The sequence below is a fragment of the Neofelis nebulosa genome, chromosome 15 (genome assembly GCF_028018385.1).
Source record: "Neofelis nebulosa isolate mNeoNeb1 chromosome 15, mNeoNeb1.pri, whole genome shotgun sequence".
Taxonomy (NCBI): domain Eukaryota; kingdom Metazoa; phylum Chordata; class Mammalia; order Carnivora; family Felidae; genus Neofelis; species Neofelis nebulosa.
In genome coordinates this window covers 28339660-28411748 of record NC_080796.1, presented here as the reverse complement: position 1 = coordinate 28411748, position 72089 = coordinate 28339660, and the positions used below count along the sequence as shown (strand labels likewise).

Here is a 72089-nt window from a genome sequence, read left to right as displayed (position 1 = left end):
AATTAGTATCTATATATCTAACTTAGCCAGTGATCTATATATCTGGCTTTTGAGGACTAGAAATACATACCTTTCTAGTGAAGTATTCATATTATTTCTCTGTGGAAGGGGTTTATCTGATTTTTCACTTTGCATTTTGAGTCTGTAGTCGGGAACCTATTAGTAAAATTTACATTATTTTACATTACCCGCATATTGTTAAAAGTCAAATGTTGAAAAATAAGTAGGAAATATTTATTTTATTGGGGTGGATTACATTTCTTTTAGCTATTTGTTTCTCCTTATTCTGGCTTGCATATGTGACCAATATAAAAATAAAATTGGAGAGTTATTTTATTGAATAAGGTGAATATTTGCTTGTTATTACCATTATAATACATTGTGAGCTTACCAGGACTTAGAATTTATTAAACCTCAAATTGCTGCTGGGAAAACCTGTGGGAAAAGGGCCATTACACATATTGTATTACGTGAAACACTTCACGTGGCAAAGGGGAATCTTCTGTATTAGTAAAAATATTACTCATGAAGTAAGAAGTACTTTGTGGTTCAACTCTCTGGAACTGAGCGGACATTAAATATAGTTGTTAGTCTATAATTCAGCTACTTTACCACAGTAATTTATTCATTGAACTAATAATAGTAAAACCATTATTAGCCCTTAGATCACATTGCTCAGTGGTGTTTCTCCTTCATACCTTTCTCCTTCTCCTCTTTCTTCTTTTAAGCTAAATTATGTAATAGTTGTTTGAGTGAAACAACTATTGGTAGTAGGCAATTGATAAAGAAAATGTTAGGTAAGAAAATAGGGGTTTATTTTTGACCCACACCAAGAATGATAAAACTTAGGAAAACAAATACATTTGATGTTGTTTTATGATACCAAAACTCAGTGAGTAAAGAAAGCATTTACTTGGAAATGATTTATTTGACATTCTCTTTGTTACACTTATTCATGCTGTTTATTCACTAGATTATTGGCTGTTCTGTGGCCAACTCTACTTCAATAATGTCTTGTACATAACAGGATCTTCATATGTATTCGGTGAATCAATACATATTAGAGAAAATAATCTTAATTTTGTTTTATTATAATGAAGAACTTGGAACTGATGATTATTTCTGCAATCATTAGCCAATGGATTGCTTATAATCCTCAGAACCAATAAATTATTGTATAATGTCAGGAATGGTTTCAGAAATAAAACAAACGACTTTATTTTGCTGTTGTATAATACTATAGTATACCCATATTGGAAGACCGAATTAAGTTAAAAAAATAATAAAGCTGGAAAAATTCCAGAAAAATAATAATTACTATCAAGGTGACTGGAAGTACTCATATAAAAATATTTTGAATAGAATCTTAAGATTTGGGAAAGTAGTACCTTAGAATAGATATATTTGTCGTTTATAAGATCTTGAAGCCTGCAGGACTTATGAATATGGATTTATTCAACTTAAGAAACACCCTTGAAAGGTTGAAAGAAATAAATTTAAGCAAATCAATGCAAGGAAGTTTCTTTACATTGAAGTTAGAAATTTTGTGGGATTCAACCTCAAGAGATGATAAAGTGGAAAATTATCTGGTTTAAAGACTTTCAAATTAAATCATTTTTTTTGGAAAAATCATAACAAATTTGGATTAGAGGTGTTTAAAAGGTATAATTTTATCTTTTGTAAGCCTATATAATGATAGTCATTTGAATTGGTACTTCAAACTGGTTAGCTCAGGAAACAGCCAATTTATATGTCCTAGGGAGGAAAACAATGCAGTTCCTTTTTAGAGTTCATTAAGGATAGCCTAGTGCTTAGGAGTACAGACTCTGGAGCCAGGCTGTCTGGGTTCACTACTTGTGTGAGAGAGCGAGTTTCAAAAGCACAAAGGTTTTATAGGGGTCTAGGGGCAGTTGGTGAGGTAACGGCTGTGGCCTCAGCCGATTGGCTGGGGAAGGGTCGTGGCCTCGGCCGATTGGCTGGGGAAGGGTCAGAGTCCTGTTAGCAGGTCGCTGGGCGCGTTTTGATCAGGAAGTTTGAACGGGTAAGTGGGAGGTTACTCAAGGGGAGGAGGCACCGTCTGAGGTTTCTGCGATTTTCCCGGAAAAGGGGTCATGTCGGGGACATAGTCACTCAAGGTGGAGGACACAGAACAAGATGGAGTCGGCCAGTGTAGGCCCGCCCTTTCACAAGCTGACACCCTGCAAACCAGCTCCCCTCCAAGTGGGATGTGTGACATTCCACAGGTACTCCTGACTGCCCAAGAACAAAGGAAAGGAAAAAACCAATGGTTAACTGATAGAGATCACAGTCATGCAGGACTTGAGTCTCCATTACTTTACAAATGTCTTAGTAAATTACAAGAAAAAGGCAATCTTATCAGTAGCCTGATCTCCAGAAACCTATAGACTCAGTTTCCTGGAGCCCCAACATCACCCTTCCCTCCATAGTGATGTGGGGGAACAAAGGCAAAAGGAAATGGTAAATAAAATTAAATTTCTTTATAACCTGCAGCCCATTGACAAATGCTTGAGACAGGCAGAGTAAAACATTTCTCTAGGAACTCCCTACCATCTTAATGTTAATGCCTTACTAGAGGGAAAATAACTTTAGCTCAACAATAACAAGGCCTCTGGTGATCCCTCTTTAGCATATGAAAGTCCTTTGGAGGCTTCCTTTTGCCTTTACCTACCCTAACTCCATAGTATATAGCCAGTCACTCCTCACAACCCCAGTGCATCTCTTCTGCCCACTGGTCCTGTACCTGTGTTTTAATAAAACCACCTTTATGCACCAAAGACATCTCAAGAATTCTCTCTTGGCCATCAGCTCTGGAGCCCCGCCAGCACTCCAGAACCTCATCAATTTCCATATTCCTGCCTTATCTAAGGCTAGTTCTGATGCTTATGTTGTCTCTTTAAACTGTGTTTTTCCATTTAGAATGCATGTAATTTTTCTTTCTATCTTTTTTTTTTTTTTTTGAAAGCTAGATATGATGTACTGGGGGGAAGTAATTCTCACTAAACAGGCTTTTTATGTGATGTTCTGATAAGGTGTGGGGTAAGGGAAATGTACTATAATCTACAATTAGGGCTCAGTTTTTCCATGAATCTATGTCTCTGAACTGTGAACTTCACAAGTGCTTCTCAGTCATCCATTCCCACATTTTAGGTGGGTCAGATGGGGGCAGGGGGAATAGAGTTGAATATTTCCCTTCCCCTACATGGAAGACCAGAGCAGGTCAGGCCCTGATAAAACCCTAATGGGTTAGGCTCTTGCAAAATAGTTTTACTTGAGTAAGGGCCTTGTTTAGAAGAATGGAATGCTTTGGTATATTTCAAAAATGTTTACTTCCCCCCCCCCAACCCCCATCTCTCCCTGCTAGAAGTCCAAAGGAATTTTTTTTCTGATATTCACTGGGAGAACCTGGTAGAGAGCTCCAAAAGTAGGGGGCCACCCTGGAATTTCTATTCTCAAATTTGTCTACATTGAACCTTCAGCAACTTGCCAAATGAAGTTCACATTTTCCTGTTGTGGCACTGGTTCCTGAGGGTTTCTACTGGTAGTTTTCTGCTCTGGTAAACTTTGATTTTCTGTGTTCACCTGTCTGTCTCTCCAATTTTGGGGACAGTGGTTTACCTTATGACCTCACTTCTCCTGTTTATAAAATGCATTCATGGATGTACTATGTTGTCTTAGTTTCCTATTGCTGCCATAACAAATTACCACAAACTTTCTGGCTTAAAACAACAGAAATTTATTCTCTTACAGATGTGGGGACGAGAAGTCTGAAGTAAGTCTCATGGGGCTGAAAGGTGTCAATGGGGTTGGTTCCTTTTAGAGGCTCCTGGGAAGATTACATTTCTTGCCTCTTCTGGTTTCTAGAGGCTGCTGACATGCCTCGGTTTCTGGCCATATCACTCCAATCTTTTCTTCAGTAATTACATGGTCTTCTTCCTATCTGTAGTCAAGTCTTCCTCTGCCTTCTTCTTAAAAGGATACTTGTAATTTCATTTAGGGCCTGCTTGGATTATCCAGGAAAATCTTCCCATCTCAAAATTCTTAACTATATCTTCAAAATTCCTATTGCCATATGTGGTAATATTCCCAGGTTCCAGGGATTAGGACTTGGATATCTTTAATGGCCCTTATTCCATCTACCACCAATATGTTTAGAAATGTATTATCTCCTCTTCTGATTATTAAATGTACCTTGAACAATTTTTATGAATTGATGACACTGGATTTCATTGTAGAACAGAATAAATATTATTGAAGAATTATGCAAGAATAACTTTACAGGTGCTACATAATTTGAGCAAGTGATGGTTTAAATTAAACTAAAGGTTCAATCCTAACAGCAACAACAAAATTAATTGATATGCACAGATTTTGATAGACATTTGTTTAGGAGAAATTTTTATTTCTCCACCTGATTAAAAAAAAAAAAACATTGGTGAAGAGCTCCTATGCATATAACCAGAATGCAACATGTCTTATTTTTCAACAAGAGGATTGCTCCTTTTCTCTTCTGTACACATCCATCTGGACTGTGTTGCCATTTTGGAATTTTCTAATTTAAATTTTAATTTATATATCTCATCCAAATAAAGTCTTTTAGGGCAGAGATGTGAGATGTGAAAGGAGGACGTAGAGTGATTTGCTCAGGATCTTAAATCCCTTTGGAATAGCTTTAGACCTTAGTGGCTCTGGTTCTGGCCAGAGAATCAGAAATACAAAGCTGGAAGTGATGAAAGGGTAGTGGCACAAAAAAATACTTCAAAGTATTTAAAGAGAAAAGTATCTTTTAGTGGGTACCTCTGGAATGTCAGGATAATCACTGAGACATAGCATTTGAGATGTCTGACAAAACAATGAAAATAACTTCAAACTTTATGAATCGTTGAAAGTTAGGTTTAAATGAAAGCTTTGTCTCAACTTCAAAATATTGAATTTGGCAAGAGGAGTCTGTAATTACTACCATCAGATGCTGGGGCCCCCAAGCCACCATCATGTTAAATTAAACTCTCTGAATTCTGTATTCATCTTTCTGCTTCTTTATGTGGTGGAGAAAGGAGAGCTCAGATAGTTTTGGCAAAGCCTGGCCAGTTGTCTCCATTGTTCACATTTTTATTTCAATGAGCAGGTCCAACATGAATATTTAAAACATATTCTCCTAAGAGATGGAATTTTCAAATGAATGATTTTTTTTTTACAGGAGCATTTTTTAAAGTGAGAGACTGCCTAAACCATGACTGGAAGGCAGTGGTAGGTATCAAATTAGAAAAAAGAGAATCACCATGAAAATAGCAATGAAAATATATAGATGTAAAGCCTGGCCAGTATTGCTTACTTGGAAAAAGCTGAATTTTTAAAAATACCTCTTTTGATGTATTACCCATATGACCTTTGAAAAAAGCAAGATAAAACCGTACTCAGAACACATCACCATATAGTCATATGGTATGAAGTTAGTCTACCCCCCAGTGATGTCATTGCTGGTTTCAGACCATTCTAGGAAAAGGCTATGTGGATAGATAAATGTACATTGTGCCTTCTGGTTTTATGGTATTGGAATTCAGACTACATTAATTATAATTTGTTTATGTCTGCTCTTTGTGTTAAATTAAAAGAAGTTGGATTGCTTAGACAATGAGTGTTTGGCTTGAATGAGTTTTTAAATGAAGCTAGTATTTATAATGTAATGAATCACACAAAAAATTTCCCTTTATAAAAGAAAAAATCCAAAGCAGCAGTAGATTACAGATTGAGTAAAAACAGACTGAGTGATTAAGAGGTTGGGTTCCAGAGTCAGACAGACCCATACTTAAATTCTGGCTATGTCACTTACAGCACTGTAATTTGGGGTAAGATACTTAAACTCTTCACACTCCAGTTTCCTCATTTGTATAATAACAGTAATAATAATAGCAGCACTGATTTCAAAGGTGTTTTGTGAAAAGTTTTGATACATATGAACTGCATAATTGCTTAGTGAATTGTAGTAATTGGTACGATTATGTTGTTGGATGAACTTCATTGTCCAATGCTCTATTTGCAGCCAAAGAATGAGGGCAATGTATTGTGGGATGCCATCAGCTTCAAAAGCTAAGTAGATCTCTTTCTGATGTCATGCAAGAAACCATCATTCATAGTTTTTGCCAAACTATTGTTAATATATATATATATATATAGCAGATACATTTAAAACAACATTTCTTTTTATCTGACATTCAGCCATTATGAATGTAAAGCATGTCTCCTTGCTCTAGTATTTTATGATTTGGGGAATAAGTTTGAGTATACTTTCTATACTATTCACAACGGAAAAAAAAAACTTGTTTGATCTCTTACTGTGTTTAGGTACTATGGTAGGCATTTTGTATACTTGATTTAATCTTCAAAATAGTCTTATGAGATAAGGAATGTTATTCTTTAAACAAAGAGTTTAAATTTGTGGATTCTAATCATATTACCTTTTAGGCACCAATGTTCTCAATGTTTTCAATCAATATTCATTTAATAGCCTTTTTATCTACTGTAGTTTTTTGTGGTTAACTGTTCATCAAAGGCTGGGTAGCAAGTTGGTTGAGGGCACAAGCTGTGAATTATGAAAGATCTCGGTTCCAGTCCTTACTCCAGACTAGTGTACATTTTGGGTAGCTGCTTAACTTTTTTGGGTATTTGTAACTTCACTTATAAAACGGGCCTAATGTTACCTGTTTCATAGATTTATTTTGAGGATTAAATGACATATTTAATATAGTGAAAAATGTTGGAGATAGAGTCTAAATGTAATAAGCCCCCAATTAATGATAGTCATTATTGTTATTTTTTATTGAAGCATAGTTGACACACAATGTTATATTAGTTTTGGGGTACAACATTATGATTTGACAACACTGTACATTATGCTATGCTCATAACTATAGCTATCACTACATCATGCACACTATTATAATGATAGTCATTATTTTTGATAAACATTCAATAAGCTACTGATGGATAAACTTCACACGCATGCAGACACACACACACACACACACACACACACACACACACACACACAGACTGCTAGAGACCATAGGAAATACTAAGCTAAAAATGACATGCTTACGGTATTTGGATCTGTGATTTGGTGAGAAAACATGTATGTGTGAAAGAAGTGTTTTTTTGTTTGTTTGTTTTAGAAATGAAACAGGGCTTTATAAGAGTGTATGAAATAGTGATAGATTCTTAGTATTGGGGTATAGCTCAAATGAGAGGAGGTGGAGAAAACAGTTTTGAAAAATAAATGTTACTATTTGCAGAAGGGAGGAAAGAACGTTCTAGATGCAGGGAACAGCATGACTAAAAGCCCTGGACAATGGAATACAGTACTCAAGGAACAGTAACTATTAGCTGTGTGATGTGACTAGAGAATAGTTTATGGAGACATCAATTTAAAAATAAGTCTGAAAGAAGATATGAACTAGATTGTAAGGACTTTTAATCTCACTGCCTTATTGTTTAGAAGACTCTTCCATTAGGAATGTGGGAAGTACATTTGGAAAGGTGAGGTAGTCAGTAAAAATAGTTATGACATTGTGCAGATGATTTTGTTGAAATTTGATGAATCCCTGGATAAGGGCAGTGACAATAGGAATAGAGCAGAGGAATGAATAAATATAAAAGACATTTTAGAGATAGAAGCTAAAGATATTCATTAATTAATGGCTGTGGTGAGAGTGGGGATGAGGAAGGGATAAAAGATGATGTAAAGTTTTAACCAGGTAGCTAGAATGATAGTGATAATATTCACTGAGCCAAACCCTCACAAAAGAGGTTTGGGTAAAGACTGTAGAAAGTACCTTTGGGTAGGTAGTCCAGGTAGATTTTTCCTGAATACACATGGGAATTTGGACGTGGATGTTAAGTAAAGAGTCCAAGTTTGGATGTAGAATAATATTGTTATAACTGGCAAAGAAATATAATTTGCTTTGAGATACCCTTGAAAATACCAGGCAGTCTTTTGAATTCTTAGTATAATTTCCAAAATCTGAGTGTATAAAACATATGTATTCTCTGCATAATCTACAGTGATTTTAGGTGCAATACATCTATTTAATACCAGACTCTTATTTTTTTGTTCTTAGCTGGAGGATATAATTTTTTGGATTAAGAAGGATAGGGTGTGAGAGGGTCAGTAATTCTGGAATTCACTTCTACAAGTGCTTTGACAGAACCTGTTTTATCAGCTCACATAAACCCTACCTGCTGGGGCTTTTGTTTGATTGGCAGTCACGTAATCCTCTTCTGAGAATTAACTGGGTGGCTTTAACTATAAATAGCATTCATTTTCAAGTGTAAGTTGCAAAGGTGTTGTCATGGTGAGGAAAGATTGTCTAGCCTATTGCTTTTTTTAAACCCAGGGTTAGTCCCTAGAACATTTGTGAAACTTTTACATTCTTGTCACATTTGTAATATCTTAAGGCTTTGTTCATGAAGAAAGCAACTTTTCTTTGGAAGAAATATGAATCTTAGGATTTAGCTTATTATTGTTATTATTATTAATATCATTATTCTAATGCTTAATTAGGTAACCTTGAATCACTTTTTAAAAAATGTTTTATTTTTTCTTGAGAGAGAGAGACAGAGACAGAGCATGAGCAGGGGAGGGGCAGAGCGAGGGAAGGACACAGAATCCGAAGCAGACTTCAGGCTCTGAGCTGTCAGCACAGAGCTCAATGCAGGGCTCGAACTCACAGTCTGTGAGATCATGACCTGAGCTGAAGTCGGACACTCAACCGACTGAGCCACCCAGCTATCCTTGAATCACTTTTAATAATTTACAAAACACTTTCACTAACATGGTTTCATTCTGAACTTCTCAATAATCCAAATGGAAGGAGAGTTGTTACTATTTAATAGATGAAGAAACAGAACTAAGAGAGGTCGAATATCTTGCTCAAGATCCCAGAGCCAATAAGAGTTGGAACGAGGACATGGGACAGTAACTTGACTCCAGATGGGTTTTAATTCCTGTTACACATATACCTCTGCTTTTTCTAGTAATATTTATAATCTGATATTTAGTATTCCTCCTATTATAGTCATTTCAGGTGAATAGACTACAAATATCTTGCTTTTTACCTTAAAAAGTCTTAACATATCTTTCAGAATGGTAAATGTGCTATTAAAATGTGATTAGCACCTTGGGAAGAAATGTGTGCATTTACTCACCAGGTTGTTAGTGTCAAGGTTATAGATTCTTGGTTGTCTTTCTCTCTGTCTCCTCTCCTCTCCTTTCCTTCCCTCCTTCCTTCCTTCCTTCTTTCCTTCCTTCCTTCCTTCCTTCCTTCCTTCCTTCCTTCCTTCCTTCCTTCCTTCCTTCCTCTCTCTTTCTAGCCTTTTTTCTTTCTTTCTTTCTTTCTTTCTTTCTTTCTTTCTTTCTTTCTTTCTTTCTTTCTTCCTTTCTTCCTTTCTTCCTTCCTTCCTTCCTTCCTTCCTTCCTTCCTTCCTTCCTTCCTTCCTTCCTTCCTTCTGTTTTATGTAGCTGTATGACTATGTTAAATTTCACTAAGTTACAAGTAATTTTTTGGATGTAATTGTAAACTTCACATATTTTGGCTTTATTTTCAAAACATAGATGTTATTTTAAATAATTATATTTAAATTGGATTAAAATTGAAAACTTTAGAATGAAATATGGAATTGAGATTGAATAAGAGGTATAGGAAACAGTAAGGTAGCCAAATACCTGTTGTATACATCCAAAAACTGTCCTGACTGGCCAGTGTGCCACCTTCCCTTTTTAAAGAAAATTTTTTGAATATCATCCTTAGGGATTAGAAATAAAAATTTGACCATTACCTAAAGTATGTTGTCTTTTATTTTTAATTTTTTTTGAATGTTTATTTATTTTGACAGAGAGAGAGAGAGAGCGAGCATGGGCACATGAGCACGCGAGTGGGGGAGGGGCAGAGAAAGAGGGAGAGAGAGAAACCCAAGCAGTCTCCACATTGTCAGTGTAGAGTCCAATCTTGCAACTCTCACAACTACAAGATCATGGCCTAAGCCAATATCAAGAATTGGATGCTTAACCAACTGAGCCATCCAGACCCCCAAGTATGTTGTCTTTTAAGTAAAGAGAAAGGCAGAAACTAAAAGACAACCCAGTTTAGGACACTGTGCTGCCCTTTATTGGAGAGCGCAGCAGTGCTGGATGGGGATGTTTTCTTTCTGTGGTTCAGATGCTAGAGCCACACTTGACCACATGAGTACAGATATTGTATCAATATTTCCTGTGGAAAGAACTATTATTTTGCAAGTAAGTTTGTGTAACCTGGACAAGGAGATCACCAGAAAAGGACCAACTAACCATTGCTTTCCAAGATATAAAGATAAATAAAACTTATGTACATTATCACTTATTTGGCTGATTTTCTGGTGCCCATTTTTAGAGTTTGAGAGGATTAAAATTAGATTTTGAGAGTTTTGACAAATTTACTTGGCAGTACATTATTTTGATTATATGTTTCTTTTCCTTTTTTTTTTTTTTTACATTTATTTAGTTTATTCTAAACATGTCAAGACATAAAGCAAATAGGATCTTCAGAAAATATTATGTCCTTTCCTTTTCCTGGCTGAGAAGAGATGGAACAATCTGTTCAATATTCAGCCGAGGCTTTAGCATTTCAATATCATTTGGTATTTCTAAATGCAGAATGTTTTATCTTAAGAAAGTGAGAGTTTATTTGTGGTAAAGTCATCAATTTTAAAGTCCTTTAAAACAAATGTGCTCATTCTACCCTTTGTTTCTTTTTGTTGTTGTTTCCTCTATAGTAGTATATACCTTTCTGATAAACTCTGATAAAAATTTCCCTTCTTATTGGCTAATCTCTCCATTTTAGTTTTGGCCAAGAAGGCCAGTCCCACAAAAAATTCTCAAGTGGTCCAAGTTTTGTGTTCAGCCTCTTCCCCCTTTTCCTTTCAGTATTTTGCTGCTTTTGCTTGAGTGATCTTCCTTTGCCCCCACTTCTACAATTCTCACTGCTGCCTCTCCTCCCAGGACTGATGCTTTGGGGCAGCCCTCTATCCTTCTGCCCATTTAACACCACCCTGCATCTGCATCTCTTCCCTCAAGGTCTTATTTACTGTTTTCCTTTTGACAGTAAGTACTCTGATAAACTAACCCATACTAAAGAAAGTTGTGATTTATAGTGTATAATGTCTGTAGGTAATGTTGTATTTTCATATTTTAAAAACAGACTACCAGAGAAACTACCAAAGACATCATGTTGTAAGTAGGAAAAAATGTATCAATGGTAGGGATCCTAGGCTCTGGGGCAGACCAGTTGAGAAATAATTTGGAGGCCTTTTCCTGACCCCAGATTTACATTTCCTAGGGAGTTGTCTGCATCATCTGGGGTGGAATTTTGAGGCTCTGTTTCTAGTTTTTAATTCCATATTAATGTGAAAGTATGACCAATGAGGAATTTTAGCCACTGCCTTTGCAAGCCAACAGATTGTTTATCGAGGAGAGAGAGAGAACGCTTTTGGAGATCCATGTTGGGTGTTGTTGAGGAAGTAGACCGTACCTTTCTAGTTAATCGACACAGAAAGTTTCCATACTTATGAATACACGATTTAAGTTTAATGTTCTAAGTTACGTGTTCCAAAATTAATATTAAGAAGATTTAAAAATGGCAAGCCTACAGGTTGTATAATTAAATGAGTAAATTACATACACCCCTGCAGAAATTTCAAGAATTTTCCAGTTTTTTAAAAAATTATGTTCAATGTAACATACCGACTTCCTCTATTAGTATGTTGAGTTCACAGGGAGAACATTTTTTATATTTCCTACCATCAAATTATAAATGTATGTAATACCTATATAATACATAGAGTTATAAATACTTTCACTAACTGAATAGTCTCCCACTTGGTATATTTCTTCTGTGAAGTAAACTAAGGACATGTGAAAACTTCATAGGCTTTTCAGGGTTACAGGTAAAGTGGCTTGAAAGTGGTCAGTGAACTCTTGGGTAGAAAGTGGCCAGTGAGTTGGGACTTCATGGTCTCTGCTAGGAGTCCATTCTACTTGCAGTACACAATTTCTGTCAGGTGAGGGCAGCATAATCACACACAGGGCAGCTGTCTATTTTGACCTTAAATCTGAAAACTGCTTACCAACAGCCCAAGAAACCACATAGCACAAGAACTTGAAAATAGAGTCAATTTTTTTTCATACACACTGCTCGAATTTTGAAACACAAGGTAAAAATATTAAAGAGAATAAATATACTTAAAAATACTTGTCTAAGATTGAAAATCCTTATCAAAACAATATGTGATTTACATTAGGAAAATAATTTGTAATTATGAATTAAAAACTTAGAATTTATGGGGGCGCCTGGGTGGCGCAGTCGGTTAAGCATCCGACTTCAGCCAGGTCACGATCTCACGGTCCGTGAGTTCGAGCCCCGCGTCAGGCTCTGGGCTGATGGCTCGGAGCCTGGAGCCTGTTTCCGATTCTGTGTCTCCCTCTCTCTCTGCCCCTCCCCCGTTCATGCTGTGTCTCTCTCTGTCCAAAAATAAATAAAAAACGTTGAAAAAAAAAATTAAAAAAAAAAAAAAACTTAGAATTTATGTATATATGTATGTATGTATGTTTAAGTAGGCTTCTCGGCTTCCTGCCCAATGCAGGAACCCTGCATTTCACAACCCTGAAATCAAGACCTGAGCTGAAATCAAGAATTGGGTGCTTAGCCGACTGAGCCAATCAGGCACCCCTAAAACTTAGATTTTAAAAAGAATACTAGAGATGGAGAGAGACAGAGAACAATGTCTTTCCTATTTGTAGATGGAACCAAACATAGTAGTTAAGCCATTTGGTTGTAGTGTCAGACTACTTTGTCTTAACCCACCACAAATTTTGGGAAAGTTACTTAACTTTTCTGTGCCTTAGTTTCCTCAAATACAAAAGGGGAGGAATCATAGTATGCATTCACAGAGTTATTTGGGATTAAATGAGAGAATATAGATAAGCCAATTTGAATGTACTGTACACATAAATGCTGTCTGCATTTATGTAAATGTTAGTTTGCATTATATTCATGAAGTAAATGCTGAATTTTTCAAGTTAAAAGACTTTCAAGTGTCAGAGTCCAATGCATAAGAAAGAATTTGAGTGAGATGCTTACCCTGTATTTTGTGGTATTTGGTCACAGGGATGCTGGGAAGAAATATGTTTAAAGGAGCTATTTAAGACAGGGGGAAAATATTAAAGACAGAGAGTTTAAGATTCTTTTGAGAATTAGGGGAGAGGTGTCATATATGCTTATACGAAGGGGAAATTTTTCTTCTCAAAAATTTGAATCATTGCTTTTTAGTTAGTAACAGAGTAGTGACTCTTTCCTACCTAGAAATGTATCCACATCTATGAAAGCAATATCATAGTAAATAAGACTCTGAAAAGTTCTTTTGAAAAACAGACAATTCAGATTGAAGAAAGTCAATCTTGTTGAGTTTTTGTTGTTGTTGTTGTTGTTGTTGCTTAAAGTAGGCTTCGTACCCAATGTGGACCTTGAACTCACAACCCTGAGATTAAGAGTTGCATGTTCTACCAATTGAGCTGGGCAGATGCCCCAATCTTGTTGAGTTTTAAATCCATATTCAGTAAACACCAACAACTTAGTTTAAAAGAGTTTGAACTTTCTGGAGATAGATATACACCCAGAAAGGTAAAACCATACAAGTGCCAAAGTGAATAAAGTCAGAGCTTAGAGGAAGAGAGGGAGTTAATTGTAATGATTAGGTGGTAGGACTGGAAATAGAATTTGAATGTAACTTTAAATATTGATTGTGATTTGGAGAGGGGGAGGAGGAAGAAAACTTAGACGGGATGGGTGTTATGGACTGAATTGTATCCCTCCAAATTCATTAAAGTCCTAACCCCCAGTACCTCACAATGTGACTATGCTTGAAGAGAGGGACTTTAAAGAGATAAGGTTAAAATCAGTCATTTGGTGGGCCCTAATTCAATATGACTGATGTCCTTATAAGAATCGGAGATGCTAGCCTCTAGAAATGCAAGAAAATATATTTTGTTGTTTAAACCACCCATTTTGTGTGACTTTGTTGTGGTAGTCCTAGCAAACAAACATGCGGTGGGTGGGGGGGGGAAGGATTATGAACAAAGGTATGGAAGCAGAAATATGTATTTTCTTGGAGGAGGCCTAATAAGAAAATAGTGGTTTGGTACTGAGTTTAGTTGACTTTGTAGAGAAGCAACATGATATGGTACTGCCCTAACAAAGGTGGAACTTAACCCAACAAGGTCTGGTCAGAGATTTGGAGCAGAGGTAGAATTATGAACGTCCTGTCTTCAGAAACTGAACCTGGAGGTGGTATGAGAGCTTCCATCAAACAAAGACTGAAAGCAAATCCATGTATGTGGTGAAAGGGATCTGACCTTCACAAGTGAGGGATGGGGTTACATTAATAAGTCATAATTTAAAGTATGAGTGGACAGTGCTTGATGGCAAAGAAGGGAACACCTGGATACACTAAGGTGGTTTTGAACCAGGTTGACTAATGTGACAGTGGTACCACTGATAATGCAAATGTGCTGAAACCAGACCCTGTCCTACAGGAGGTAATGAGAAGCTGGAATTCAAGCTAAGACTGTATAACATGTCAATGCTGGAGCTAAAAGAATGGAGTAAATCTATGGAAGTGTGTTTAAAAGGGCAGAGGACCTAACAGAATGGCTAAGGGACTTTTAAAAACAATAATGTGTACTCTATAATTTTACAGAGATGCCTACTATATAATTTTCAGTCATTTGCATTCCTGTACTGTAAGCATCTTCTGTTGCCCCCCAAACTACAGTAAAGTTTGATATAACCAAAAATGCCTTATGTGATTGGTTTTGGGAAAATGTAGGACAAAGATCTGTTTCATGTTTGAGTTAGTGCTGAAGACAGAAGAGAAAGAGAACATCCACAGGTGATAGTTAAGTAAAACTGAATATTTACTGAAAACATAATCTCTGAGCCAGAGATAACCAAGAGAAAGAGTCTTCAACTTCTCTGTATTTAGAAATCCCTGAAGACAGCTAGAGGAGACACGATTCAAAATATAGGGATTGGAGTCAGGTCCAGTCAAATTATATTTAGATCTTAAAAGACAGACTGCTCACATTTGGGTTATACTCAGGTGTTAGCATCATACAGTGTTGGCTATCTGAATTTTCCCTGTGTTAGGATAGATATTTTATGTGTCAAAACGTGTTCAAAGAGAATATTTGGGAATAACAGGGCAGCTATCTTTAAGTGTCTGAAGGAATTTTCTGTTGAAGACAGATTGGATTGGGTTTGTGTTGCTTCAGAAGGAAAGCTCTATGGAAGTAACAGAAAGAGCGCTTTGAGTTCAGTATTAAAACTAAGATCTAGCTGGCTTCTGCTAGTGACTTCTTTACCACATAATCATCCCCCTTTGTCTTAGGCAAAAATTCAAAATTCAGATCTTTCTGTCATGACCATTCCTTTCTTAAAATGTACCACCAAGTAACCTGGCTAGCTTTTTTTTTAATGAAAAAATAATGAAAATAATTCTTTTGCAAGCCTTCATATCACTTTGCATAACAATTTATATCCTTGGCAAACTCTTCCATATGTGCTCACTGTTTCAATGTTTGTACGTGACAAACATACTAAAGGACCCTCAAGAATCAGGAAAAAAAATGACAATATGGCAGTGACCTATTAAAATTCCTTTCTTTTCCAAGGAAATCACTTGTTTCATAAGACTATTGCTAATGAATTCTGTTCAACAGTTGTCTTTAATTCAAAATTGTTCCTCCCCACCCCCCCATCTCCTATTCCTACCACTCCTGGCTCATGGGGGTGTGAATTCCTGGCATTAGAAATAACAAGCCAAATCTTCAAACTTTAAATAGAAGGAGAATTACATGATTGATCCAAGGCCAAAAATCATAGCCTCTTTGTTTTTATTCTAAGTAAAATGGCCAAACAATGGATGTTGGCAATATGGGTTACTAGAAATATTACCCAAATAGTTTAGCTGGAAAAACAATGGGATAATTAGTTATTCTTTCCCACTTCAGAAATTATTATCTATGAAAGCAGTATTACAATAGGTATCCTGGAAAAGTTTTTAAAAAGAGCTAATTTAGAAAGAGAAAGTAACTTAAGTAGTGAGTCTTTTGATTTATAAAGCTCCCTAACAGTTTTGTCACAGAACAAATTTGTCAAATTACAAAAAGAAGAAGAAGAAGAAGAAGAAGAAGAAGAAGAAGAAGAAGAAGAAGAAGAAGAAAGTATCAGTAGTGAATAGGAACATGATTCCTCAAAAATTCTTTGAGATAGGACACCATCAAATGAAACCTAAATTATGGAAAATCCAATCTGTGAAGATGTCATTGTGGGTTAATCCAAGAAAACCTCATCAAAGGGGTGGTAGCTTCATTGTGCCTCAACTTTCTCTGAAAGTTTTACACATTCTACCATTTAGCAGAGGTGGATGCTTTTAACCGTAGCATTAGAATGCTTTTAACCGTAGCATTATTGGTGGTTCGGATTAGATAATTCTTTATTGTGGGGGCCTATCCTGTGTATTATGGAATGTTTAGCAGCATCCCGGGCCCTATCAACTAGATGCTAGTGGCAACCCTCCTTTTCACCCTAAATTGTGACAACTAAAAATGTCTTCAGACCTTGCCAGTGTCCCCTGGGGGGCAAAATTGCCTCTGGTTGAGTATCACTGATTTCACATATAAAGGATAGTAATACATAATTAGAGAAATTGTCTTCATTTTGGTATTTCATGAGCAAGCAAAGGAATGATAGTGCAGTCTTAGCATATTTAAAGAAAGTTGAGAAGGTCTTTGAAAAGCTGGCTTGGTTCACTCTCCGGGTGATGTTGATCCATCCTAAAAGAGTAACACCAGAAAATGCTGACAGTGGGGGTTCTTTGGCTCTCACAGAAGAGGTATCATAAAATCTTGTACCTGTTTTCCTGTGGGCCCAGTGATGACTGTACTTTCCCTGAGATTCCCTGAATAGTACATACAGACACAATAATTTCTGATGATTCATTAAAATTACAGTTTAGGAAATATGAAGCACATTAAAAATACACTTTAAAGCCTACTCATATTTTACTTTCCCACTTCAAATACCAAGTGGATTTATACTTTTTCCATTTTCATAGATTTCAATAAACTTGTTAGACACAGCTTTAGTCATATGCTTAGCTGAATATTAGTGGCTCTGACTGTCTTAGATTGACTAGGCGGCTCTGGATAGCTTTTAAAATTTATATTCAAAGGATTGTGAGGGGATAAGTGGAGACTGAAATAAAGGCAAATACTTACCTTGAGAGAATTAAAATAACAACATGGAAGGAAGGTCAGGACAGCATAAATGTTTGTAGATATGCACAATATGCATAGTATATGTCCCTACCTTTATATCTGACTACACAGACACTATTGGAATTTCATAAAGGAAACCACTTCTGGCTTCTTTCTTTGAATTATGTCATTCACAATTAGGGTGAATTTTACCAATTTTAGCTAAAATAACATGTATCAAAACAGGAACTTGGGTTCTTATCAATTTGCCGATCATCTCTTAGGTTCTTACCATGAGTCACGCACCGTGATGGAAACTAGACACTGTGAGAACAGGGATTAGTCAAACTGGGTGTCTATCCTCAAAAACCTTGTAAGCCAGCTAGAGGGAGAATTACACATGAAGAATATGAGAAATATGAAATGTTGTAGGTAGTATACAGTGAGGCCACAAAGGAAGGGGAGATCAGTTACAGCAGGAACATAAAAGGAAAAATGGGGAATTATGTCATATTCTTGCCAGTAGTACGTGCTGTCTCACTGTACCCTGGCCAGCATAGGAGGTTATTTTGTAGAATATTTTGTTCACGTGGTCAGCAAACCTACTATCTGATTTTAACTTGCATTATTAATATGTTAGAGAGGTCAGTTTCTTTTTTTTTTCTTCAATATATGAAATTTATTGTCAAATTGGTTTCCATACAACACCCAGTGCTCATCCCAAAAGGTGCCCTCCTCATTACCCATCACCGACCCTCCCCTCCCTCCCACCCCCCATCAACCCTCAGTTTGTTCTCAGTTTTTAAGAGTCTCTTATGGGGGCGCCTGGGTGGCTCGGTCAGTTAAGCGTCTGACTTTGGCTCAGGTCATGATCTCACGGTCTGTGAGTTTGAGCCCCGCGTCGGGCTCTGTGCTGACAGCTCAGAGCCTAGAGCCTGTTTCAGATTCTGTGTCTCCCTCTCTCTCTGCCCCTCCCCTGTTCATGCTCTGTCTCTCTCTGTCTCAAAAATAAATAAACGTTAAAAAAAAAAAAAAGAGTCTTATGCTTTGGCTCTCTCCCACTCTAACCTCCTTTTTTTTTTTTTTCCCTTCCCCTCCCCCATGGGTTTCTGTTAAGTTTCTCAGGATCCACATAAGAGTGAAACCATATGGTATCTGTCTTTCTCTGTATGGCTTATTTCACTTAGCATCATACTCTCCAGTTCCATCCATGTTGCTACAAAGGGCCATATTTCATTCTTTCTCATTGCCACGTAGTACTCCATTGTGTATATAAACCACAATTTCTTTATCCATTCATCAGTTGATGGACATTTAGGCTCTTTCCATACTTTGGCTATTGTTGAGAGTGCTGCTATAAACATTGGGGTACAAGTGCCCCTATGCATCAGTACTCCTGTATCCCTTGGGTAAATTCCTAGCAGTGCTACTGCTGGGTCATAGGGTAGGTCTATTTTTAATTTTTTGAGGAACCTCCACACTGTTTTCCAGAGTGGCTGCACCAGTTTGCATTCCCGCCAACAGTGCAAGAGGGTTCCCGTTTCTCCCCATCCTCTCCAGCATCTGTAGTCTCCTGATTTGTTCATTTTGGCCACTCTGACTGGCGTGAGGTGATATCTGAATGTGGTTTTGATTTGTATTTCCCTGTTGAGGAGCGACGTTGAGCATCTTTTCATGTGCCTGTTGGCCATTAGAGAGGTCAGTTTCTATACATAGCATGTTTTCCATCAGTATTTTCTTTCTTTGAATTGAATGTTTATGCTCTCTATCCTCATTCGTTTTTAAATTTAGTGCCCTCAGCCTCTACCTTTGCACCTCCACAACAATACATGCACACGTACTCACAGAGATATACGCTGAAACTGCTGAGACAAATGTCACCCAAAAGAACCTTGCCTCTGTATCCAATGAATTAGTTTTTTGTCTTAGCTTACTGCAGACATCTAGTGCCATTGACCCCTTTCCTTCTTTAAACCATATGTTTTCACTCTTATGTGGATCCTGAGAAACTTAGCAGAAGACCATGGGGGAGGGGAAGGGGGAAAAAAAAGTTAGAGAGGGAGGGAGGGAGGAAACCATAGGAGACTCTTAAAAACTGAGAATAAACTGAGGGTTGATGGGAGGTGGGAGGGAAGAGAGGGTGGGTGATGTGTATTGAGGAGGGCACCTGTTGGGATGAGCACTGGGTGTTTTATGGAAACCAATTTGACAATAAATTTCATATTAAAAAATAAATAAAAACTCCATCCAAAGCTTCCTCTTCAGCTGTTTTGTTCTTTTTTTTGCATCTCTAGTCATTTCTCTTCAGCCTTTATTCATGGACCCCTCTTGCTTTCTACATCCCTTAACTAATGTTGTTTTTGAGGGTATTGTCTTTTTTTCTGTTTCTGGATCATATTCCTGCTTTTTTCTTCATGACCACTTTTACCCACTTCATGCATTCTCATGGCTTTAACTATCACCTATGTGTTGCTGGTGCTCAAATTCTCATCTCCATCCCAGAACTCTTTCTTGCTCTCTACTCTCATGTATCCCACTGATTACTGGACAGTTCCATAAGAATATTTCACATGCATCACACTTAATGGGTGTGAAATCAAAGCCATTCTTACTCATGTGTCAAAATTCAGCTGATGTACCCCTAATCTAAGAAAAAGAGTTGACTGTGCTCAACTATGCCTCTATAATATCTTGTATACTCTTTAAGAATATTCATCATACTTTTTCTCTGTCCTCTACCGGACTGTAGATTCCTTAAGGAAAAATCTGTCCTCAGTGAATGGCACAGAGTAGGTGCTCAATAAATGCTCAATAATAATTGCATCTCTGGTTTTCTAAAGAGTGATCATATCACAGTATATGGTCGTCCTGTTGTATTAAAATGCACATGTAATATTATGTTCAATTAGAGGCTCCAAAACTCAATACTTTTAAATTTTTTTTTTTTCCAACGTTTTTTATTTATTTTTGGGACAGAGAGACAGAGCATGAACGGGGGAGGGGCAGAGAGAGAGGGAGACACAGAATCGGAAACAGGCTCCAGGCTCCGAGCCATCGGCCCAGAGCCCGACGCGGGGCTCGAACTCACAGACCGCGAGATCGTGACCTGGCTGAAGTCGGACGCTTAACCGACTGCGCCACCCAGGCGCCCCAAAAAACTCAATACTTTTAAAAGAACATGAGTGAACAGGAGTATATCAGAAGGAGAATGACCATGGATGATAGAAATCAGGGCATGTGTAATACCATCTGTAATGCACCCAGAGAGGTACCACTGTGCACCTTCAGAAATTTTGTTCCAATACTCTTTTCTATGCACACATTTTTCATAGAATCTGTTGTTTTGTGTCCTGCTTTTTTTTTTAACTTAGCATATCATTACTATTTCCCATGTTATTTATTCTTTGAAAATGAATTTTAGTGACTACATAGTGTTCATAAGGTTCAATTACATGAATTTGTTTAGAATCCATTTTTATCTCTCAGAAGTTAGTACCAACTTGTCTTGGTACATCTTTACACTTTTTTTCTGAGGTTTTCATACACAGAACATGTATTATAATCTGTAACGGTTAATAGATATTGAAGGCTTCATATATAGTTGTTATGGTACTAATTGCATTACAACTGTTATTTCATTTAGTCTCCATAAAAACCCTAGAACGTAGATATGATTCATCCCCATTTACAAAGGGAGAAACTGAGGCTTAGAGAGATTGTGTAACTTGTCCAAAGTGATAACAACTGTCAAGCTACAGAATAAGGTTATAAACAAGGGCTTCATCCCTCTGAGGTGTTATTTGGTCGACCACGTCATTCTCCACCATCTTACTAACTCTCTGCTCCCGTATCAGCTCTGTGATGTCTATGAAGTTAAATCAAGTTAACAAACCTCTCACAAAACATATACTCTTTTACTTCTCTGTTCTCTCTGAAATGGGGTTCTAATACTGTATTTTCTATGAATAATTATATTCTCTTCTGATTTCGTTTATCCCCTCAAATTAAAACCTATTCTTTTTCTGGAAGAAGTGAGGCTTGGCTTTCAGTAGCCAATGAAAACTTAGAATCTGTAAACTTTAAGATCTTCCTAACTTTGGCATAAATTGAAGTGACCTTTCCAAATGTTTTCATGGGAAGATTTTGTAACCTTAAATGCTCATTATGTTTAATTTGTACCCAAGAGTTTTGTTACAGAAAGTGCTTTAAAAGTGAAATTGCATTTTCTGTTTAAAGGGAATTTTAGAGTCTTATCCTAATTTTTAAAAAAGTCCTGAGAAGATAAATTAAGGCAGGCGTGAAAGGTAACTAACATATATGATAATTTGACTCTCAAAACCTAAAAGACAGATAAATAGATAAATCAAATCCTTTGATTTGGAATTTGTGTTAATTCAGATAGGATTTGGACCTGGTCTATTTGTAGAAAGTATTTACAAAAAACTTAATATTAATTTACAAAAAGTATAATATTAATTATTTTACTCTATCTAAAAAGGTTATGTATGCTCACTATTAGTATTTCACACTTAAAATTAGATGTCATATCTATTATTGGAAATAATATTTTATAAACGCCTTAATGATTAATCTTTTTATCAATTTGGATTAGCTTTCCCTCAATTAGCCTAATTTAGCCAGGTTTTTACTATTCTATATTTTCATTATGTTGTAATTAAATCTTTGGCATGTACTTAAGAAGAATTATAGTGGGAAAAATGGTGAGGTTCTAGAATCCTCACATTTGCAGTTGTTATTATAAATCATAGGACAGATGGTAAAGTGGTAGTGGTTTGTTAATACAACCAAATAGTTAATATTTTTATAGTAAAATGGAGGTAAGTAACATAATTCCCTTGCATTTCTTTCTTTTTTTTAAATTTTTTTTAACGTTTATTCATTTTTGAGACAGAGAGAGACAGAGCATGAATGGGGGAGGGTCAGAGAGAGGGAGACACAGAATCTGAAACAGGCTCCAGGCTCTGAGCTGTCTGCACAGAGCCTGACGCGGGGCTCGAACTCACGGACTGCGAGCTCATGACCTGAGCTGAAGTTGGCCGCTTTAACCGACTGAGCCACCCAGGCGCCCCTCCCTTGCATTTCTTAAATTGTATTCTGTGGTTTAGGTTGTAAATGTGATCTGAATACTGTATTCTTTTCCAACATCAAATAGAGATGAAAAAGGCTAAATAAAGTATTTATACATTTGAGTCTTAACCAGACACTGCTGATAACTGAGGCCTTATTCACTCAATGTTCTTTGTTGAGAAAGATTACTGTTAGTGACTGTAATGCCCATGAAAATAAAAATTGCCTCTTATAAAGAAAAGGTCAAGGAACGTTTTACATGCAATAAGTTTACTCTCCAAAGGTGGTTGGATGCTTAAAATTGTTTGAGATGCTTGTAAGCTTAACTCACTCCTTAAGGAAAAAATGACTATATAACTGCAGTCATAACTGTAAATAGGCCTTACTGATCTGCCTTTTCAGTAGGAATGTTAAGGATTAGGGCAGTGGTTTACAAATTATAGTATTGTATCAGTCACTTGGAAAGCTTGTTAAATAAGTAGATTTCTGGGATTCACTTGTAAAGATTCTTCAGTAGGTCTAAAGTGGGACCTAGAAATCTAAAAGTTTGGTAAATACTCCAGATACTGTAATATATATGCCCCCAGAGTCAAACTTTGTGAAATGCTAGGCAGTGCCATGAATCCCTGGCTGTAACTCATTGCTGGTATAAAGCAGAATTTTTTACCTCTACTGAAGACTGCATAATAAAGGAGATTGTTCATACGGAAAGCTCTCAGCTAGAGCTACGGAATCTTGAAATCAAAGTGAGAAGGGAGCTTAAAAATTCATTTGACTCTTCTAAATTTTTGCCTAGTCCATTTTTAGACATTTCCAGTAATGAAGATTTATTCAGTCCCGTGGCTGTGCAACCTCACTTTGTTCTAAGCATTACAGTATTTACTCATATCGTAAGGTGAAATTTGTACTTCTGGTATAACCATTTGTTTTTTCCAAAACATACAATATAAATATTTGTTAGATTTTAAAGTTACTATTAAAAAAGAAGAGAGAAAAGTAAAATATTACTTTTAAATCAAAAGGCAAAGTCCAGGCATTTCTCCCAAATTAAGGTTGTGTCAATGCTATAAGTTTAATGATATTTATGAGTTTAGACTTACAGGTTGCCAATGCTGATTTCATTTAAAATCTGGAATTCATAACCAAAACTACTACTCGGAATCAAAATTCTGCATTTTACTTTGCCATCAAATCAAACCGGTGTATACATAAATAAACATACCTTTCCAGAACTCGTTTTATTCTAAAACTGTTATATGCCTGTCAAAAATATAAAAATTAAGATTGCCTAAAACTTAAGAAATTCTGTCTCCATGTCTCCTTGTCCATTCCATTTCCTTTACCTTGAATGCATGTTCTTTCCTCCAGGAAGCTTTCTCATATTCATTTCATACCATTTTGGTTATTCTTTTAACCCCTTCCCCACAGCACTTTTTATCCAACACAATGTTATCATTTCTTGTTTCTCTAATTATCCTTGGGCTCTTTCATATTATATGTATGGTTTTCTCCTCTATATGTAGGATCCTCAGGGATGAAAGTCAAATCTTCAGTTTCTTTTGTTCTATTTATTCAGGGAGAACAATATCATTTTATTGAGTAGGCAGCAGGGCGTCTCTGTTTCTTTTCCTCCAGCGTCAGATTTCCAACAATGAATGCATGCTCATTCATATAGAACTGTGTGCTGTGATGGGAACCCGTGGAATCAGAAGGGAAAGGATCTACTTGAATAGGTCCTCATGTTCTGAAACTTGTAGAGATAAAATCAAGTACTGCTAGCCTACTTGCCAAAGAGGCAACTGATTTTCAAGGAGGCAGTGTTGGCCATGTGATCTGGGATCTAGGATCATGATGACCACAGAAAGGGGAGCTGTGAGAGCAGGTTTGGGGCTGGAACGCCTGCATGTTGAGACAGACTGGTTCAGAGAATACTCATTTCTGTCCTCCCTGAACTCAAGGTGGTTGTTTTCTCAATATTTGCAGAACCCAAGCAGGGGTCCACAGGTTTCTTTGATGGCTACTTCCCTTGTTAATTTCGTAGGTGTGTGCATGTTCCTGGCATAGATTTTTTTAAAGCAGTCTCCAAAGCCATGAGTTAAGTATGTTGGAATGTCTAGCTTTAGTGAAACTTTGTGAACCAAGGTTTCATAGGACTGCTACCAAAATTGGAATTTCTACATCCCAGAAAATGTTTTGAACTCCTTAAAGCCTTACTCCCTTATACTAATTTTCTTTTTCTCACAGACGTTGGCATATAGTACATGCTAAATACTTGTCGAGTTAAAGTTTGCCTCTTTTGAATTTGTTAGACTTCAAATTAATCAAATTCATTTTTGTAAAATATCCCCTTAATAGTCTGAATTGAAAATGAGATGATTAATGCAATAATCAGACTCATAATCTGGGCATTGTAGTACAATACTAGTATTATGCATTTTTCTTTGTACTGCTTCCAAAACATTGTAGCGTTATCCAGATCAAGGGTATTTTCTTGGACTTTGTCCATTCTCTCTTTTCCTGAGTCTAATCTTTTGGTCTGTGAGTGATATTTGCAAAGCTTAAAAGATCTTTGTGAAGTAATAATCTTAGATAATAAGTGCTTTGGAGAAACACATGATGCTGTTTTTAAGAATTCCTTAGAGTCAAACCTTTCAGTTTTGTACTTGATCAATTTAACACTTTATGTATCAAGCTTCCTTAATTAAAAGGAATATATACAACTGAGAAAAATTGAAAGCTGTGTGAAAGAGCACAAAACAAAACAAAACAACAACTGGTAAAGCAGTTAAACTGGTAAATCTCATCAGGTTTCATGTACTGTGAGGAACCAGTGCATCAGCTTCCAGAAGCCACAGGCTGAGGGAGAGGATGTAAAACTCATTAGTTACCTGGAGCAGGAGCAACTTTTCCCCTTAGGGCAGCCAACATGTGATGGAAAGGAGGGGAGGGAAAGAGGAAGTAAAGAAATGGCAAGGAGAAGGTGAAAGAAGGAAGATGGACTTGGTTCAGATACAGTCTGTTTCCCATCTGTAAGGGAGAGACTCAATTCTGCAACTGCCTTGTATGTCCACGGGAGACCTTAGCACAACACTAGACCTACAGTAATGGGAAAATGAGGCATAAGCCTTCTCCTCTTTGGAATCTCATTCATATCATGACTGGAAAAAATAACCTCACACATACCAAGTTAAGACAGCACTTAGACCTACAGTAATAAGATGATAAAGTCTAAGGTTTATTTGTAATATTGTAAATATCATGACTAGAAAATTTGACCTGACACACACCTATATCTAAACCTACACTTTTTAAAAATTTATTTATTTGGGAAAGAGACAGAGAGAGTGAGTGGGAGGGGCACAGTGAGATGATAGAGAGAATCCAAACAGGCTCCGTGTTGTCAGCATGGTAAACCTACACTTATACACACATACACATGCATACATAGCTACCCATGAACACATGTGCCCACACATAATACACCTACACACATAAACACACATACCCCTACATATACACTCACAAAACACACCTGTACACGTACATGTACATATACATGTGCATGTATGCTTCTTCCCAACCCCTAATCCTTGCCCACAGAGTCTAGTCCTTGCTTAGCTAAAACAACTTTCCACTTGCAAGAGAAAGAGTTCTTTCTATTGCACGAGTGTGTGTGATATGTATTGTACTTTGCATCAGCACCATTTTTACTAGCTGTTCTGTTGATCTCAAGGCCCTGATTTTATAATTTTGAATTGTCAGTAGTAACATTTTCAAGTCTGCTTCCCTTTCAGAACTAACAACTATATTTCTTTGGATTTAGAATGGTGATATAATAACTTATAGGACAGGGTTTGCCTGTCTACTGATGGTACCTTGGCTTCACCTTGACTCTTAGCACTTTTGCCATTTTTGTAGGTTAAAAGTGGTCAAATAATAACAATTTCTTACAATTAAATGTAAATATTACATTAATTTTCATTTAATGATATTATTTTGATCACTTGTCAAATTCCTCAGATATTGTTTCTTTTCTTTAGCCATTTCTCCCCAGATAAAGGCTTGGGTTTTGGGAGATCATCTATTGTTAATGAAGCCACTATGTACAGATGAAACAGGAAATTTATTTCCTAGTTTCTTCTTTCGTGGTCAGAGTCTGGATGATCTTTCCCTTCTTGGTCTGTAGCTGCTCTTCATTGCAGTACAGATAGCCTCAGCATGGCCATTCAAAAAAAATTTTTTTTAATGTTTATTATTTTTGAGAGAGAGACAGAGAGAAAACAGGGAAGGGGCAGAGAGAAACAGAGAAGAATTGGAAGCAGGCTCCATGCTCTGAGCTGTCAGCACAGAGCCCGACATGGGGCTCGAACTCACAGACCGCGAGATCATGACCTGAGGTGAAGTCAGACGCTTAACTCACTGAGCCACCCAGGCTCCCATTCAAAAGACTCTTGTGTGCTCTGTCTGCCTTCAGCCTGCCTTGAGGCTGTGTTTCATGAGAATCTTGATTCTCAACATTTATTCATCTCTAGGTATGTGCCATGTTACATATAGCCATTAGTCTTCTTGCATTCAATCTATCTTCTGAGAAGTCTTTGCAGAAATCTTATCTTTATCATCTATGTCATCCTCATGCTTTTGAATTTTGGAAGTAAACACTTTGCTTATCTGTGTCCACATGCTTGCCCTATAGTGGGGCAAAGTACTATTCTGGCATTGTTCCAGGAGTGGACAGTCACAAGCTTGCAGATGATCAGCTCATTCTTGATCAGGTTCAAGAGTTGCTGTAGGAGTTGGTGTTGGTGAAGGTTATCATTGAGGGGAGAAAGGGGTCTGCAGAGGACTGTGCCCTAAGGATGAGCCTCTTCTAAAGCTTGAGTACTTACCCTCTGGGATCTATTGTTTAATGGCCCACATCTGCCATCCCCACCATTGCTATATGCCCAGTCTCAGACATCCCTTGCTCAACTGGTTTTAAAAGCCTTAAAAAAATATTGTACTGAATGCAGAGAAAGAAGGAAGACTATTTTCCTGAATTATAGCATCTCTCATGGTATGATGGTTAATTTTTATATGCCAACCTGGCTGTACCACTGTGCTCGTATATATACGGTCATACATTATCCTGGATGTTTATGTGAAGATGTTTTTGGATGAGATTAACATTTAAATTAGTGGACTTTGAGTAAAACAGATTGCTCTCCATAATGTGAGTAGGCCTCCCCCAGTCAGTTGAAGGCCTGAATAGAACAAAAAACTGACCTCCTCCGAGCAAAAGTCTCTGACCTCGTCAGATACTGCAGTATCGGCTCTTCTCTGGGTTTCCAGCATGCTAGCCCACCATGAAGATTTTGGACGTACCAGCCTCCATAAGTGCATCTTCCTTAAAATAATTACCAATTTCTTAAAATAATTCTCTCTCTCTCTCTCTCTACACACACACACACACACACACACACACACACACACACACATCCTTATTGGTCCTTTTCTCTGAAGACACAGGGGGTGGAAACTAATGTTTGTTTAGTGCAGGGTGTGTATCAAGTCTTCCGTATATATTCACTCAGAATCCTCAGGCAACTGTAGGATGTAACAGAGATTCAAAGAAATTAAGGAACTTCCCCCCCCAAATATCCAGTAAACGACAGACCATGGTTTGAATTAAGGTTTGTATTATTCCAAAGTGCCTTCAGCTACATGATCCTGCAAGGAAAAAAATGCATTTGGTAAGCGAAGACTTCCTGAGTTCCTATAGTAACCTAGTAACACAGTGAAGCCATAAAACTTTCTTTTATTAAGGACCATATTATTCTCTCCTATTCCCACTTCTCTCATGGACAGCTATCTTTTTTGGTATTGTTGTTGCCTAGCACCCATTCTCCTCCCTAGTAGAACCTGATTTCTTGGGGGATTTGCCTCCTCCCAACGTGTGTAACCATGGTGGGAAGGATTTCAAGCCTATGCCTCTAACAATGAAACCTGAAAGGCCAGACCACTCCTCTCCCACTCCCTGGAACTGCTGGTGGGTGAGCTTGTGATATAAGTTCTTCTAATTGAAAATTTTCTTCCAAGATTTGAATTCTGGACAAGTGGTGTAAGGACAGAGAGAATAACCAGACATCTATCAGGGCAGCAACAGCTATGCCAGCTTTAGGATAATTGCTTCCACCTGATTCTTCATTCCTTGTTTTCTAGACCTCCCTTGGTTTCTTTCCCATGCCAAGTCTGGTCCCCTAACTTCCTATCTTATCTGCATGACCCCAATAGCCTTCCAATAAACTTCCTTTTTACAGGTTAGCCAGAGTCAGCATCTTCTGCTTTCAACCAAGAAATTTAAGTGATGAGGAATCTCATGTCATAGATCATCAGTGAAGAATGAGATATCAAGTATGGTACCCTTTGATAAAACAGTTTAGTTATGACCTATGGTCATCTGGAAAAACAAATCTCAATAAAAGATACAGTGTGAAGGCTTGGAACAATTTCTTGCGTGGAACAATATAGAGTGTGAGGAATTCAAGGATGGCAGGGTAGGGAGGCTCTTGATGGCATTGGGTGAATAATGACAACGGAATTGGTAGACTCAAAATATTAAAGTACTAGTTTGGAAAAGTGGATGTAAACTCAAGGAATTTAGGGGCGCCTGGGTGGCTCAGTTGGTTAAGTGACCGACTTCGGCTCAGGTCATGATCTCGCAGTTTATGAGTTTAAGCCCTGTGTCGGGGGTGAGTTTGAGCCTACTTCAGATTCTGTGTCCCCCCTCTCTCTACCCCTCCCCTGCTCAAGCTCTTTCTCTCTGTCTCTCAATAATAAATAAACGTTAAAAAAATTAAACTCAAGGAATTTATATGAAAATGTTGAAAGAATCTCCTCTATTTTGTACCTATTGGATTGTTATCAGAGTTGTATCAGTCAGGATAGGCCAGGTTATAATAACAAAGCAACTCCACAGTCTAACTGGTTTAAAGCAATAAGCATCACTCATATTGCAAATCCATTGCAGGTTGGTTGGCTGCTGTGTTCTGCACTCCCCTCACTTCAGGACACAGGCTAATGTAGGAGCCATTATATGGATCATTGCTGGTGACTGTAGAAGAGGGAAGGAAAGAAATTGGGGCAAATTGTGAAGTGGCTCTTAAAGCTTTTGGAAGGAAAGTGGGAGACATCACTTCTATTCAAATATATTTGGCCAAAGGAAGTCATATGGCCTTTCATAACTTTGAGGCGGCAAAGAAGTACAATTTTTCCCAGAATGAGAACTGGAAATAATTGGTGGAGAGCACTAATTACTAGTACCAGAACTTTGCTAGATTTCTTGTAGTGCCTGGGTGACTCAGTCAGTTAAGCCTCTGACTCTTGGTTTCAGCTCAAGTCATGATCTCACTGTTCATAGGATCAAGCCCTGCATCTGCCTTTGCACTGACAGCATGGAGCCTGCTTGGGACTCTCTCTCCCTCTCTCTTTGCCCCTCTTATGTGCGTGCCCATGCACACTCTCCCTCTCTTCCTCAAAATAAATAAACATTAAAAAAAAGAACTTTGCTAGATTTCTTATGTGAAAGTTAAGGCATCCATTAGGAAAAAAATGATCTAGAGACATCAGAGTAATTTGAAGCTCCAAAGTTTTTCTTGACAGAGAAGTGACTCTTCTCTCTCTCCTGTCTGAAAACTGTTTTCTTTCATGCTTGTAGGTACCTATATACCTTCATCTGAAGATAGTTCACATTGAGAAAGAAGTCAACAGTCTTTCTCATGCCCCACATCTTTTCGCTCTTAGACCATTAATTAGAATTATACCCTGGCATGCCCCAAAGTCCAAAATCAATATTGGAAAGTAAAATTTTATATAACAAAAGAATGGCAGTCAGGAACATGCCAATGTATATTAACTCTAAAGTAGGAAATATACATGAGACTAGATTTTCTAGATGCTTGACTAAGGAGAAAGCGTGATTTTAGTTTTACTGAATCTGTCAGTATGGTCCACATACCCGAGATTCTATATGAAATAGACTAGCTGGGTTGATTCTAACATTTTTGGTTAACACACATACACAAACACACTTAAAAATGCATTCAACAGAGAAAGGTGGATGTTAAGTGTTAGAATATCTTATTTTAGAAATTATAAAAATGGGCAAATCTAGAGGGTCTAGATCATAGTCTCTTCAACAAACATCTGAAATATATGTTGAAGGAAGTATGAATATCTTTAAAAGATCTGTTTTTAAACATCTGTTTAAAATAGCTGTAGGCCAGAAATGCTGCCATGAAATATTGCATTGGAAATGAGAAGCACCATGGGGGTGGCAGAGATAAGGCAAGACCATAATAGGCAGTGGGCCTGGCACTATCATCAGACTGGCCTGTCTGGCTATGACTACTAGATTATGAATGAGTTCCCTAGGAAAAAATTGAGAGTGGAACAATCACATAATATAAAACAAAGCAAAAACTCCTGGTTCAATAAACAGAGGTCTTACTTACGCCTTGAAAAGAAAAAGTCATGATCATATCCCTTAGCCAATTCCCTAATCTGATTGTTTACACTATCAGATCCCCTTGAAAAAGGAAAGACGAGACAACCTTGATGTCAGATCCTGCTGTAACATTAAAGTGCATTTGGGAAATGCCAAGATATCTCCACCAAAGAGAAAAACAACTTGCTGTGCTTTTGGCCCTGTACCACTAAGAAAGAGACCTAATAATTGGCATGCCTTGAAAGAAACATATACCTACCCTGTGTATCCTGCTTTGACCATTTACTGGAGGATCTGAAAAGATACAGCTTTGATTGGGGCCCACAGCAAGAGAAGATGCCCTAAGCAAAAAATGTAAAATGCTACTGAGCTATTACTAACCTATGTTCATTGCTGAAACAGAGCTGAAAGTGAAAGGAGGGAATGATTGGAAACTTAAAGCAGTCTGAGCAATTACACAGGCATATAATTTTTCTGGAAACATTGGCAGAAGGCTCCTATTTTGAAGTACATGTTATCTAACTTAAGAATTCATAAAAATAGGGGCGACTGGGTGGCTCAGTTAAGCGTCTGACCTTGGCTCAGATCCTGATCTCACTGTTTGTGAGTTTGAGCCCCGCATCTGGCTCTGTGCCAATAGCTCAGAGCCTGGAGCCTGCACTGGATTCTGCGTCTCCCTTTCTCTGCCCCTCCCCTACTCATGCTCTGTCTCTCTCTCTCTCTCTCTCTCAAAAATAAATAAACATTAAAAAATTTTTCAAATAAGAATTCATAAAAATAGTTATTTTAATTCCTGAAATTTTTCTGATGAATGGAGAATTAGAGCCATTTGTTTACAATATAGAAATAGCCATTAAAAGCAGAGTCTGAATATCCTGGTTTGAATCCTTTGATAGTCTCACAGTGGTATGAAACTTTCATATAGAAATGGAAGTCCCAGAATTGTTCCGGCTTGACAGCTAGTCTTTTTCCAGACGCCTTTTATTACTAAATGTGAATTTTCAGGAACACACATTAATTCATCTTGGGGCATTATAGTCTCAACATCAGATTAGGTTACCAGTGTTTTTGTATAAATGCCTCTGGCTTAATGTTTCACTATTTTTAACTGCCCGTTTTATTTATAGCTTTAGTCATATTTGAGATTTTATTAAGCTTATTTGTATTTTTCTGATGCATCATTGTTGATTTAGGGGTCTTGAAAGTAGGGGTGCCTAGGTGGCTCAGTTGGTTAAGCGTCCAATTCTTGATTTTGGCTAGGGGCATGATCTCATGGTTTGTGAGTTCAAGCCCCACATCAGGCTCTGCACCGAGCCTGGAGCCTACTTGGGATTTTCTCTTTCCCTCCCTCTCTCTGCCCCTTCCCCACTTGGGACTCTCTAAATAAACAAATAAATAAACTTAAAAAAATTTTTTTTAATGTTTATTCATTTTTTGAGAGAGAAAGAGAGACAGAGCACAAGTGGGAGAGGCACAGAGAGAGAGACGCAGGATGTGAAGCAGGCTCCAGGCTCTGAGCTGTCAGCACAGAGCCCGACACAGGACTCAAACTCACGAACTAGGAGATCATGACCTGAGCTGGGGTTGGACACTCAACCGACTGGGCCACCCAAGAGCCCCAATAAATAAATAAACTTTTTAAAAAAGTTTTATTTATTGAGTCATAGAATATAGCTTTGGCTCATTTGTCTTCATTTTTGAAAATTGAATTATTCTTGTTATATTTTGAGAAGTTATTTATGATATCCTATTACCTAGGATAATTATATATATTTTTTTCTTACTCAGTATTCATTATACTTATATTAAGACAAAAACTTAAAGATTTTTTTGGCCTCAAAGTATAGTTAGTGGTGCTCTTTTCTCCATAGTATGAATGATAACATGGAGTTTCATCATGCTCTGTAACAGAAATACTTGCGAGAAAAAAATGATAGGGTCTCTAAGACATATAATTTCAAGAAAAGCTGATCTGGATTCTTCATTTTGCTTTTAAGTGACAATGACAGAATAATAGCCTATTGGTGGGTGTTGTGAACATGCTTCACTTGAATTCTCTGTGTTTCACTTCTTAGAATTCTTCTATTCATGTATGTGAAGAATGAATTTCTAAGGGCTATTTTGAGAAGGGCAGTGTAAGAGTGGGGAATGAATCAAAGGTAGTGTGACATGCATGCCATATATAATCTCAGTGGCTTTTTTATTAGGATAGACATCTTAACTGAAAAGAAGAGAGTCTGAAGATGTTGGACCTGTTACATTGACTTGTAGAAAAAGAAACTTTTTGAACCTGCGTGAAGTTCCACCACTGTTCTGATGATCTATTCCAAATAATATTTCATATTTTACAGCCTATTTCATCTCTTATTAACATGACTAACTCAGTTTTCTTGTGATTAACATTTGCCCCGTACATCGTTTTTTATCCTTTTACTTTCACTTTCTTTCTTATATACAGCACAGAACTATATTTTGGTTTTATTTTTGTTGTTAATCCAATCTTTCCATGTCTTTCTTTTAACTGATGATATTCATGTAAGTTCCTTTATGTTTATTTTGATTGTCATATAGTTGGGTCTAATTCTACTACCTTATTTATTTTTAAAAATTTTATTTGTCTTTTTTCCCCTCTGCTTATTTCTTTAGCATTCTTATCTTTTTGTTTGTTTTTCTTTTTCTAGGACCATTTTTTACCCTCTGAACTGACTTGGCTTTTTTTGCATTAATTTCTATTCTTTTGTGGTTATACTCAAAACTTTACTACCCATTCTTAAAGCCTATCTTGTATAGTATTTTCTTTTTTTTTTTTTTTTTTTTTTAAATTTTTTTTTCAATGTTTTTTATTTATTTTTGGGACAGAGAGACACAGAGCATGAACGGGGGAGGGGCAGAGAGAGAGGGAGACACAGAATTGGAAACAGGCTCCAGGCTCCGAGCCGTCAGCACAGAGCCCGACGCGGGGCCCGAACTCACAGACGCGAGATCGTGACCTGGCTGAAGTCGGCCGCTTAACCGACTGCGCCACCCAGGTGCCCCCCAATATTTTCTTAAACTCAATTTGAAGGTGTGAAGTATAACACATACAAAAATGTGTAAAAAGCATAGTTACTATTTAATAGTTACAAAACAAATACCTGTGCACAACTCAGATTAAAAACCATAAAAAGCACCTCCAGAAACTTCTTGTGTATTTCATCCCAATTATAAATTTCTCCCTTTTATTTAGAAGTAACCCTTATCCTTAATTTATGATAAGTTTCCTTGCTTTACCAGTTGTATATACATCCAAAATGAATATATTTTAGTTTTACTCACTTTTTAAAAAATTTTTTGTTTATTTATTTATTTTTTGAGAAAGAGGGAGCAGGAGAGGGGCAGAGAGAGAGGGAGAAAGAGTGAATCCCAAGCAGGCTCCGCCCTGTCAGTGCAGAGCCCAATGTGGGGCTTGAACTCACAAACTGTGAGATCATGACTGAGCCAAAACTAACTGAGTCGGATGCTTAACCAACTAAGCCACACAGAGCCCCTAGATTGACTCTTTTTGAATTTTATATAAATGCAACCATACTGCATGTTTTTCTTTTCTGGCTTGCTTCTTTCCCTCAACTTTGTTTCTAAAATCCATTCATTTTTTTCGTATGAAGTTCCAACTATGGTTGGTTGGTTTATTTTCTTTCTTGCATAATATTCCATTGTATGACTATATCGCAACTTGTTTATTCACTCAACTATTTATGGCCATTTGGGCTAGTTCTGATTTTTGAAAATTGTGAATAATGTGATGAAGGACATTATTGCATGTGTATGCTGATGCACCATATCCTTGAACTTTTAAGAATGGAATTAGTGTACCCAAGGCCACTGTAATGGGTAATGGAAAACAATTTTCCAAACTAGTTGATGCAATTTATACTCCTGTCTGCCGTGAATAAAAGTTCCTGTGACTCAACATCTTTAACATAGTATTATTGGTAGCTTAAAATTTTTGCCAATCTGGAGATTGTATAGTGGTATTATCACTGTGGTTTTAAAATGCTGATTGTTATAAAAAGATTAAGCATGTTTTCCTATTGTGTTGGCCATTTAAATTTCCTCTTTAGCTAAGTGTTTATTCTGTTCTTTTACCTATTTTACTGTTGGTTTGTCTACCTTATTCTCATTGATTTCTAGGAGTAGTTCGCATATATTTTGGAAGTAAGCATTTTGATGATAAAATGTTTTAATGCTGATGAAAGTTATCTCTACTTAAAATTTAATTTTATAGTAGCTTGTTCCTGCTGCATAAAAGCTCAACTGATTTTTATGTATAGATTTGTATCTAGTTGCCTTACTAGATTCTCTTATTCTCATGATTTTCCTGCAAATTCTTTTAGATGTCCTACATGAGCAACAATATCTGTGAATAATAACAGTTTTCTTTCTTTTTTTTTCTTTTAACCCTTTATACCTTTCATTTCTTTTTCATGTTTATGAATGATCATGACTTACAGTACAATGTTGAATAGAAATGGTGGTAATGGTTACGCTTGTCTTGTTTAAGATTACAAGAATAAATCTTTAAACTTTTATCATTGGTTATAGATTGTCTTAATCAGTCATTGGACCAGTAATGCTAACAATTAGAAACAAGGTTAGCAAATTAAACTCTATGTTGGTAAAAGGAAGGTTAGTAAACCTTAGTTAGTAAAAAATTAATGAAATAGAAAACAAATATACAATTGTGATTAACCAAAGCAGTAGTTAGTCCCTTGAAAAGACTAATAAATTGGCAAACATCTCTCAGAATTGATTTTATAAAAAAGTAAAATCCCCCAAAAGGATTGTTAAGAATGAAAAAGAGGTTATCACTATAAATGTTGCAGGTATCAACAGATAATAAAATTATGGAGAAATTGGATTATTAGTCAAAACACTTGGCCACAAAGAAAATTCTAGGCCCAGATGACTCTTTTGGTGAGTTTTACCTCTGCTAACCACTCAAGGAAGAAACAGTGCCAGTTACACAAACTTTGTAAGAAAACACAAAAAGTGGGTCTATTTTCCAACTCATGTTAGGATATGTAAAAGAAAAATTGCACCAGACCAGTTAAACAGACAGGGAAGAAGACTTTATTCAAGTCTTGGCTGATGATATTTTCCGCATTACTTTTGAAATAAATGAGATCTATTCTTACTTTCATTGTTGCTGATGGGAAGTCAGCTTCAGAGTAGCTGTGGCTCCTTTGATTTTTGAAAACTTTTTATTGTTTTTGGGTTTTGATATTTCATTATGATGCATTTAAGTGTATATTTAACAAAATTATCTTTTGGAATTTGTTGGACTTCTTGAATTTGTGGTTTGTTATCTCTCCTCACATCAGTAACATTCTTAGCCTTTATCTTTTCAAATTTTAAACCGGTTCCATTTTTGCTTTCCTCTTCTGATGGTTCTCTAATCAAACATAAGGACATTTTCATGGTCTCCTTCACACCTGTTATCTTCACTTCTGCTTTATTCCATTTTATTTTTCATTTCTCTATCCTGTGTTGTGGATTATTTCTTCTAATTTCTCTTGTAGTTCACCAGCTGGCTATTTCTCACATTATATCCAATCATTGCCAGCTATGTCCATTGTTTTTGTTTGTTTGGTTGGTTGGTTTTGTTTTGTTTTTTTACATAGAGAAAAAGTTCATTGTTCCTTTCGTTCCTTCCTTCAAATCCACGTTGAGGTAATCAACGTTAAGTGTGTATCCTTTCATACCTTTTTCTGTGCCAGGCAAATATATAGAGATACACGGGGTCTTTTTTTTTTTTTTAAATAAAGAATTTTTTAGAGCAGTTTTAGCTTCACAATAAAATTGAAAGGCAGGCAGGTTCAGAGATTTTCCATATATTCCCTGCTCACACTCATTCATAACCTCCCCCACTATGAACATCACTCAGGAATGGTATATATATATATATATATGTATACTACATTGACACATCATAATTACCCAAAGTCTATAGTTTACCTTAAGGTTCACTCTTGGTGATTCTACGGGTTTGGAAAAATTCATAAGGACATGTATCCATCATTACCACATTATACAGAGTATGTTCACTGCCCTAAAAATCCTCTGCTTTGCCTATTCATCTTTCCCTCCTTATCCCTCTCTGCCAGCCACCACACCTAGCAACCATTGATCTTTTTATTGAATCCATAGTTTTGCCTTTCCTATGATGTCATATAGTTGGAATCATACAGTATGTAGCTTTGTTGGATTGGCTTCTTTCACTTACTAGTATGCATTTAAGATTTCTCCATGTCTTTTCATAATTTGATAGCTCGTTTTTGTTGTATGTGTTTTTTTTTTTCTTTGCACTGAATAATATCCTATTCTTTGGATGTACCATAGTTTATTTATCCATTCACCTACTGAAGGGCATTTTGGTTACTTTCAAATTTGGGATATTATAAATAAAGCTGCTATACAAGCTTCTTGCAACTCCTTTGGGTAAATAACAAGGAACATTATTGCTGGATAATATGGTAAAAGTTTAGTTTTGTAAGAAACTGCCAATTCGTCTTTAAAAGTAGCAGTACTAGTTTTCATTCCAACCAGCAGGTGTATGAGAGTCCCTGTTGCTCTAGATCTTTGTCACTATTTGGTATTATTGCTCTATATTTTGGACATTCTCACAGATGTGTAGTAGTATCTCATTGCTTCAATTTATATTTTCCTGATGATATATGACGTGGAGAATCTTTTCATGTGCCTATTTGCCATCTTGATTGCTTTTTGAAATTTCTCTCACTTTATTTTTCACTCTTAGATATTCTGTTTAGTTCTTTCTCTCATCAGCTATGTCACTTTTCATGATTTCCTGTTTCCCATACATATTTGTACGTTTGTGAGTTATTTCCTTAAACATGTCAAGTATACTTGTTTTTAAAAACTCTGTGATTCATTTTACCAGTATCTGAAGGTTTTGCATATCTGTTCTATTCTCTTTTGTTTCTGCAACTCCTAGAATAGTGCCTAGCACCTAGAGTGGGTACTCATAGTAGCTGCATGATAAATATTTATTGAATGAGAAAATTAATGCCCATTTCTTGCCTTTGTATCTTGTTTTCTTGTCTACCACTCTTGTTTTGTTTTTGTTTCTTTTGCTACATACCAGTTATAGGTTTTGCAGCTCTGGGGCTCTAAGCTTTCTTTACTTCTCCAAATGGAGGCTTTCTTCCAAAACTTGGCCAGTGAACTCCCTTCTGTCTTTTAAGATATTCAATGCTTAAAAAAGTGTTGTTTTATTTATAATGTGTTTGGTAATTTTCATTATTTCTTAGTAGGAATGCTGTATGAACTAGCAAATCATTAACAGAAATTTCAATGAATTAGGGGTGCCTGGGTGGCTTAGTTGGTTAAGCATTCGACTCTTGATTTTGGCTCAGGTCATGATCTCATGGTTCGTGGGTTCCAGCCCCACGTCAGGCTCTCTCTCTCTCTCTCTCTCTCTCTCTCTCTCTCTCTGCCCCTCCCCTACTTCTGCTCTCTCTGTGTCTCTCAAAAAGAAATAAACTTTAAAAAAAAGAAATCGGAATTAATTAATATCTTAACCCCTCCCCAAATATAAAAGCCTCATAACACTTTAACTCTATTCCTTCCCACTCTGATAATTTTGTCTAGGCTTTCCTTTTTTTTAAAAAAAAAATGTTTATTTATTTTTGAGAGAAAGAGAGAGAGTGGGAGGGGCAGAGAGAGAGAGAGAGAGAGAGAGAGAGAGAGACAGAGGATCCAAAGCAGGGTCCATGCTATAAGTGCAGAGTCCAGTGTAGGGCTTGAACCCGCAAACCATGAAATCATGACCTGAACCGAAGTCGGTTGCTTAACCAACTGCACCACCCAGCTACCCCTAGGATTTTATTCTTGTTTTTTCTTTAGCTCCATAAATTCATCATTGCTCTTTCTAAATTACATAGTCGATATTTGCTTTGATTTACACACACACACACATTTACTGCTTTATTTGCTTTAGTGTAGATTTCTTAATAATAAAGCCTTTCAGTTTTGGTAAATCTAAGCATGTCTTTATTTTACACATTCTTGAAAGATAGTTTTGTCTCTCAACAATTTGAAGAAATTATCCCATCTCTCTGATTTCCTTTATTTCTGTTGCTGTCATTCCTTTGTGTGTATCTCATGGTTCCAGGATTTTATTGGAATATATTGCGATTCTATAGAGACTTACGTTTTTATTATATCTAAAGAATTACAACCACTATGTGCTCACATTTTGCCTCTCTTTTCTAACTATTCTCTTATTCTGGAACTCTGGGTCTGTGTTAACCTTCTCTTTCTATCCTCCACATCTCTTTCATATTTCCCATATCATTGTCTCTTTATGATGCATTCTGTGTAATTTCTCAAAATATATCATCAATTCTCTCTGCTGATGTGCTTACTGCCTAACTATTGATTGAGCTTTTAATTTCAACAGTTATATTTTCATTTTTAGACGTTTGACTTACCCTCAGATATATGGGTTCATAGCTTTTAATTGATTATCTTGTGATGAAATCCTTTATTTCTTTAAACATTTCATACATGTTTGCCCAAAATTTATAAGTCTATCTTCTTATACTCTATACAGAAAATCTTAGGGATCTGAATCTGTTCTTTATTGTTTTTCTGACTTTAATAACATTAACTGCTGTTTTCTATGTAACCTTTATTTGTGATCAAATTGCCTTATCTTACTATGTGGCATTTCAGTGGGTCTATATTAGGCAACAGTTCCAGCAGAGAGGATTTGATCTGTGCTTCTGCCAGTACCCATGGGGTTATAAAAGCTAAGGATCATTTTAGTTTCTTCTAAGGATCTTGATCACCTCTAAGGCTCAACTCAGTACTTCAGTGCTGGCCTAAGCCTCAGTATCCCAATAGCAGTACAGCATTTGCCCTCAGAGTCTCAGGGCAAGCCAGCTCTTCTTGGCTGCCCACTACTCCTAGCTCCCAGCTCTGGCCACAGTAACTCTATCCAACCACTCCTCCTGCCAGAAAGACACTAAGAGAACTTCTAAAACTTCTGTAAGACTCACAGTGCCTCAAGCACCTGTCCTATCTATAGGTTGGAATTCTGTAGGAGGAAGATCCCACAAAACACTTATTCTACATGAGAACTAGAAACAAAAATTGTAAAATCAATGCTTAGACTCGATTCTGTAGGCAGAGAGGTATCAGCACTAAGGACTATCAATATCCTTTTCTATCAGGAACATTGGGATAAAACTACTCTGAAAAGTTGCTTTGTTCACTCAGAAAATCAACCTGTATTTTTGGGATGCCTCCTAAGTGCCGAGATCTGTGCTTGTTAGGCACTCAGTAAATACCAGGTAATTTGACAACACTTTATAAATAACATTTAATATTTCCATTTTCCAATTTTTCTAGTTCTTATTGCCATTTCTAATTTCTCTACCTTGGACCATGGTTTTATTCTATATTCTTAATCAAATAGCAAATATAGGAAATTTAGAAATAGTCATTAGTGAAGAAAGGAAGAGATGATTATGTAAAAATACATTCTGTTTCTAAATAAACAAATGGGAAAAATGGGTCAAAATGCCAAATTATTAACAAACTATTCCATAAATTTGAAAGCTTAGCTTTCAAATAGATCCATGGAAACCTATTTAACTTGTAATGTAACAGATTACTCATGTGCTCATTCGTTCAATAAATGATTACCAAGTGCCTATTATTTGCAAGGCACTGTAATAGGTGCTAGGGACACAATAGTAATAAAAGTAAAATAGTTCCTCTTCCTGCATAGCTTACAGTTTAGCCAGAGATATAAACTATACAAACAATAGCAATGAAAATGCAACCAGCCATGAAAACAATGAGGAAGTACCAGGAGATACAGACACACACGAAAACATGGATACGCTAGTATGACAAAGGAAAAGGGACAGTGAGAGGTGTGGGAGAAAAGATGTGCAAACACCAGTAGGCAAGAAAAAAGATACTACTTTAGCAAAACAAGGAGAAGTTACAAGTGATAGAATGGAAGAGAATGTAGGGCTATGTTTGGGACAGATGATGAAAGATGAGTCTGGAAAGATAAATGAAGGCCAGGTCATTGAAAGCTATGTTGGAAATCTTTTATTTATTCAAAGAGCAATGGGGAGTCGTTGAAGGATTTTTAGCATGGGAATAAATTGAGTAAGTTTGCTCTTTACAGATATTCTTTAGCTAGAGTGTGAAAAGTGAAATGGCATGGCAGAGGCAGGGAAGTCTAGGAAACCAGGTAACACATTTTCAGTAATTCAGGTGAGAGATAATTTTGCCTTTATAAGATTAATGAGGATGGACATGGAGAGCAATGGATAGATTCAACAACAATTTAAATATGCTGCTTTTATGGGAGTGAGAAGGTTAAGGAGAAAAACAGTGTTAAGAGATGACTCTAGATTTGGCTTAATCATCTCTCTCTAAGGGGACAATAGTTGCAGCTGGGAAATTTGGATCATAGGAACACATGGTCCTTGCTGCCAACCAAACTTCCATAAGATACTTGTGTGGAGAAGGAGGATTCTTTCTGTTTCTTGTTTCTGATTCAGTGAAGAGAGAAGATTCTTTATTTGCTCATCCCCAGTTGAAGAAGGAATGTTATCTCCAATATGGGCAGTAAGTAGAAGCAAAAAATCAAGTTATCTATTGGACGTGATGGAGATGAAGGAAGGACAAAGGAAGATCTGTGGGTGGCTGTTACCTAGGGGTTGGGAAAAGTAGGGATCCCAGCTTGAACTTAAGTTGGGGCCACTGCTATCCAGCTACATCTGTCATGACTTGTAGACTGATAGGATGTGTCCATGAGGAGCCTAGAAGCCCTCCAGAAAAGAGCACATCCAATGCCGTGTTAAATATTGAAGAAAAAAGGTGAATCAGAATACAGCAGAATGTTTGTAAAATAGAGGTTAAAAGTATGGGCTCTAGAGTTAGAGTGGGGTGGTTAATAGCAAAGTTTCAAGTTAGGACTTTACCACTATATAACCCAGTTTTCTTGTTTGTAAAAAGGATAACCTACCTACTTCTCTAATAGGGTGGTTGTAAGAATTAAATGAATTGGTATGTACAAAGCATTTAGAACGTCCTCTGACCCATAATGACTTAATACATATTAGCTATTATGATTGTTGCTTTACTTCAGCAATTCATAGACTTCAGACTTGAGTCTTGAGGTGGAGATGAGGGTGACAGGGAGTAGGTGAGAATATAATAATGAAATAATGGTCTTGACTAAAATCTTGCTAATGTATTAGGGCATAAGAATTACCAAAAAAGGAGTATTTGTCACACTGTCAGACATGCCATGGTACCCACTGGACCAGGCTGGATCTGGAAGGTGATGGCTTACCCTGGATACCAGATACAGGTTCCACGTAGATCCCAGGCAGTGGGCCTCACTGAAGGAGACCAGGTCCCCAAAATGTAGGGCAAAGTCATCCCTAGATAATGTTCCTTTGCTATTTTAAGTTTCACTGTTTGTCATATGATATTTGGTCTTGGAGAAGCGTATTACTAATAAAAAAATAGTATGACTTATTTTTGAATAGCAAATAAGGTATTTGGAAGCCATCTGAGTAAATTCTCAGTTGTGTTCCTGCTAAAGTACGTGAAGTACATGCCACTTGCTCAGTAGGAAAGACTATTGGCAGACTCACAAGATGAATCATTGCTGAAATGTATTCAAATAAAATTAGAGAGCAGAACCAGGGATAGAGTCTAACAGGAAACAGGCCCCGTGGGTCATTCTGAGTTATAACTTTTTCAGCGTGTCTGTATGAGTTTAAGTTTATTTGGATAATACTAGGATGTACTGTATTGAGTAAGGGGAAGACTTTTCTGTAACATACGGGAAAGTTTTCTTTTATCAGTCAGGTTTTATCATCTGGATTTTCACTTTTTATGCAAGTTTTTCCCCCTTCATTTTAGAATAATTTTGGTCAACGTTTTTTCAAGATATGACTAACTTATATTTTATTGTTTTTAGAAAAAGCTAAGGAGTCACAAGGACATTTTTTTTTATCAGACTAAAACAAGTCTGCACAAAATTTGAAATTCATCCTTGGTTTTTATCTGAAACTTGATAGAATAACCCAAATTGATACTTTCTAGTCTTCAGCTTCCAAAGCTTTTTGCAATCCCTTTTTCACTCTGCATGAAGAGTTTTGTTTTTTGTCTGTTTGTTTTTTAAACTCCAATATGGGCATGTAATTTCCCTGCTCAAGACTCTTTAAGTTTTATTGACCACACCAGGCCTGCTCCAATCAGGCTTCCAATCTGATTTCTCTTTGTGTCTGTGCTCCAGATATTCAGGACTTACTTCTGTTCTTCAGTGTATAGCCTTCATTCTAAATCAGATATCAGAAACCCAAATATAGGCAGAGGCAGATTAATGTAAAGTAAAACATGTTGGTTGTAAGGCAGTAGGCAGTGGTAGCATTGATGGCAAATTGAATGAAAGTAGTTGCTCCTTGGTTCAGCTGGTTGCTACCATGTGTTAGAGCCTCTCGTTTTTTTCAAGAAATCTGGAAATTTCTTTATTTTTTTCTGTAATCTTCAAGTGTATATGGGCCCTCAAAGATGTCCACGGCCTAATTCCCTAAACTTGTGAATATAATACAAAGATGTCCATGCCCTAATTCCCTAACTTGTGAATATAATACCTTGTAGGACAAAATAGACGTCACAAAATCCACTCCCCCACCGCCCCCAAAAAAGCAAAAAACAAAACCCAAAGCAAAATAGACTTCAGAGGTGTGATTAATCTAAGGATCCTAAGACAGGAAGCTTATCCTGGATTATTTGGATGGACCTAATATAATCATAAGGGTTAGAAGAGGGAGACAGGAAGGTCTTAGTCATAAAAGGAAATGAAAGAGGAGGGAGAGGAAAGAGGGAGAGAAAGAGAGACAGAGGGACAAAGAGAGAGAGAAAGCAGCAGAGATAGAGATGGGAAGTTATTTGAAGACGCCATACTTACTGGCCTTGACGATGGAAAGAGGAACAAAAGCAAGGAATGCAGGTGGCCTCCAGAAAATATAAAAAGTTCTTTTCTAGAGCCTCCAAAGGGAATGTATCCCTGCTGGCCTGCAGACTTCTTGATTATAAGACTTCTGATCTCAAAACTGTAAGATAATAAGTTTGTATTGTTTTAAGCTGCTCAATTTGTGGTAATTTGTTACAGCACTAATATGAAGCTATTAGAAACCCAGGAGTTATTTTCTGGTAAGAGACTAGAGTTATTGATTAATTCTAGATTTTTAATACATTTTTTATTGATTTTTTAAATCATGCACAAAAATCTCACTCATATAGAAATAATAGTTTGGTAAATTCATTAGTACTGATCCAGCAATTAACATTTTAGCAATTTTCCTTCATCTGTCCCACACCTTTTCCTCCTCTGTGCTGGAGTAAACAGTATTTTATAGCTAATCTTAGACATTATGTAATTTTACTTATAAATACTTCAATACGTATCGTTAATGATAAAGACCTTCTTTTAAAACTTAACCCTTTGTGACTATCATATCTAAAAAATTTAATAATTCCTTAATAACATCTAATGCCCAGTTCATATTCATATTTTCCAGATTATTCTCCAAATGAACTTTTACAGTTGTTTATTAGAGTCAGAATCCAAACAAAGCCCACACATTACATTTGGTTTTGTCTTTTAGTTGCTTTTATTCTGTAACTGTGTCCTTCACCCACCTACCCCCACCAAAGTCCTACTTTTCCCTTCCATTGAATTGTGAAGAAACTGGGTATTTGTTGTATCAAAGTTGCGTGGATACTACTTACATTTTTCTCTTTTTTTTCCTCCATATTTCCTGTAAACTAGCAGTTGGACCTAGTGGCTTGACTAGGTTGACTAGATCTATTCTTAGTCTGCTTGGGCTACCATAACAAAATACCATAGACTGGGTAGCTTAAACAATAAACATTTATTTTTCTCACAATTCTGGGGGCCTGAAAGCTCAAGAAGTTGATGGAAAGATAGGTTTCATTCTCAGACTTCTCTTGGTTTGTAGGCGGCCACCATCTCTCTGCATGTTCACATGACCTCTCCTTTGTGGACACACAGAGAGAGGTAGAACAAGTTGTCTGGTGTCTCATTAAAACAGCACTAATCCCTTTATAAGCATCTTCCCTTCATTTAACTGAAGTTACCTCCCAAAGGCTCCACCTCCAAATATCACACTGGGGATGAGGGCTTCATCATGTGACTTTGGGGAGTGGAGTGAGACACAGTTCAAACTATAGCAATACAATTCAGTGGCTTTGTTTATTGGTAACAATATTGCATAGGTGAGAGAGACCCTGTTCTTCACATTTCATCACACCATAAGAATATGTCTGGTTGACTTTCATTTAGTGAGGCTAAGGTCAGATGACGCCCACTTCATCTGTAAGGTTTGCCGTGAGCATTTTTATTCATTGATTCAATATATTATTTTATTAGGAGACATATACAAGTGTCAGACACTCAACTGACTGAGCCATCCAGGCGCCCTGGTCTTGGTGATTAAGATATGGACGTCTTTGGGAGCCACAGTATTGCCTACCACAGATGCAAAAATACGTTTTATTCACTTTTAGGTGAATTATATTTCAAAATAAAATATCGAGAAAGAGAGAGAAAAAAAGAAGCAGAAAAAGGAGGAGGGGAAAGAACAGCAACAGGAGCTCAATATTCAAAAAATTTTTTTAGCATTTATTCATTTTTGAGAGACAGAGAGAGACAGAGTGCGAGCAGGGCAGGGACACAGAATTCGAAGCAGGCTCCAGGCTCTAAGCTGGCAGCACATAGCCTGATGCAGGGCTCGAACCCACAAACTGTGAGATCATGACCTGAGCCAAAGTCAGAAGCCTAACCGACTGAGCCACGCCGGTGCCCCAGAGCTCAATATTTTAAAAACTGAAATATGAAATATGTGGTAACTTAGTAGACCCAAGAGATCTGAATCTGAAACAAACAATGAAAGATTCAGGAGGATTTTTTTTTTCCCACTGTAGATCCCTAGAAGCTCAGAAGTTATTGGCACCAGGTACCTGTGAAAGTAGGGTGAAAGCGAGGCAGAAAACAGGATGACTGATTGACATTTTGTGTAAGTAGTCAGACTACTTCCCTCACTTTCTGCAGCTAAACCTTGGCAGAAAGCTAGGGACTTATATAGAGAGGATAGAATGAGGATCCGTGAACCAGAGAACAACAGGTAAAGTTGAAGACATAAGTACCTTACCAAAGTCAGAAGCTTTGTAGTGTTTTATACTGAAGTGTATATACTGAACTTGTTATATACTGAATGTTGTGACACTTGGTTTTCCCATATATAAAATAGGGACCCAAAAAAGTCATTTAATAGGTCTGCTTGGGGGATAATGAACTTAAGTGTTTGGCACTGGTGTCTGAAACATATATAAGTGGCCCCCAAGGATGATCTTTAAAATAATCAGTATGGCCATGCATTGAGAGAAACCCGAGGTAAGCTGGATCCTTTCCATTTGCCTGGTCTTGACCCATCCACCCATCTATATCTGTAATGAGCTGAAGATGAGCCTAAGAAAAGATAATGAAAGAAGAACAGGTAGAATAGGAAATATAAGAAAAAGCAGAATGAGCATGGTAGTGGTCTACTCTTTTTTTTTTTAAAATAAATAAAAGAAGGACATGTGTGAGTAGACAGTATCTGTATCTTTATAAATATAGTATAGATAACACAATTTTAAGTTACTTTAAGTACCTAAAAGCAATAAACTAATTGGTAAATTTAGGCTCCAAATAGAGTTCTTGCTAGAATAGTTTACTGAGTACATATTATTGCAAATATTATTTTAAATTATAAGTTTAATATAATCATGAAGCAACCTTATAGAGAGTTTGGGAAATAAAGACAGGGAGAGAAATTATCTCCATAAATTCATAAATTAAACACCACCATCACTGGCATTTTGGAATCTCTTCCTTAAAGTTTCCAATAATCCACGTTTAGATAATTTTTTTTACATATTTGTATTCATAATAAACATACAACTTTATATTCTGCTTTTACAAATTTAATTCACACAAGCATTTTTATATTGCTACAGAGTGTTTCAAACTCTGTCATTAGATTCAGTCTAATATTTTATAATATTGACTTTATTTTTAGAAATTGAACTCATATTAAACTTTGTGGTACATAGAATTATTGTGATGAACAACTTTGCATGGTTTGGGATGGTTTTCTTGTAATCAATCATAGACTTTTTTTCATAGACTTTTTTAAATTTTTTTTTTTTTTCCAACGCTTTTTATTTATTTTTGGGACAGAGAGAGACAGAGCATGACCGGGGGAGGGGCAGAGAGAGAGGGAGACACAGAATCGGAAACAGGCTCCAGGCTCCAAGCCATCAGCCCAGAGCCTGACGCGGGGCTCGAACTCACGGACCGCGAGATCGTGACCTGGCTGAAGTCGGACGCTTAACCGACTGCGCCACCCAGGCGCCCCTCATAGACTTTTTTAAAGATTTTGGACAATGTAATTATATAATCAGATACTTCAAATTACAAATGACTCTAATTATAAGTGTTAGGTGGCAAGGAAACCATTAAGTTAATTTTCAGCCAGAGTTAAACAATCAAAAATACTAAGTTATTGAAAATAATATTTCTCTTAAATTTATACCAAGGAAACTGAAAAGCCCTAAGCCCACTTGGGAGTCATTTTAAAGTATTTTAATCTTAAAAAAGATTAAAATCTGTCAATTTTAGATAAAGTTCATAAAAGAATAGAATTTACCTAGCTTTACATTATTAAAAAACTCTGATAGGATTTTATTCAGATTGTTTAAATTGGTATAAACTATGGTAATGTTGGAAACTCTAAAATGGTGAGGAAAGCTATGTTTTCTACTTTATTTCTGATTGTCATATAACTAGTGATTTACACTGTAACTTTAAATGAGAGCTATTTCAATTTGTTGTGTCAACTCTGTGATATTCATCCACTCATGCATCATCTTGGAAAAAATTTTCCAAATCATTAACATATTCAAATCACATTCCAAGTAGACTGAGCGATGACCACGTAACAATTACATCAAGTTTCGGTATTTTCACACAAAAATGATAAAAACTTTAGTTCAGGAAACTAACTGTGAGGTAAAGGTAGTTTGTTTAGTGTAAGATTATTATTTAATTCAATATGAATCTTTTGGATGCCTCACCTCTAGGAATTTACTGTCTTTCTATTGGGCAGACTAGGCTTGAACACATTACACAATTGGAAGAAAATATAAGTACATGAAATCCAATGTTAAAACATTGATAAAGGTTAGTAATCAGGGTTTTTTATTTAAAAGGGACTATATAATAAAAATATACATATGTACTAAGCACTCACCATGTCTCAAAGGTAAGTCCAACTGAATGGATAATAAATGAAACTAAGTTGCTGCCTTCAGTGAACTCATAGTCTACAGAACTCAGAAGATCAAGAGTTGGTTTTTCCTTTCGCCTTTCCACTCTATGTTATTTATCTATCTCTATCATAGTGATTTTCTAACCGTATTGAATTAATATTCTATAAGTTCTATAGAGAGCTGTAAGCAAAGGGGAGTAGATGGTTAGTTCTGAAGAAAATCAAATTGTATAGGAATTGATATTTCCAGTGCATTTGAAGAATCAGAAGATATATGTAGAGAAGAAGAACAAATTTCCAGGCCAAGTGAATTGAATACTCAAAAGTACTTGGTTGTGAAAGAGCATAGGATATTCAGGTGAGGATGTATTTATGGGGGGTAGGAGCATAGAGGTGAGCCATGTGAGGCTCAGGATATCAATGGGGAACAGTTATGAATTCCAATGCCAATAAGTTCCAATTTTGTTTGCAGGCAACAGGGAGGATCCAATGGAGGATTAAAATAAGAAAGTTATCAGATATGGCAGTGTGGATATTAGATAAGAATGCGAAAATTCTGTTTAGTAGGAGACCAGTTAAAGGCTATTTTTATGATCTTGGTGACAGATTATGAGAGGGCTAAAGTAAGGTAGTGGGCTAGAAGGTACAGCACATAAAATCTTTCCAGGTTATAAACAATAGGATTCTCTTCCTTATTTCTTGCTTTTTGGAAGAATGGAGTGAAGAAGAGATTGTTTTTGAGGCCTAAATCTTGGGTAAGAAAAAAAGACTGGAAATGGAATTTAGAATCACTTCTTAGAATGAGAGTTGTAGTGTGATGATTAAGAATGTGAGGTGTGACTGGAGACAAGGAAGAACCTAATAAATCAGGGCACGTAGAAAAGAAGAAACACCACTATATTTTTGTAAACAATATTCAGATTTTAAACAAACATTGACTATATTTTTAGATTTTTTAAAAATTTTTAAGCAATCTCTACCCCCACCATGGCGCTTGAACCCACAACCCCAAGATCAAGAGTTGCATGCTCTACTGACTGAGCCAGCCAGGCAGCCCATGACTGTATTTTTAAATGGCCAACTATTCTGGTACATTTATATGCCAACTATGAGCCATTCTCAGATGATGTGTTAACATCAATATTGCCTTTAAACTGGTGTTCTAAAATAATTTTGTGACAAGATGGGAAAATACTTTCATTACAAGTGCAGACAAAAACAGATACATTTTAAGGGGAAATTTGTACTAACTACTCACAAATGTTTTCTTTGTGAATGGCTTTTCTAACCTTCCTAAATATTAGCACCAGCAGTACTTAGCTTCTTGGCTCTGTGCCTACATTCTTAGAAGTAAAAAGATGTTTTGAATAAGTTGGTTATTTTAAAGATGATTTTGAAACAGATTCTCTGCATTAAGACACTTTCACTGCTACACACTATTGTATATAAACAAGATGTAGTGTTTATAGGTGATTCCCTCTAATCAGATATCTTATGTCCTTATGATCAGAGTAATAGTAGTTTATGAATATTCTTGACTTGTTCTTTTGAAAATTTAATGTTTTAAATAGAAGTGGTAAGAGAAATTCTTTCTTTAGGTTTAATTATGACAAGGCAGAACTCGCTTAGAAATCTGTGAATAGCATGAAATTTGAGAGGCTATATCTATGGCATCTTGAAGTTCATAATGAATGGAGAATTTCAAATGATGTTAAATAATTTTTTTTTCTTTTTTTATCCCTTGCCTCCCTCCTCCCCTCCTCCTCCTTTCTTCTCTTTTCTCTTTCCTCCCTACCTTCCTCCCTCCCTTCTTTCTTTCCTTCCTTCCTTCCTTCCTTGCTAGATTTTCAAAATAATAATAGTTAGGCAATGAGGCCTACTATTTAGGAATGGGGAACTAAAATTAACAGTCACAGAAATAAAACTTATTTTTTTCTTTCCTAACCTATAACTAATAACTTTAAACTGTGTTCAAACTACAGGTCCAGTTGAATTACCACCTGGTTTCTGAAAGTACTTTGATAGTGAACATAAAGCTCTCCATGGTAGTCTTTGAAAAATTGTGGGAAGATGGCAGAAGTCCAAAAAAGAGCTGTTCTGATACTTTTAAATGGAAGAAAATGATAGAGCTTGGGGATTTCTTTTTTTTTTTTTTTAATTTTTTTTAACGTTTATTTATTTTTGAGACAGAGAGAGACAGAGCATGAATGGGGGAGGGTCAGAGAGAGAGGGAGACACAGAATCCGAAACAGGCTCCAGGCTCTGAGCTGCCAGCACAGAGCCCGACGCGGGGCTAGAACTCACGGACCACAAGATCATGACCTGAGCTGAAGTCGGCTGCCTAACCGACTGAGCCACACAGGCACCCCGAGCTTGGGGATTTCTAACTAGTAAACCTCACATCAATCCTTAGGAAAAATTTCTAGAATATATTATTAAATGGATAGCTTAGGGAAACTTGAGTAAAGTAGTTTCCAGTGAGAATCCAGCATGAGTTCCAAAAGAACCAGTCATGCTAAGTGAATCAGTTTTATTTCCGCTAGTGTTACTAGGTTGGTAGATAAGGGGATGCTATAAACACCATTTGGCTCCAGTGGCCTAGGTATTTGACTAGGTAAGTGACTGCTCGTGACCTACGATTATTGTGAGAGTAGGCTTCACCCCAACCTGATCATCCATTCTTTACTTCTTTATGGATTTTGTTTGTAATAGATGTTTTTTAAAGGTAAGTCCAGGCCACTACATCCATCCTTATAATAATTTCATCTTGTTGATTTGGGGTCTCTTCTTGCAGCTTGTTAAGTAAGTTCATTTGAAGTTTTATTAGCTTTCACCTCCAGCTTTGTGCCTGCCACCTACATATTCAATAATAAGGCTCCTCTTTTAGTGGAACACAAAGCCCCAGATGATTCCTTCTGGCTTATGAATCTATTTGATGGATGAGGTACTGATTGCCTTTCTTCACAGAAAGAACATGATTTGTTTCTTGCAAGTTATGTGACTTTGTGTAAGCTGCTGACTTCTCCAAACTCAGTTATCTCATCTGTAGAATAGGAATAATAGTATTATCTCAGAGTTCTTTTGGGGAGAGAGTAAATTATTGGCATAATATATGCATGCTAGTATATTATAGGAATTTAGTCGATAGGATGGTTATTATTAGATAGGATGTAAAGGTAGAGACAAGTGCCTTCACATGCATTAGGATGTGGGAGCAGAATAGTGAGAAATTATTATATCAGTTAATATTTTGGCTCTGTTAACTATTCAAAATATTCATAGAAATCTAGGAAAATAAAAAAACAGACTTAGTATCTATCCCCAAGCTAATCTAAAGAATATTACCATCTACAAAGCAAATAATAAAAATGCCCATTACAGTCTTCTATTCCAGGTTCCAGGGAAATTCTTTTATGGTCATGATTTAATTTTTAATGTAAACATCTCTTTTCTATAGAGGGAATGTAATTTTTTAATGTTTCTTTATATATATATATATATATATTTTGAGGGGGGAGAGAGAGAGAGAGAGAGAGAGTGAGTGGAGGAGGGGCAGAGAGAGAGGGAGACACAGAATCTGAGCAGGCTCCAGGCTCTGAGCTGTCAGCACAGAGCTGGATGCAGGGCTTGAACTCGTGAACCACAAGATCATGACCTGAGCCGAAGTTGGACACTTAACTGACTGAGCCACCCAGGTGCCCCATATAGAGGGAATATAGACATTCCATCCATGGGTAGATCAGTTGTTAAAATTATATTGTTTCCTGGCGTATCTGAGGAAATTAACCATACCATACACAATTATCATTCTTAATCATATCAATGGCCTTAATTATTAACATTGTATACACTTATTATGGTTTTCATTAATTTCCTTGTTCTTGGAATCAAGACTTCTAGTTGAAGTCTTGTAACTTTTAAATATACATATGAAAATTAATATTAAAACTACATTTAGATTCAAAGGCAAACATTGTTTCGCTTCAACCTAAGAGATGGAGAAAAAGAAAAGTCAAAATGGATGATTATAAGTTATAGATTTCACTTTCAGAAATTAATTTTCACATTTACCAAAATGATATATTCAAGGAGTGACTTGAATACATAAAAGTACATACATACATAATTTTATGTACAATACATACATAAAAGTATGTTTGGACATAAAGATAGGGACTGTAGATTATTATGTCAGATCATAGTGAAGTACATTCATTTTGCCCCATTTCTCTGAATTCTTCATGTATTAGAGAACACTTAATCATCCAAACAGGGTTTTTGGCTTGGCTCACTCAGTTCTACAGCTTCCGTTTTCATCATCCTGTCTGTTAGAGAAGGCGTTTCAGACAGAAGTGCTTGCCCCGAGGCCAAGGAGGTTGTGTGGGCTCAAGTACCTGCACGTTCACCCTCAGTGAAAACACCTTGCTTCTGAAGAAGTTTATAATTAGTAACAGTTTGAAAGCTCTCACTCTAAATGGAGAGAAACCATTTAGGGATTAGTTTGGGTATGTGTAAGAAACAAGGAGGTGATGAAAGATGTTTAGTGCCAAGTTCTGTTACAGGCACCTAATCTGATATTCCTTACATATAAGAAATTGTCTTCTCTTTTTGGTCCTTCCTTTTTCAGTGATGAAACTGACCCATCCCTTTGGAATGGGAAGTTTCTGGAGGGGGATCGGCTTATGAGAAAAGCAGGTTTGGTGTGTGAGATCATATCCTGTACCCAGTAAAGGAGGAGTTTACCCTCACACTCCTTTATTACAAACCAAACCAGTAGTTTTGCATGAAAACAATTTACTTTGCCCTTTGTGGGATTATTAGCCCTTTCTGTCTGTATTTAAGGATGGATACAATATTATCCTGTAAGGATGTTTGTAATAAAATTTGTGCTCTCGGTCATTAGGTAAGTAGTTTTCAAATTGTACAATTTTACCTCCAAGGCAATATGTGGCAATTCCTAGACACATTTTATTATCACACATGGTGGGGAGGGGTTATGTTACTGGCATCTAATGAGTAGAGGCCACAGATGCTACTAAATATTATAGGTTGCATAAGATAGCCCTCTATAGCAAAGATGTATCTGGTCCAAAATATCAATAGTGCGGAGGTTGAGAAATTGCATTAAATAAAAGTGTTTTGGGGATGGATGGTGGGCTATTTATGAGCACAGTCTGATAACAAACTCATAGAGCAGCAAATAACATGAAATCCTTTCCACTTCAGGTGTTTGGTCTCCTGGGGAAGCAAACTAATAGTTTAAGCGATGTACTACAGGCTTTGATAGAGGTATACAAAAGAAACTTTTACTGAGGAAAAAAAAATATTTAGCTTCAACTGAGAAGTTAGGAAGGCCTATCGTTAGTGACATTTTATGATAAAATGTGTGTAATATTTAGCTGCTTTCAGTTGCAAGTAGCAGAAAAATCTGTCAATAAAGGAGATTCACATAACTGGAAAGTCTAGCGGTAAAGTTAGCTTCAGTGTTGGTTTGTTTCAGCAGCTTAGTAATGTCATTATGGAAAGATCTGGTGTAACCTTCTGCCTTCCTGAAGGTCAAACTTCAGTTCAAAACCCATTCTCCTTCATGTTCATAAAATGGCTTCCTAACTACACATCGGTTACAAGAGAAGACAGAATGTTACTTGTAGAATCCCCTGAGAAGAGTCGGGAAATATTTTTCACATAAATCTCACTTTATGTACTACTGTCTCTAATTGCGTCACCTGAACTAGAAACTCCAACTAGGGTGTAAAATCATGCTGATTAGCTAGAGCTGGCCAAACTCATACCGTGGCACCAGGGATGTTGGATATTCAGGGTGGCTATTGAAAGAAACAAAAGAGATGGTAGCAAAGCAACTACAATGACTACTATATGCGGGATGAACTTTCAAGGCAGAATAAACAGCTTGGATAAAGACATATAGGAAAGAAAGAGTGCAGCCTGTTCAAACTGAATCTCGAAAGCAGTTGATATGTGGATGGAATCCAGGAGATATGGTGGGAAGTAGGAAGAAATAAGATTAGAAAGGAAGGCAGTGACAAGTTTATAAAAGCATCTCAGTGCCATGATAAGGACGTTATTCTATAACCAATTCTGACCTGTTAAAGGATTTTAAGCAGAGGAAGGACATGATAGGAATTATGTTTTTAAAAAATTTCTTTGGTGGTATTGAGAAGAATGGAAAGAAATGAAAAGGAAGTTGAAAGTGGAAGCAAAGGGAACCATAATTTGAGACAACTGGCTTAAATCTCCTATTTTATTTGTAATATAGTAACAGTTATACGTTCTTGTTATGATGATTAAATTAGATGTGGAAAATGTGTAACACTTAGCAGATAATCAAAATGTTAGTGATCATTTGTTCACATACTTTTGAGCACTGATTTGGCGTTTCATCTGTACTACTTACTATGTGAAGTAAATTACTATGTGAAATTAATTACCTTAAATGAGCCCATTTCCTCTTTAGTCCACCTTACATGATTATTAGCAGGACTAAGTGACATTATGTTTATAAAAAGGACAGTGTAACTGAAGGAGACCATAATAGCACAAGTCACTATAACTGTAATAAAGGAGATGACGAGGGCGCCTGACTAGCTTAGTTGGTAGAACATGTGACTCTTGATCTTGGCATTGAAAATTCAAGCCCCATGTTGGTTAGAGATTACTTAAACATAAAAGGATGAAGAGAGGTAGGGAAAGTGAAGATATACCTTAGAGAAAGAATCAACAGGGTTTGCTGATTGATATAGCAAGAAACCAGTTATGGCTCCTAGAGTTTTTGGTGTGAGCAACTGGGTAGATTGTGAGAACCAAGTTTTATTTCATGTTTTGAACATTTTAAATTTTAAATGTTGGTAAGATATATAACTTGAGATATGTAAGTTGAGAAGTCAGGGAAGAAAATGGATACACAACTCTAGAGCTTAGTGATGTCTATACCAGGAATATAGATATGGGAGTTGACAACACATCTGTAGTAGTTACACCAAGGGAGCTATGAGATAGGTTATGGAGAATGAGAGTACAGAAAGGGAAGGCACCAACAAGAGTGAAAAACCTGAAGAAGCCTACATTTAGGAGGTTGGTAAGAATGGTGGAATCAGCAAAAGAGACTGAGAAGTAAAAGCAATGAGTTAACAAAAAAATATCAAGAACATGTAAGTTCCTAAGAAGGAAGAAATGATCAGCTGTGTCAAGCTCTGATGAGAGGCTAAGTAAGGTAAACACCAAATTCATTCATTTTAGCAGTATCTGGCCTCTTAACCCTTAACAAAAGCAGTGCCAATGGACTTCTGGAGGTGAATTCTAGACATAAATGGTCTGAGAAGTGAATGAGAAGAAAGGAACTGGATACAATATAAGTATACAATTCCTTTTAAAAAAAATTCTGGAAAGATTGAGAAAGATATCTCTTTTTTCAAAAAAAAAAAAAAATTACCACAAAGGAAAATTCTGAAATAGAGCTGAGAACTGAGATAGAATTTAGGGCAGAATGTAAATACCAGGAAGATTTTATTGTTGCTTTAGGGTAGGAATTCTAAAACATAATTGCCTTTGATGGAAATGATACAGCTGGAGGGAAAGGGGCTAACTGAAGGAGCAAAGACCATAAGCAGTTGTGAATTCTCAGACCAGGGTATAGTGAGAGATAAGTTTTTGAGACGGGGATGGTTGCATTCTCCTTCATAACAGGATGGGAAGAAGGAAGAGGGCACAGAGGCAGAAGGGTTTACAGGTTTAGAGAGGAAAATCAAGGAGTGCTGGTCTGATCAGTTTTAGGTATGGGTTTTTCTTCATTCACCTTGCCTGGCATTTGGGTCTTTTCCAGTTGAAAACCTGTTTTCCTTTTAAAACATTTTTTTAGAGCTGTTTTAAGTTTACAACAAAATTGAGAGGAAAGTAGAGATTTCCCATGTATCTCTTGCAGACACACAGGTCTAGCCTTCCATTATCAACATCATTCACCACAATGGTACCTGTTTTGTTTTTTTGTTTTTTTTTAATCAAAGATGGACCTACATTGACAAATCATAATCACTCACTGTCTATAGTTTACTTTAGGATTCACTGTTTGCGTTGTATATTCTATGGGTTTGGACAAAGTATATAATAACATATATCTGTCATTATATCATACAGGCTATTTTCACTACCCTAAAAATCCTCTGTGCTCTGCCTATTCATCTCTCCCTGCCATACATTGCCCTACTGCCACCCCTGGCAACCATTGATCTTTTTACTGTGTTCATAGTTTTGTCTTTTTCATAATATCACATAGTTGGAATTATGCAGTATGTAACCTTGTCATATTGGCTTCTTTCACTTACTAATATGCATTTAAGTTTCCTTCGTGACTTTCCATGGCTTGATAACTCATTTTTTTAATGCTGAATAATCTTCCATTGTCTGGATGTACCACAGTTGATTTAAGCATTCACCTACTGAAGGACATCTTAATTGCTTCCTAGTGTTGGCAATAATGAATAAAGTTGCTATAAATGTACATGTGCAGCCTTTGGTGTGGACATAAGTTCAGCTCCTGTGGGTGAATTCCAAGGAGCATGCTTGCTGGATCACACAGCAAAAGTATGGTTTGGTTTTGAAAGAAACTGCTAAACTGCCTTCAAAAGCAGCTGTACTGGGGCTCGGTTGGTTAGGTGTTTGAGTTTGGCTCAGGTCATCATCTCACAGTTCATGAGTTCGAGCCCCGCATTGGACTCTGTGCTGACAGCTTGGAGCCTGGAGTCTGCTTCAAATTCTGTGTGTCTCTCTCTGCTCCTCCCCCACTTGTGCTCTGTCTCTTTCCCTCTCTTTCTCTCAAAAATAAGTAAGCTCTAAAAAAAATTAAAACACTTTTTTAGTGTCTGTACCATTTTGCATTCCCATCGGCAATGTATGAGAATTCCTGTTGGTTCACATCCTCACTAGCATTTGCTATTGATATAATGTTCTAGATTTTGGCCATTCTAATAGGTATGTACTGCTATCTCATTGTTTTAATTTGTGTTTTTCTGATGACCTGTGATGTGGACCATCTTTTCATATGCTATATATTTTTTCATGTGCTAATAAATCCTTGTATTATATTATAATAAACTTCTGTTGCATCTCATTTCTAATTCCCTACACACACACACACACACACACACACACACACACACAAATTGTACACATTGTATTTATATATCTGTTTTGGTGAGGTTTCTGTTCAAGTCTTTGGCCCATTTTTTAATTGGGCTATTTGTTTTCTTATTGTTGAGTTTTAAAAGATCTTTTCATATTTTGGTAAGAGTTCTTTATTAGATGTGTTTTGCAAATACTTTCTCCTAATCCATGGCTTATCTTCTAATTCTTTTCATATTGTCAGTTACAGAGCAGAAGTTTTTAATTTTAATGAAGTCCAGCTTCATTATTCAAATATTTCTTTTCTGAATTATGTCTTTGGTGTTGCATATGGCAAGGCATCACCACACCCAAGTTCATAGGTTTTTTTCCTGTTATCTTCCAGGAATTTTATAGTTTTGTGTTTTACAGTTAGATATAATCCATTTTGAGTTAATTTTTGTGAAGGGTATAAGGTCTGTATGTAGATTTGCTTTTTTTTTTTTTTAATGTGGATGACCACCATTTGTTGAAGAATCTATCCTTGTTCCATTGTATTGCCTTTGCTCCTTTTTCAAAGATCAGTTGACTTTATCTATGTGGATCTACTCTGGGCTTTCTATTCTGTTCTGTTGATGTATTTGGGTATTATTTTTCCAGTGCCACACTGTCATGATTATTGTAGCTTTATTTGTCTCATTTTCATACTGTTTGTTGTAGAAATGAAAAAAGATAACAATTTTTCCTTCAGTGCTTCCTTCACTAGTGTTTTTGAAGTGAGAAAGTAAAACTTCCTAATTATTATAATTGTAACTGTATCTTCTTATAATGTTTTCTGTTTATAGTCCATTTTACCTAGAGGAGAACAGGTTTTTGTTAGTGCTTGTTTTTTCCATCTTTCCTTAAATATTATTGTATTTTTTACCTATTTCTCTTACCCAGACTAAATTCTCAGATATTGTTAAGTTTGTATGTGTGAGAGCTTTGGTTCATCTATTTCCAATAAAATTGATATGTCAGTCTAGAATATACTAAAGTCATGGATAAAAACAGCAAACCTGGATTAGATACATGGATTTAATTATTGGTTCTGCCCCTATCCAGCTGAAAGGATATTACATTATATTTTTCTATAGAACTTGTATGTTATTTTGAATTGGGTATGACCCTTGTTGCCAATAAATCCTTGTATTATTTTATAATAAACTTCTGTTGCATCCCATTTCTAATTCCCTTCTTTCTAGCTCAGTGACTTACCCCATTGAAAATAGAATCTAATATCTATTTTAACTGTTGTTTCCATTTAGAAAACATTCCTCATTATCTGGAGATTATTAGAACCAGGTTAATATTTCAAAAACTAAGGAAATGATGATCAAAAGCAGTACCATATTGGGTTTCTTGTAAATATTGTTACTTATTTTTACATAATAACACCACTTTCTGTACAACAGTTTGTCTTTCAAGAAACATTTTTTTTTAGCATGCTCATTTATTTATTTTGAGAGAGAGAAAGAGACATTAATGTTCTTTAGACATTAATTAATAAACATGTTCTTCAACACCAGTCTAGAACTTTGGAAGAAAATTTGCATAATTTTTGGAGTGAATTCTGCTTTAATCTAATCTGAAATACAAGGGATGCAAATAGGGCATTACTATTTTATAGCTATGAAAGCAGTTGGAGAGCTATCTAGAGAGAAATGATTTCGTCACAACCAGAACTAGGTAAGTTCCCTGGGTCCAAGCAGCACTGGTCTGGAATAGAGATCCAGAGAGACCAGGGCTGAGTTTTCACTCCACTGCTTTCTGTGTGATCTTGAGTGGCTCACTTAACATGTCTGAATTTGAATGGTATTTTCTGAAAAGCAGAGATCATAGTGTCTGTCTTGGTCAGTAATTGTAAGCATTAGCAATGAAACACTAGCCTGAGAAATTCATAGTAAACGCAGAATAAATAGTAACCATTATAACTAACACTCCTATTACTATTAATCCAACTGCTGCTTCTATTAATTGGCATTTCAGGATATTTTGGTTAAAATGCATATTAAAGAACTTTTCATGGGGCACCTGGGTGGCTCAGTTGGTTGAGTGTCCGACTCTTGATTTCATCTCAGGTCATGATCCTAGGGTCTTAGGATGAGCCCTGCTTCAGGTTCTGTGATGAACGAGGAGCCTGCTTAAGAGTCTCTCTCTCTCCCTCTGCCCTTTCCCCTTGCTTGTGTTCTCTCTCTCGCTCTCTCTCTCTAAAATAAAAAAAGGGGAGTCTTTCATGTTGATGATGACTGTAAGCATATTTCTAGATGTTACTTATCCATGAGAAAGACACGTCATTTTGTCTTCTAACTGATGCGATAAACTGTGAGCAAAAAGCTTAAAAAAACCTATCTTTGTAGCTAAAAACTGTCTTAAAAGCAGTGATTCTGTATTTGTACTTCCCAATTCCCCATAATTATTGTTATATACTATAGAGATGTAATATTGTACAAAGCATGGGTCTTTATTCTTTTAAATGCGTCTCTGGTTCAAATGCTTTAAGCAAGAAACACTAAAAAACCAGTGCTGATTCTTATTCTCTTTTAATATTTATATGTCACCGTTTGGAGTCAGTTTTGGTTGCCTAGTAGATTAGATCGCCATTTAATGTAAATGCATAAAATATGACTAATAAACTGACTAGACTCTAGTGAAAGCTAAAGTAGCAATTTGAGCTAGTTAAAACACTTTCCTCCCAGGATTCATAAGTTATTATTTAAGCAATGAGCCTTTAATTTATTTTTCCTCCTATCTGGAAGGTTCTCTTCTGTACCCAGTTAACCTCTGTTTCTCTTCAAGATCCCAGCTCAGATGCCACTTCCTTAAGGAACACTTAGCTGACCCTCCTCAGGCTAAGACAGTTTCCTTGTTAGGCTTTCTCATAGTATCGCATGTCTTTTCTAAGACACCTGGTAACTATTTGATTACTTGGTTGATTCCTGCCTCTTTGCTAGAACAAATGCTCCACCAAGGCAGAGATTATCTTTCTTGACAAACAGTACATGATAAATAATATTTTTAAATATATAAATGGCATTTGACCCTTACACTGAAGCCAGGTATCTCTAATAAAAACTGTAGCATTAATCTTGGCCTCCAGAAAGATCTTCTTACTAATGACGGTTCTTTATTTTAAATGTGTCCCATTAGATTAGGGCTCACAGGACCAAGCCTTGGAAAGCAGAAATACAGGAATCCTCTTGGTGGTTGGGAATTATACTCTGAATTCAGAATCAGTGAATGTACGTCGCCCACCTCATTCCACACTAAATATATAACCTCTAAAGCCACACTAGATATGAAGTAAGGGGGGAGAACACCTCAGAAAAAATATTTTTCTGAGACACACATATAAAATACGTTCCAATATTTGGGTCATTAGTAATTTTTGTTGTCACTGTTGAGGTTGTGTTATTAGTCACTGTGATGCTTACTAAAAGAAATGTATTCCACCAACAAGGATTTGGCCCTTTGTTTTCTCTTATTTATTTATTTTAAGTTTATGTATTTATTTTGCATGCATGAGTGAGGGAGGGTCAGAGAGAGAGAGGGAGAGAGAGAATCTCAAGCAGGCTCCACTCTCAGAGTAGAGCCCGATGCGGGGCTCAGTTCCACAACTGTGAGATCATGACTTGAGCTGAAACCAAGAGTGAGCTGCTAAACCAACTGAGCTAACCAGGAGCCCTTGGTCCTGTGTCTTCTAATACACTGGGATAAATTTTAGGGGAGCCTGGGTGGCTCAATCTGTTAAGCATTCAACTCTTGATTTTGGCTCAGGTCATGATCTGCCGGTCTTCAAGTTTGAGCCCCACATCAGGCTCCATGCTGACAGAGTGGAGCCTTCTTGGGATTCTCTCTGTCCCTCTCCTGATGTCTCTCTCTCTTTGTCAAAAATAAATAAATAAACATTAAAAAAATAATATAGTCAGACACATTTTAAAATTAAAAAATTGCTATGAGAAATAATTTCTCATAAACCCCTTCTAGGTTAAAGAAGAAAACATAAATCAAGACAGATAAATGAGTAAGTGAATCATTGTATTACCAAAGAATAATTATTATGTACATATTAACATGGTGTTGTCAACGAATGTTCATTGACATGAAAAATATAATGTTAAATGAGAATAATTAGGTTGAAGGTGGCTGGGTGACTCATTTGGTTAAATATCTGACTCTTGATTTTGGCTCAGGTCATGATCTCATGGTTTGTGAGTTCGAGTCTGTGTTGGGCTCTGTGCTGGCAGTATGGACCCTGCTTGGGATATTCTCTCTCTCCTCTCTTTATGCCTCTACCCCGCTTATGCTCACTCTCTCTCAAAATAAATAAATAAACTTAAAATAATAATAAAAATAATAATTAGGTTGTAAATTTAATATCCTATAAAATGTCAATCTTGTCAAATACATATTACAATGATTAAGAAAGACTGACAAGTAATGTTATTATTGGTTACTATTTTCTTCTTTATACCTTTCTATAGTTGCCAAATTTATTAAATTAGCAACTAATGCACTTTAAAGCATATATAAAATAATGAATATTATTAACCTCTATTTCAGAAAGTCTTCCTCAGTTCATCTCAACACAATAAAAGTGAATTAACTTCTTAAACCTTTTCCCATCCTTACCCCACAACTACTTCCCCCACATAGACTGCTCTTTATTCATGATCTATAAAATTCATCATTTCAAAAGTTACTATTAACTTTCCAAATGATATCCTTTAAAATAATAATGATACTTAACTTCATAACTAAGATCCCCTCATATTTTTAGCAATGGCATAGAGTATGGAAGATCAATGTTAGATTTTGTCATAGAAAAATCTTCCACAAAATAATTCATAATCTTTATAAGTGTTATCTGACATCTTAAAGTACTTATGATTTAGTTTCCTTAACCACTGAAGTCTAACCAGGAAGTTCAATAGTTTGCCACTGCATTTGCAATAAAATGCAAGTTCCTTACAATAACCTGTCTCTGCCTTCCTTGAAGACTCATTTCATACCCCTCTCCTTTTCGCTCCTGGTACTAGTTACCCTAGACTCTCTTCTGATCCTAAAATGGACTCAAATTATTTTGCTTCTTGAGGTCTTAGGATTTGCTGTTCCCGATAAACAGTACCCTTTTATGCAGGTTTTTTCACATAGCTGGAGCTGTGCTGATATTCAAACATCACCTCTTACAGAGATTGCCTGTAATACATATCTTATTTGTTTCTTTCTTAGCTATTAATATTTTGCTTAAATTTGGTACTGGTTTACACATTTAGCTGCTTGGTCTCCTCAATGGAAAGTGAGCTCTGTGAGAAAAGTGAATTTGTCTCTCTTGTTCATCTCTTTTTCCATAGTGGCAAGAATATTTGTTTATATATATTTGAATATATAAATAAAGATAAATTGTTTTCCCATTCATTCCCCTGCCCTCTAACACCCAGATTATAAAGAATTTGAATATAAAAAGTTGTTAGATTCAGATACAGATGAAGTTTAAATAGTTCCTGAAGTTTAGCCAAAGAATTTTCAGTTTCAAAAAGAATAAAACTGGATCAAAGTTCTCATAAAATAAATATAGGAGACAGATAAAATCTAACCATTAAAGCATATTTCCAAAGGTATTAGAAAGTCACCGGATTCCTTAAGAACCCTAATAACTATTATAACAAATTTTTGCAAATAATTTTATACTCTTTTATTACAGAGCCACATGGATAGATTATAGCAATAATTTTTTTCTTTATTGATTGAAACTATATTCATATTTAGAAATACTTCCTCCCTGCATTCTACATGTGTTTCTTTGTCTCACAATATCTACATGGACATGATTTACACCTATGCTGATGACTTATTTATGGCTCCTGTTTGGATATATCCTTTATTTTTCAGCTACATGGGTTTTTTCCATCACAATGGAAGCATTTGGTATTTTCCAATCTTTAATCTTCAAACATTTCTCTTTAAATTTCTCACAATTGCATAATTACATTGTGGGATGGCCCCATGACTCCATTTTATTGACACAGTAGAAAACACCTGACAAGGAGTATTCTCCGGGTCACTAAGATCCTTCTCTATGCTCGGTGACTCACAAGTAACATTTCAGACCCAAATACCAGTAAAGGAGAAGCTACCCAACCTGACTATAAAATTGTATTGCAGCTGTCTGCAATTGTCTTGGCTAAATTCCATTTTCCTTTTTATGCAAAATACATTAATTCTTAGTTTCCTATGACACTGCAGGTTTTGTGTCAACATGCTTTATAACATGATGACTTAATATATGTTGAAATACCTGTATGCCTAACTCTTTAACAGAGATCACCTTCCATGTTAACTATTCAAAAAGTTAAAAACAACAACAATACCTTTTTAGCGTGTCAATATTGGAAATTCCCATCAGAATTGGGAGTCTAATGAGAAACCAAGATGTAGCAGATGATTCTGTTGCCCCTGCCTTGCCCTATAAAAAATAATTTATACCATGAATGTCTTTTTGTTCTTTAGCAGAAATCAACATAATAAAGATTCAGTAAAGTTTCAAAGTTTGGACAATAAAATCTTTGTCCAAAACAGAAGTGAACTTGGCATTCTTATAAATAAATCTACCAAGATACATTTTTAACCCTTAAGCCTGAAAACTAGTTTAATATTCTTTTGTTAAATTACATCACACTTCTCCAAAATCCCTAGTTGCCCCAGAAATAAGACAAAGATAGGAAAGTACCCAGAACTTTAAATAAGGTAGGATTTATTAAAGAGTCTGGCAACAAGTTGATTAAACATGATGACACTGACCTTGGCCTAGAGTAAACACATTAAACTTCCCAAGCCTGTTGGAAATTGCCTAGGGAACCCAAGCCTCTTACCCTAAATTTGAGGAATATCCAGAGATTGAAGAGCATAAAAGGACTTGTGCCTCAATAGAAATAATTATAAAGATAACATAAAATGGTAGCTGGAAAAACAGTGAGTTCAAATATCATTAGAAATGAATCAGTTTAGAATGTGAACAATTTCCTGGTGTTTATAGAGAAATATTTCTCTAAAGCCCTTGGAACATAAATATGTATTGTGACTCTCCAGGACAGGGCTGTAGTAAACTGATTTTTAGAAATGTGAATGACCATGGAACAATTTTGTCCCAGGACATTTCATGGGACTAATGCTTCAATGCATACCACTTAGTAAATCCTGCTGTACTATCAACTTTTGCTTATTCAGGTACTGATTGGCTAACTTTTAAGATAGCCTCTTTTTGATTATTGTCTATTTTATGTTGCTAATCATGCCAATAAGTCATTTCAACTAAATTATAGTTAGGGAAAGGAAGAGATAAAATATAAAGCAGCATGTCTTGCTAATTATTTATAGCTCTAGGTTTTGATTTTAACTTGGTGAATGGGACACTTATTTGAATGGCTGATTAGAAACTAGCCCTCCTCTTTCTAGCAATTTTTCTTTTTTTTCCTTCAAAATGGTTTATTTTTTATACATATAACTTATTGTCAAATTGGCTTACATACAACACCCAGTGCTCACCCCAACAAATGCCCTCCTCAATGCCCATCACCTATTTTCCCCTCTCCCCTGCAAGCCTAGCAATTTTTCATTCTCTCTCTCTCTCTCTTTCCCTCTGTCTGTCTGTGTCTCTCCCTCTCTCTCTTTGTCTCTCTCTCTTTTTTAGAATTACCCCTCTCTTCTCCATTACAGCATGGGAGTTGTGCTCTTTCTACAGTAAGATCCTGCTTCCTGGCCATAGTTGTTAGATTGTAGGTGGCCACTTGACCCAACATGGGTCAAAAAGGTTTACATATACAATAGGCAGCCAGATGTATAGTAATAAATATTATCCTTGTTATAAAAATGATCAGGACAAGAAGTAGAGACATGGAAATTATCACCCTCAACTGAGAAAGAAAGCAGAAAGAAAATCAAGAGAGAATGACTTTGACAGAGATAAGGGAAAACAACATTTCAATGAGGTGGGGTCAAATATACAACAGTGAAGTCAAGCCAAATGAAAACTGAAATTCACAGTGGTTGGGAAAGACACAATAGACATGCAATGCTAGCATTAGAGCATTCTATAGATAATTTTCCGATTTCTTTGAAGCAAAAAATCTTAGTTTGTGGAGCCTATCTCCTGGCTTCTCCATAGGATTTCCAAAAATCCCATATTGGCTTGTCAGTAAGACGGGGTTGGAAATACCCAAGGAGTCTATTTACATAAGTGACTGTTAGACCATCAGGAACAGAATTCATTCTAAAAGAAGGATGAGTCAGTCCCAAGTCAGAGGGTCAGTGTTCCAATGGCAAGGTAATTCTGAGTAAAGCTGGGGATGTGTCGCTGAGCTTGTCCTTTTATTTAACCCCCGCCCCCAGAAACCTGTGTGAGAGCCCTAAAAGAAGAGATAATAAAAATAAGAGATATGTTTAAGAACTTGAGGGGACAAGGAAACAGTTCTTTGTATCCTGTGTAAAAGAGTGTAGCAAAGCTGTGGAATAAGGGAAATGTTCCCTTGTGGCTGCTTTTGGAGCAGGTTGAGTTACGGACCAGGCACAATACCCGGAAAAGAGAAGATGCAGGAGAGAATATAAGCAACCAGAGACAACAGAAACCAAGAAGAGGAAGGAACAGCTTGTGGTATCTGTGCTAGCTATGAAGCACGAATGTGACAAACTCAGATGCTTCGAAGCATGAGTTAGGAAAATCTGGAGTTCCTGCATTTGTGGCTGAGAGACAGAGGCACAAAAATACTATTTCATTCCTATTTTTATGGTCTCTTTGTTTAATCTGGGAAAATGCTCCACTTGCTCTCTTTTAAAACTCTACGCGTATAATTATCATCATAGAATCAACTTAAATGACAAAAAAAGAAGAGAACTTTACCACTTCCACTTCACCCAAATCAAGACTCAGTTGATGTATTCTCTGAAAATTCTAAGGAAATTACACTCTGATAAAAAAAAAAATTACTCACGTTGATGTACTTTATTTCAGTGTTGCACTGCTGCAAGTTTTATCTTCTCATTTAGCAGGTCCTTCAGAGCCTTTAGTGTTAAATCACATTGTCCCTTAGGTGTCCCTATGGCTAGTATTCTGGAAACAAATATTCAGTTCACATATTAAAGAATTTGTTATGTGTCAGTAACTTTTAAAGAGCTTTACACATATTGTCTGATTAATACCTTCAACAGCTCTGAAAAGAATGCATTGTTACATCCGTGTTAGAGATTGAGGATTAAAAAGTGAAAGTTTTACCCAGTGCCATGAAGTTAATAAATAGCAGAGCAGAAATTTAAGCCGAATTCATGTAGCCCTTCATTGCTTTGCTACACTGCAAAGACGAGTCATTAAACGTGCCTCAGCTAAGTCAGAATTTCAATGTTGCTACACATTTTACTTTTTCACTGCTCTGAGATAAAATGCTTGATCATTCCCATTTATTGGAAGTATGAGATTCTCCACTTTATTCAAGGACACTGCTTGGGAGATATTTCCACCGTTGAACCAGAACTGTGTCCCTTTCACTTTGTCCTATTTCATGATAGCCTGAAATTTATCCTGTAATATCTGCATCTAAGCATTATTCACTGGGAGCTTTTTCTGAAGAAATCCTGAACTATGAATATTATTATGAGTTTTCTCATTTCCTCTCATGTTGCTTTTCAACAAGTTAGAGATAATATTATAATAATCGGTAATTGCAGGGCTTTGGATAAACCTCATGGCTATTATACCAACACCACTCTAATAATATGTTTACATAATATAATGCATTTTTATTTTTGTGTAAAGAGAATTTTACTCTTCACACTATTCTATTTCTTCTCATTTTATGTGGACCTAGCAAAGGGCAAAGGTTTCAAAATAGCAAATTGTTAAACTTTAATAGTAGAGGCTACCCTTATTTACATGACTCAGTTGGGGAAATGTTTAGTATTACACCATACCCTGAAGGTTAATAAACTCGGGCTGGGTTAGACCAGGGAGGCAGGGGGAGGAGATGAATTCCAGAGTGAAGCAAGGAAATAGAGAAACAATGACATGAGAAATATTATCATCAGATTAGAAGATAATCTCTTTCCTTGCTTTCCAAAGAGGAAAAAGGAATGAAAGGAATATATGAATAACTGCAACCAGGAACAAAAAGCAGGGTGTGTAAATAGTATCTCAGAAGCCACGTTAACTTTGCAAAAGAGTAGGGAAAAATCAAGAAATAAGGAAATAAGAGAAATTGGTGGGGGGGGGTAGGAAGAAATCATAGCTGAACATATCAATTTTATTGTTAACAGATACTTTGATCTCCACAGTTTATTTTATTTATTTTAAAAAGCATTTTATGTATTTATTTTATAATGCTACTGGATTTCTTAGCATTAGTTACAGAATTTCCTGAGTACTCTGAAAATAATGAGAACTACCGTATTCTTAGCATTTTTTAGATATGGTGAATAATCATTGTTCTTTGGCTGCCCAATATCTTGTTCTATTTCTAACAAGAGATTTGCTTTTAGAGAATTAACCTTTTTCCCCTTAGATACAATATGACCGGACAGTAATCAGCTTTACTGTCTCTAACCAAAGGTTGAGAATCTTTTGAACATTGAGCAAGTTACTTGGAGAGACTTCATTGTTTGGGCTGTGTTCTAGGTGCTCAGATTTTTAGATTTAACCCTTAATAACAATTAGGCATTTCACACAAATTGTGCCCATTAGATGCTTACATTGTAATTTGATCTTAAAGTGACAGAGTTGGACTTTTTTCATTCTATTGCTGATAACTTAATGTTCTAAACCAGAATTTTCTGTATTTCCAAGCTTTAGCCCTCCGAGATTAGCTTTGGTTTCTGAGTTTCCTTATAGATTTTGTGATCTCCCACTGGCTTTACAATACATTTCCATTGCTTAGTTTAAAAACCTGCTAATTATCCACAGGACTTTGACCCTCTTTCCTTATTTTAACCCCAGCGTCTTTATTCCTCACTGTCTCCTCAGAGATGGTTCTCATACTTATCAACAAAGAACTTCAGCTGATACTAGAGTATAGTTTACCTGAAATCATGGTGGTTAAAGTGGTGTGTTAACATTTTGGAAAGAATTAAACCAGTAATGTGAAAAAAAAAATGCATGGAGAATGACAGAGTAGTCAAGACTCTGGGAATATAATAAAGAGGATAAAGATTGTATGGCACATTAGCAATTTTTTCTTAAAAAAAGAAGGAAAGGGGACACCTGGATGGCTTAGTTGGTTGAGCATCCGACTCTTGATTTCAGCTCAAGTCATGATCTCACTGTGAGATCAAGCCCTGTGTGGAGCTCAGAGCAGAGCACAGAGCCTGCTTGGGATTCTCTCCTCTTCCTCTGTCTCTCTCCTGCTTTCTCTCTCTCTCTCAAAATAAATAAACTCAATAAATAAATAAATAAAAGAAATACTGTATATAGATTCTGATAAAAATAATTTTGTATTTATATATCTAAATTTTCCCCTAATATGCTCCAACTTTTTGCTTCTGATATCATTGCCTTAATTTGACTTCTTATCACTAAATGCCTTATTTATAGCTTCCTCTAGTCCAATGACGCCATTAATTTATAACCACTCCTCTCTCTACCACTCCTAGCTCCAGGCTCACACTACACTACTTCCAGGATTCTTTCTATTGTATTGTTTGTATTAGTTCCCTGATCAAAAATTTTAAGTAACTCTCCATTGCCTTTGTAATAGATGTCTGGCTTACCAAAAAAAAAAAAACCCTTAATATGATAGGTACTCACTTATTCCAATTTCATGCCTTGATACTTTCCCTAACATGCTTTCATTCTATCCCTTCAAAATTAATTGAAGTTACTTGATTTCATCTCATTTTCTCTAGCTTCCTAGCTCTTCTCAACTCTTTATCTTTGGGTTGAAGTGAGATTCAGTTAATCTTATCATAACCATATTCATACCACAGACTGGTGGGATAAAGAAAAAAGGGAAGAAAGAGACAGAGAGAAAGAGAGAGAGAGAACAGAGTACCTAAATTCTACTACATCTGGGGCACCTGGGTGGCTGAGTCGGTTGAGCATCCAAGTCTTGATTTCAGATCAAGTCATGATCCCAGGTTCGTGAGATCGAACCCTGCATTGGGCTCCATGCTGAGCATGGAGCCTGCTCAAGATTCTCTTTCTCTCTCTCCCTCCCTCCCTCTTCCCCACTTGCATGCTCTCTCTCTAAAATAAAATTAAAAAAAAATTATACTACATGTAGGAGATAGAACTGCAAAGTAATATATGTAGATGTTGAATTTGCCCTCATCCAGTTTCAACAGTCAATTCTAGAATTAACCATTGTTATATTTATTATAGAGTTATAAATTTATATATTAAGTTTTGTTTGAAACAGGCTTCATTCAGTGTAGTTATCTATGTCATGACTCCAAATTCTGTAATAATTTTCATCACCATCTATTAAATATTATAGAAAATTTTATTAAATAAAATTATATTGAATGTCACTTCATTTTCAGATTACCAAGCTTCAAATCAAACTTGATAAGTATGCTCTTTGTCAATAGAAGAAAATTTGGTCAAATTTATTCAATTACTTTTCAATGTGCTACCAAACTAATCAAACAACTGAAAAGCCAATTAGTAAAAATTTCAACAGATACTACACTGTGGGCAATTAAAATTCTTAATAATTAATTGGCCAAAATAAATTTTCTAGAATTTCTTCACAGCATATAGTTTAGTGGTTATATGAATTTTACAGTAAGGCTAGTTGGACTTAAATTACATCCTAATCCTACTAAGAAATGACTTAGAACTTTGTGACTTGGTTTCCTCATTTTTAAAGTGGTAGAGTGCCTACCTGACATAATTACTATGAAGTTGAAATGAATGAATACACAGAGGATACTTGGAAAGGAGACTGGCACATAGTAAGCATTCAATAAATGGTATGTGTTTACTGTTACTTAAATGAACATAATAAATATTTAGAACTTCTGGATATTTTCATTAACAAGATACTACTTAAAAGGCAACAAATAAAATATCCAGTTAAACCAAAGAAATGGGAGAAATCAATAGTTATCACAGGATAAATGGATAAAAATGAATTTAAAGAAATACTGTCTTTTAGTCTCAAGACTGAATATCCATCAGAAGGCAAAGAATCTCATTAGGTATGCAAATATTAAAGCTTATTTTGAAACTTTATTTGAACCAAAGATGAAACAATTGCTAAATCAATACATTTGAATAAACTCAGACAGTGTTGGAATGACCATAGGTCATATTGTGAGTAAAACATAAGGTGCATATTCTTGATCTGTGATACCTTTGCCTGGCCCCCTAATCCAGCCCAGCTTCTTGAATGAGATAACTCCTAAGATCCTATAGATCTCCCATTTCATTATGTCTTCTTATACTTTTCAGAAATTTCTTTTGTTTTTGGACTGTAGGATAATTTCTTGAGAATAATTTCTCTATCACATTAATTTGTGACACGGCAATCTATTATTCACTGCCTCTTGTATTAAATAACACATTTAAAAATATTTTGAGTGTAGTTGACAAACAATATTACATTTGTTTCAGTTTTCAACATAGTAATTCAACTTCTCTATATTAAATAACATGTTTTAGAAAAATACTTCCTTCTAATCTTCATTTTTAGCTCATTTCCATCTCTGGACTGCATACAGACACTATCCTATCAAATCTTGCTGAGAATATAAATCAGAAATGTTTAGCAGTGTTTTCCTTTTTCTTCCAATAGGCCCATTTTAAAAGGTAGCTGTTCTGTCTTTTTCTGTGTTATCTCTTTCTAAACTGTGAATTTCAGTTGCTCTGTAATACCTGTGAAGGCTTGGAAGGAAAGTTGTTCTGTGACATGCCACAGCTTTCCCTCTCCAGCCTGTTTCTAACAAACATAGTTTAGCCTCTGAAAGTTTGGGATTTAATAAAAGTTATGTTGAGATGAAGTTCGTGATTCTTCACTGTGTTTTTGATAGTATTTCTGCCATATGCGCCATTTATTTTTACTTATAACTTAATTGACATACAAAGAAAATAGTTGGTTTTGCCAAACTCTAAAAGAATTTGACCAGATTTTATACTTATTTTTTTTTTGAGAGAGGGGGAGGGGGAGGGGGGGGAGAGGGAGAGGGTTTCAAAAGCACAAAGGTTTTATAGGGATCATGGCCTCAGCTGATTGGCTGGGGAAGGATAGAACAATGGCTGCCAAGGTGTGGTTCCCAGATCAGCAATTATCAGCGTCACCTGGAACTTGTTAAAAATGCAAATGTTGGGCCTGGTGGTCACAGACCTACTAAATCAGAAACTCTGGGGGTGGGGCTCAGCAATCTGTGTTTGAACAAGTCTTCCAGGAGATTCTGATGCACCTGAAGTTTAAGAACCACTATGTCTGAGGATCTCTAACATGTTTGGCCTCAGTGTATACAGAACATTTCTCACTGGTCACCTATTAACCATTGGCTGTCAGCCTTGCTGTGCTATATAAATACCTAGCACCAAATACCATCCCCAGAGACTCTGATTAATTGGTTTGGG

The 72089-nt window shown here is 36.3% G+C and overlaps 1 long non-coding RNA gene across 2 annotated transcripts; it reads right to left on the bottom strand.

Annotated features, from left to right (window-relative positions):
• Positions 1-28077: 28077 nt before the first annotated feature.
• On the bottom strand, positions 28078-66785 carry LOC131495759 (uncharacterized). Of its 2 annotated transcripts, XR_009254100.1 has the most exons (4): positions 66716-66785; positions 66508-66626; positions 63892-63986; positions 28078-28153 (listed from the first exon to the last, which is right to left on the bottom strand). It is a non-coding gene; the product is annotated as an uncharacterized LOC131495759 (long non-coding RNA). The 2 variants fall into 2 exon arrangements; XR_009254099.1 differs by lacking the exon at positions 66716-66785 and having other exon boundaries at positions 66508-66708.
• Positions 66786-72089: the final 5304 nt, after the last annotated feature.